Source organism: Scylla paramamosain, chromosome 40, assembly GCF_035594125.1.
Source record: "Scylla paramamosain isolate STU-SP2022 chromosome 40, ASM3559412v1, whole genome shotgun sequence".
Taxonomy (NCBI): Eukaryota; Metazoa; Arthropoda; class Malacostraca; order Decapoda; family Portunidae; genus Scylla; species Scylla paramamosain.
Genome location: NC_087190.1, coordinates 5531273 through 5603361, shown reverse-complemented (window position 1 = coordinate 5603361; position 72089 = coordinate 5531273). Strand labels below are relative to the sequence as shown.

Below are 72089 nucleotides of genomic sequence, written 5' to 3'. Positions count from 1 at the left end.
CTCTCTATACATAGAAAAAGAGCAACACAACCATAAACGTGTGTTATGAGTGATATTCATAGTATTATGTACGAAAATGCGTACATTCATGTAAAATATCCGATATTTAATAACGAAAAGACATTAAGAGAAAAGTGTGTTATGAGTGTTTTTGAGCTTAGTGTCCAAAACGCAAAAACGCTTCAATAGCATTATATATGGAGAAAGGACAACATTACTAAAAATGTGTATTTTGAGTGTTTTTTTTTTTTTCATTGTTAGGTACCAAACTGCCAAAATGCATGCAAAGCACCCTATATTGGGAAAAGAAATGATATTTCAAGAAACATGTCTTTGGAGTGTTTATAAGCATGTTATGCACCAAAACGGTAAAATGCATGGAAATCACCCTATATGGGAATACCAAACAACATTACACAAAACGTATATATTGAGTGTTTCTAGCTTCTTACGTACTAAAACGCTAAAACGCATAGGAAACACTTTTTATGAAGAAAGAATAACATTACGAAAAACAAGTATTATGAGTATTTTTGAGTTTGTTATGTATAAAAAACGACAAAATGCATGGAAAGTACCCTATATAGGGTAACGAAAGAACATTACTAAAAATGGGTATTATGAGTACTTTCGATCGTCTTACGTACCAAAACGCTAAGACGCATCCATCGATCATTTCACAGAAATAATCGATGGATGCAACGATGGACGACGCCTAAGCATATTAGAAGCCCTCCACATAAAAGAAAATAATCTGAAGTTAAACACTCAGTCAGAAGACCTTCAAGCCCTACCAAACATGAAGAAATCAAGAAAGAAAAACGAAGCGGCAACCTTGTGGCTCACGCGACAAAGCAGCCAATCAGCGGCTCCGCCCATAGTGCGTAGTTCGTTCTGATCCCGTGCAGGCAGCATATAAGGCACGCAGAGGGCAGACAACTTCATTCTCACCACCAACACCGCAGAGAGAACAAGAACAAATGTGTATTTTGAGTGTTGTTCACACTGTTAGGTACAAAAACGCCAAAATCCGTTCAAAGTACCCTGTATGGAATAACGAAGACATTATAAGAAACATTTATCATAAATGTTTTTGAGCTTCTTAGGTACCAAAACGCAAAAACCTAGCACTCTGTATGGAGAGATGGAACAACGTTACCATAAACGTGTATATTGATTTTTTTCTTTTCTTTTTTTTTTTTTTTTTAATTGCTAGGTACCAAAATGCCTAAATGCATGTAAGGGAACTTTTACTCGGAAACGATCATTTCCAAAAGCTTGTGTTTTGAATGTTTATGAGCATCTTAGGCACCAAAACACAATATGGGAAAAATCAGACATTACGAAAAACGTGTCTTTTGAGTGTTTTGAGTTTCTTACGTACCAAACCCTACAGTGCATGCAAAAACACTTTTTATGGAGCAAGAATAAAATTATCAAAGAGAAGTATTTTGAGAGATTTTATTCTTGTTACGCAAATAAATGGCAAAATGCATGGAAAATACCCTATGTGGGGTAACGGAAGAACATTATCCCATATCCAGAAACATGCCTTTTTAGTATTTTTTAAAGCGTGTATTTTGAAACGAAACGACATTTCCAGAAACATGTCTTTTGAGTCTCTATGGGCGTGTTAGGAACTAAAACGTTAAAAAAAGCATGAAAAGGACACTATATGGGGAAAAATAGTTATAAAAAACGTGTCTTTTGAGTTTTTTTTTTTTTTTGTTATTTACGTACCAAAACTCTAAAACGCATGCAAAACATCTTTTATAGAGAAACAAGAATAAGTTTTCCTAAAACGTGTATTTTGAGAGTTTTCAACTTGTTACGTTCATAACCACCAAAATGTATGGAAAGTATACGATATGGGGAAATAAGAATATCACGACAGGCGAATTTTCAGTGCTTTAGAGTTTCTCAGCTACAAAAACGGTAAAACGCATGAATGGCATTGTATATGGAGAAACAACAACATGTGTGCTTTGAATGCTTTTCATACTGTTACTACCAATACAGCAAAATGCATGCAAATCACCCGCTATGGTGAAACGAAACGATATTTCCATAACCATGTCCTTCGAGTGTTTATTGGCGTGTTAGCCACTAAAATTATGAGAAACATTGAATGTAACCTGTATGGGAAAACAAAACAACATTACCAAAAACGTCTCTTTCTATTATTTTTAAGCTAGTTACGTACCAAAACGCTTAAGCGCATGCAAAACACCCTTAATGGAGAAGCAGAATAACATTACAAAAAAGAAGTATTTTGAGTGTTTTTGAATTTGTTACGTGCAAAAACACCAACATGCATGTAAAATATCCTATATGGGAGAACGAAAGAAAATTACGAGAAACGTGTATTAAGAGTGTTTTTAATCTTGTGTATTAAGAGTGTTTTTAATCTTCTTAGGTACCAAATCGCGAAAAAGCTTTGCAAAACGCATAAAACGCATGCAAAACTCGCTTTAAGGAGAATCCAAATGACATTAACAAATATATGTATTTTGAGTGTTTTCTAGCTTGTAACGTAGAAAAACACATAAATGCATGCATGCCTACATGGGGAAACGAAAAGACATTACGAGATACGTGTATTATTAATGTTTTCGAGCTTCTTAGGTACCAAAATGCAAAAAACACGTTAATAGTATTCTATTTGGAGAAACAGATCATTACCAAAAACGTGCATTTTGAGTGTCTTTCACATTTTTAGATATCAAAACGTCAAAATGCTTGCAAAGCCTCTTATGTGTGGAAACGAAATGACATTACAAGAAACGCAAATTCATATTTTTATTTTTATTTTATTTTATTATATTTCATCTTCTTTTCCTCACTGAAACTCATGTGTCTGAGGCAACTGACAGTAGCCCCTTTTCTGTTCCCTCCTACTTTCTCTATCCTCATTTTCGATCCAAAGCTGGATGCTGCGTTTATGTGCGCAATGACTTAACCTGCTCTCGTGCCCACGCTCTTGAATCTTCCGAGTTTTCCACCATCTGGCTACGACTAGAGTCACTCTGATACTAAATTTATCTGTGCTGTATACCTCTCTCCTAACTCCTCTGACTATAAGAAATTCTTTGACTACTTAACTTCCAAAGTGGAGTACATTCTGACCCTCTTCCCTTTTGCAGAGATCTCCATTCTTGGAGACTTCAATGTTCACCACCAGCTTTGGCTTTCCTCTCCCTTCACTGACCATCCTGGTGAACTAGCCTACAACTTTGCTATCCTCCATGACCTAGAGCAATTGGTGCAACACCCTACTCGTATTCCTGACCGTCTTGGAGATACGCCCAACATTCTTGACCTTTTCCTGACCTCTAATCCTTCTCCTTATACTGTCACCCTTTCTTCTTCGTTGGGCTCCGATCACAATCTCATATCTTTATCTTGTCCTATCACTCCAATCCCTCCTCAGGATCCCCCTAAGCGAAGGTGCCTCTGGCGTTTTGCCTCTGCTAGTTGGGGGGACCTGAGGAGGTATTTTGCTGATTTTCCTTGGAATGACTACTGCTTCTGTGTCAGAAACCCGTCTTTGTGTGCTGAGCGCATAACAGAGGTGATAGTGTCTGGCATGGAGGCGTACATTCCTCACTCTTTTTCTCGTCCTAAACCTTCTAAACCTTGGTTTAACACAGCTTGTTCTCGTGCTATACATGATAGAGAGGTGGCCCACAAAATGTACTTAAACCTTCCATCACCAGAATCTCATGCAGTTTATATTTCTGCCCGGAACCATTTCAAGTCTGTTCTCCAACTAGCGAAAAACTCCTTCATTAACAGAAAATGTCAAAACCTTTGAAGATCTAACTCCCCTCGTGATTTCTGGCATCTAGCCAAAAATATCTCCAATAACTTTGCTTCTTCTTCTTTCCCTCCTCTACTTCAACCAGATGGCACCACTGCTATCACATCTATTTCTAAAGCTGAACTCTTTGCTCAGACCTTTGCTAAAAACTCTACCTTGGACGATTCTGGGCTTGTTCCTCCCTCTCCTCCACCCTCTGACTACTTCATGCCACGTATTAAAATTCTTCGTAATGATGTTTTCCATGCCCTCGCTGGCCTAAACCCTCGGAAGGCTTATGGACCTGATGGGGTCCCTCCTATTGTTCTCCGAAACTGTGCCTCCGTGCTTGCACCTTGCCTAGTCAAACTCTTTCAGCTCTGTCTGTCAACATCTACCTTTCCTTCTTGCTGGAAGTTTGGCTACATTCAACCTGTTCCTAAAAAGGGTGACCGCTCTAATCCCTCAAACTACCGTCCTATTGCTTTAATTTCCTGCTTATCTAAAGTTTTTGAATCTATCCTCAACAGGAAGATTCTTAAACATCTATCACTTCACAACCTTCTATCTGATCGCCAGTATGGGTTCCGTCAAGGCCGCTCTACTGGTGATCTTCTGGCTTTCCTTACTGAGTCTTGGTCATCCTCTTTTAGAGACTTTGGTGAAACTTTTGTTGTTGCCTTGGACATATCAAAAGCCTTTGATAGAGTCTGGCACAAAGCTTTGATTTCCAAACTACCCTCCTACGGTTTCTATCCTTCTCTCTGTAACTTCATCTCAGTTTCCTTTCTGACCGTTCTATTGCTGCTGTGGTAGACGGTCACTGTTCTTCTCCTAAATCTATTAACAGTGGTGTTCCTCAGGGTTCTGTCCTGTCACCCACTCTCTTCTTATTATTCATTAATGATCTTCTAAACCAAACTTCTTGTCCTATCCACTCCTACGCTGATGATACCACCCTGCACTTTTCCACGTCTTTTCATAGACGTCCAACCCTTCAGGAGGTAAACATATCACGCAGGGAAGCCACAGAACGCCTGACTTCTGATCTTTCTAAAATTTCTAATTGGGGCAGAGCAAACTTGGTATTGTTCAATGCCTCAAAAACTCAATTCCTCTATCTATCAACTCGACACAACCTTCCAGACAACTATCCCCTCTTCTTCAATGACACTCAACTGTCCCCCTCTTCTACACTGAACATCCTCGGTCTGTCCTTTACTTATAATCTGAACTGGAAACTTCACATCTCATCTCTAGCTAAAACAGCTTCTATGAAGTTAGGTGTTCTGAGACGTCTCCGCCAGTTTTTCTCACCCCCCCAGCTGCTAACTCTGTACAAGGGCCTTATCCGTCCATGTATGGAGTATGCTTCACATGTCTGGGGGGGTTCCACTCATACTGCTCTTCTAGACAGGGTGGAATCAAAAGCTTTTCGTCTCATCAACTCCTCTCCTCTAACTGACTGTCTTCAGCCTCTCTCTCACCGCCGCAATGTTGCATATCTAGCTGTCTTCTACCGCTATTTTCATGCTAACTGCTCTTCTGATCTTGCTAACTGCATGCCTCCCCTTCTTCCGCGGCCTCGCTGCACAAGACTTTCTTCTTTCTCTCACCCCTATTCTGTCCACCTCTCTAACGCAAGAGTTAACCAGTATTCTCAATCATTCATCCCTTTCTTTGGTAAACTCTGGAACTCCCTGCCTGCTTCTGTATTTCCACCTTCCTACGACTTGAATTCCTTCAAGAGGGAGGTTTCAAGACACTTATCCACCAATTTTTGACCACTGTTTTGACCTTTTTATGGGACTGGCATTTCAGTGGGCATTTTTCTTTATTAGATTTTTGTTGCCCTTGGCCAGTATCCTTCCTACATAAAAAAATATATATATATATATATATATATTTTTTTTTTTCTTTTTTTATATATGCTAGGCAGCAAAACGCTGAAAAAAAACATAGAAAGCATTCTATATGGGGATACAAACCATCACCAAAAACTTGTGTTTTGAGTGTTTTTCAGCTTACATACCAAAACCCTAAAACACATGCAAGAAACAATATAACATTACCAAGAAAAAAAAAAAAGAATTATAAACAATTTATGTAAAAAAAAAAAAGAATAACTACAAAAAAAAAAACAAGTATTTTGAGAGTTTTTGAGTTTGTTACATAGAAAAACGCCAAAATCCACGCAGAGTTCTTTATATGGAAAAGAAAATTATATTACGAGAAACGCGTATTACGAGTTTTTCACCTTCTTACAAAGCAAAATCATAAAACGTTGAAATAGCACTCTATATCGAGAAACAGATCAACAATACCCAAAACGTGTATTTTGAGTGCTTTTAACAATAATAGGTATGAAAAAGCTGAAATACTTGGAAATCCCCATATATGGGGTAACGAAATGATATTACGATAGATATCTTTTGAATGTTTTTGAGCGTAATAGGCACCAAAACACACACACAGAAAAAAAAAAAAAACATGGAAATCAACCTATATGGGAATACAAAACAACATTACGAAAAACATAACTTTTGAGTATTTTGAACTTATTACGTACAAAAGATAAAACGCCTGTAAAACACTTTTTATGGAGAAACAAAATAACATTACAAAAAAAAAAAACATGTGTAATGAGTGCAAAACTAGGGCACAGTTAACCTACCTTAATTAGGCTCACCAAGCACTCACCACAAGAACCCATTGATTAATTTAAACCTCCTGCTTAGGTTCACAGAAACCCGGGCCACAATTTAAAAATTTAATGGTTGAGTACATAATAAAGAAAACACAAATGAATACATAATAAAGAAAACACAAATAAAATATGAGTGCTTAACACTCTTAGAGGCCACACTGCTGGCACTCCAAAATACCTGATCCCATGAGAAAATGGGTAAATCCACATACAAATAAACAGGAGAAATAAACACTTCACGCACCAACACAAGAAATGTTATATGCCACTGACACTGTCCCACCCTAACCAGTACCCCCAGGACCCTCACACCCTATAGGCCCAACCGCACACCGACCCAACGCGCTGAAGGTACGCCACTACCACTACCCTGAAGTACTGCAGCTCTTCCTCCATGCACGGCGGTACTAACACCATAGCAGCCAGGGACAGCAAGTTCCTCACTGCAGCCTCCTTAGTTCACAGTATCTGCTACGGTGCCACCTCACTGACGTCCCACAGCACACTGCCAAGACCAAACTCCTGCCAACCAAGCGTACAAATCACCACCCTATCTCCCAATAATGTCCCCCAATGTACACTGTTTCACCATGAAAGAATACAACAAATCCCAATAACATACCTGCAAATCAAATGGCAAATCCACCACTACTCTGCACCCTGTCTCTCTCTCGCTCGCCTCTCCCGCCAAAATCCCCACAACAACAAACCTTCAGGGCCTTAAGACTCGTTTTGGCGGGACTCGCTGACTAGTCTGTGAGCCTCTCGCAGGCGCGCCCACTTCAACTTCTTACACATGTTTTTAAGTGTTTTTGAGCTTGTTAAGTAGAAAAACGCAAAGATGCAGGCAAAGTGCTTTATATGTGGAATCGAAAAGAGTTTACGAAAAACGTGTATTATTAGTGTTTTGAGCTTCTTCGGTACGAAAACGCTTAAATGCATGAATAGCACTCTATATGGAGAAATAGAACAACGTTACCAAAAAAAAAAAAAACACTAGAAGTTCTAGATTCTACACAAGTTTCAAAGTTTGTCTAATCTTTTAATTTGTCTAGTTTTTTTTTTTTTTTTTATCTAATCTTTGTAGCTGCACCGGCAGGTCTTCATTAGCACTCAGATGATCTGTTTTACTGATCACACCCATCATCGTAGGGTCAAGATAAGGCAACTCTCTCTCTCTCTCTCTCTCTCTCTCTCTCTCTCTCTCTCTCTCTCTCTCTCTCTCTCTCTCTCTCTCTCTCTCTCTCTCTCTCTCTCTCTCTCTCTCTCTCTCTCTCTCTCTCTCTCTCACTGACATTTATTGATGAGGTAGGCATGACCGTAAGAATTGCGAACAAGTTCTCGGTCTCAATTTCTTATACAATAACATTATATACTGATATCAAACACTTTCAACATATTACAGTATTCATTAACAGCACATGCAATCAACTTCACACTTTTACAATCAGTTCTTACTACAAAATTAAAGTATTTACCTCGGTCGCCTTCCTGCCCATCTTTGTATGAACGCAACTTGGGTGTGAGTGACCAGCGTTCCCAGATTTCTGTGCCGAAATTATCGTACACATCCGTCAAAAATTATCGTATTTTGAACTAGATTATCGTACACCAACATTCACCTGTCTACTTTTTGTCAGTTCTGCACAATATCACAAAATATACCACTGGAACACTAGACACCAATAAGTTTTTGTTAGGCATTTGATATAGGTTCTGAAAAGCACTGCCTGTTACGAGAGGCTATTGTATACTCACCATTTTATAGGTCGATGGCTGAATCACCGTGGATTTCTGGATAGTTTGGGTCACTTTCTACACCAGTTGAATATTGTGCTTGGGAAGTGATGCTCCTTATCATGCTCGTCGATGGCTGGGATGAGGTGCAGTTACGGTTTCATTTGCTTGTTACAGATTGTTTTGCTAAAAGAATGTCTCTTACTGATTCTGTTTTCAGTTTTTCTGTCTTTAGTTTTCATTCTATTTATGTCTGAGAAACATCTTTCGCAATCCGCATTTGCATGGGGCAATGAAAGGCATGCTAGTGCAAAGTCAGACACGCGCTTGTATTTTGAACATCCCTCGCTATCCAGAATCAGCCTTATCTCACCCCAAAACAAATCAGGAGCTTTATCTTTTAATTTTCCATTTCCTTGCCCCCACTCATGATGTTTTCTGGGAGATCTTCGAACTCAAGCTTCCTCCATTCTTCATCCAGTTGCTGCAATGTGGCATCATCTGCACCAATTATGTGTGGAACATGAACTACCAGAGGAACAAGACTAGGTTTGCTTACTTCTTTCTTACCCAGAACGTAGGCTGGCTCCAAGATAGTATTGAGAGAACTGGGTCCTCAAAATCAAGTCTCTTCTTGATCTGTTCTGCAGCTGTGACAAGGAAAGATCTGTATTTCTTCTGGAATTCAGTCATTTTGTCTCTATCCTTATACAGATCAGGAGTACTCGTTACTCTTTCAGGCACAGAAGCTCCTAAGTACACCTGTTTCAGCATATTCCATTCACGCTCATTTCTTGGTTCATTATTACCGAGCGGTTGCTTCATCACACTGTCTCTCTTCATGAACGTCAACAGTATATCCTTGTACAGACCACAAACTTGACTATGACGTGCATTTATCACAACTCTCACTTTGAAAATGAAGGTTAAAGTGGGTGAATCTGGGCAACACTGATTCAAGGAAGCAATAATATAGTCTAACAAAAGGACTATGCAATAGTTCATAAGCATTCTTTAGTGCGTGTGAATAGCTCTTACTCTGCTGATTGTGTAAGTCTGTGAAAAAGAGCTGCAGAGCACCCCATTGTTCCAGCATCCTCTTGATGACATCACTGTAGGAGAGCCATCTTGTACGTGATGGTGATAAAATTCTGCCTTTCTACTCCAGTGAACTCTTGAAATTCGCATAACTGTGCCATTCGTTTGGAAGAATGTTTCAGTGTATTGTGCACGTCATATGCTAACTGCTCAACGCACTGTGGCAACTGTTTACACGCCTCAGAGGCACACGTGTGTGCTGAGTGACATATATATTTCATCATGTATATACCTGGGCAAGCAGCCTTAAGTCTGCTATTATCACATTTTTTTTGCGCCCATCATGGTGCTACAGCCATCTGAACCAAATCGAATCATATTATCAACTGGCACTGTAAAATCACTGAATAATTTTATTATGGCTGAAAAAATTCTATTGCTAGTAGCAACTTTACTTGCAGTCTCTGTGTTATCACTGCTGAAGACTGGCACCAGGTCCCAAAACTTACTAGCAACACCATTTTCTTTTGCATATCGCACCATTATACACAAGTTCTGAGATACTGAAATGTCCGTAGATTCATCCATTTTCTTCAGTTTATCTGCCAGGTCCTGCTTATGACACTTAGCCATAACATTACCACGTATGTTTTGACACTTTGTTCTTTTCATTTTTACCTCTTTAGGAATGGCTGAGTCAAGAAAAACATTCTTTGATAACATCACATGAATGATCAGCCATTCTAAAACTTGTGTTATGTTCAACCATCATCGCTGTTAACTTGATTTCAGCAGCTTTAAGTGAATCTCCCTTGCTAGAGTGCCCTTGTGCACTGACAAACGCCTCTGCTATAGTTTTTGTTGAATTAGATGTTGCACACATATTGTGATGCTTCCCACTTTTCTCATGAAGCTTTATTGATGTTCACTGTGCTGTAATTTCAACACCAGATTTTTTTATACACTGCTTTACACGAGTCCTTCCTGGATGGTCTTAACGACGGAAATTCTTTTTCCCAGACTTCTCTGTACTTTTGTTCACGCCTTGCTTTTTTCTTGGTTTTTATTGTGCTTTCACTATTCACGGCACTGCGTTTATCTGCCATTCTCTTTGCTGTGAAATGTGCCAGGTTATAAGAATTTAGCCAGGTAGAACAACACCCGCAACTGAGCTGCCTCCTGTCTCAGACTCTTGATGAAGGTTAATCAAGCATCCCCCCAGTCACCTGGCGCCCGCCTCCCCCCCTCATACATTAAATACAGGAACAGATCGTGTAGTGTTCCCCCCCTCCCCCTCACTCCATCTCCAGCCACTCCCACTCAATACATGAACTGACTGTGTAGTGTCCCTCCCCTCACTCCCTCCCTCCTCCAGCCAAACACCCACCTCCCCCCCCCCCTCTCTCTCTCTCTCTCTCTCTCTCTCTCTCTCTCTCTCTCTCTCTCTCTCTCTCTCTCTCTCTCTCTCTCTCTCTCTCTCTCTCTCTCTCTCTTCAGGGGTAGAATATACTCTGCAGTGTCACTTCCAAAATGAATTATTTCAAGAAAGTATAAATTATTGCACATAACTGGACATTATCGTATAATCACACGCACTATATTTTTTTTTTATGTTACAGTATGCTAAATTATTGTACTTGTATGATAATTATCGTACGTCTGAAAACCCTTTGAGTGACGCCTACAAACGACCATCAGCTTGGGGTTTCATTCAGCACTGAGTACTGATACGCATATTACATGTGTCTACATGCAATAAGGAAACTATTGAACATTTCACTTATGATTATCGAGGAATACTGAGGAGGCACTTACCCTTTACGTACAGTAACATTCTTTTATCTAATTTCTTTTAATTTGTCTGATCTTTTAATTATCTATTTTTTCTTTTGTCTAATCTTTTTTTAACTGTCGTATCTTTTTATTTCTCTAATCTTTTAATTTCTCTAACTTCTTTTATTTTGTCTATTTATTTGTCTATTTTTTTTATTTGCTTAATCTTTTAATGTCTAATCTTCTTTTATTTGTCTAATCTTTTAATTGATTTAATTTAATTAATCTTTTATTATGTGTTTTCCTTTCTGTGGGGGTCTACAGGACTGAAAGTGTAAACGGTGGTGTGTGTGTGTGTGTGTGTGTGTGTGTGTGTGTGTGTGTGTGTGTGAGATTCACCTACGGTCGTCTGCTGGTCACCCAGCCAGCCGTTCCGCAATGGAAAGAGCTCAGAGCTCATAGTGACCGACCATTGGGTAGGACCGAGACCACTGACACACCACACACAGGGACAGCGAGGTCACAACCCCTCAGGTTCTCTCCCGTAACTACTTCCTTGATAGGTGAACTGGGGCTACACATTGAGAGGCTCGCCCATTTGCCTCGCCGAGCCCAGGATTCGCGTTCTTGATTGTGCCGACGCTCGGCTCACTACACTATGCGGTGTGTGTGTGTGTGTGTGTGTGTGTGTGTGTGTGTGTGTGTGTGGTGCCTTGCCTGTGTCGCACTGTGTGGGATTGCAAGCCTGGTGTGTAGAAAGATAGACCATGCGCTTTATGACTTCACTGTACATTTTCTCTATTTTCATGTGTTATGTATGTGACTGTGTCTAATGTATCATATTTGCACTGTTATGTTGTCCAGTTAATTATACCTAGTACATTTTTGTGGCCTTTAAAATCTCAATCTCAATCTCTCTCTCTCTCTCTCTCTCTCTCTCTCTCTCTCTCTCTCTCTCTCTCTCTCTCTCTCTCTCTCTCTCTCTCTCTCTCTCTCTCTCTCTCTCTCTCTCTCTCTCTCTCTCTCTCTCTCTCTCTCTCTCTCTCTCTCTCTCTCTCTCTCTCTCCTGCAAGCAACTCTCCAATCTTCTCCCATTCAATCTTGCCATCTGGGGTAACCCAAGAGGGAGGAGGAGGGATACAAAGGAATACAAAGGAAAGCCAAACAGCAAAAGACCTTTTGGTCCTTGCAAGGCTGTTTGGTAAATACTTCTAATTAGCTACAGGGAAGAGAGACAGGACAGCATAGCAGAAGGCTCTTCCCCACCCACCACTCCCTCCAGCTTGCGCTGGCATGGAAATAGTTGGGAAAAGTACCATGCAGTATGGAAAAACTGACATGGAATTTTCATAGGAAAGGATGAAAGGAAGTTCTACTATTCAAGCCACGGCGAACTCTATACGCCTATCTGAAAGTTAATACAATTTATATTAAAACTGGTGTCTGTATAGGAAAGGATGAAAGGAAGTTCTACTATTCAAGCCACGGCGAACTCTATACGCCTATCTGAAAGTTAATACAATTTATATTAAAACTGGTGTCTGTAAAATAAGAGTTTATTAGTGAATTTAGTAATTATTCGGACAAGAAGAGAGCTTGTTGGAGATTTGCTTTTAAATATTTGTCTATTTTATTTTTGAATGATTCAATAGTATTGCTGTTCACAATTTCGGCATGAAGTTTATTTCATATAATATATGAAATAAACTTCCTGCCGAAATTATAAGATTATACCCAAATGTTTTAAATCCCACGAGTCCAAACATTTTTTCTTTAATCGTATAGTAAATAATATTTACTATACGATTAAAGAAAAAATGTTTGGACTCGTGGGATTTAAAACATTTGGGTATAATCTTGAATCCATTATTTCTTGTTAGGTTAGAATGATCAATGGTAAAATATTTATGTGCATCAATGTTACTATATCCTTTGAAAATTCTGAACACTTCAATTAGGTCTCCTCTTATCCTGCGCTTTGTTAAACTAAATAGGTTTAGTTCTTCCAGTCGTTCCTCATACGACTTATTGCGCAATCTTGGAATCATCTTTGTGACTCTGCGCTGCATCTTTTCTAGTTTTTCAATGTCTTTTTTGTAGTATGGTGACCAGAACTGTACACAGTATTCTAGATGAGGGCGCACCAGTGAGTTATATAAGGCAAGTATAACCTTTCCTGATTCAAATTCAAAGGTTCTTCCAATGAACCCTACAAATTTATTTGCCATCTTTACGGTTTCTGTGCAGTGTTGACTCAGCTTTAGGTCGTTTGACACAACGACACAAAGATCTTTTTTTTTATCAGCACTTGAGAGTGGCATGTTATTCACTACATATCTCACCTGAACATTGTTGCTTCCGATATGTAGAATTTTACACTTTTCTATATTGAATCTCATCTGCCATTTTTCTGCCCAGCTTGTTAGTTTATTGAGGTCACACTGCAGTTCCTGCCATTGTGACACAGACGTTACTCTACTTGTTATTTTGCTGTCGTCTGCAAATTTATTTATTTTGCAGTTTATCCCTTCATCAATATCATTAATGTACATTATGAAGAGTACTAGTCCTAATACATAGCCTTGAGGAACACCGCTATTTACCTTATACCACTCTGACTCTTTTCCATTTATCACAACACGCTGTTTTCTGTCAGAGAACCAGTCTCTCAGCCATTTCAAGGTGTTTCCGGCAATGCCGTGAGCTTTACTTTACTGATGAGTCTCTTATGGGGAACAGTGTCGAAAGCTTTCTGGACATCAAGGTAGATAATATCAACAGCTTTTGTCTCGTCATACGAGCTAAATACTTCATAAAAGAAGTCTAATAAGTTTGTTAAGCAGGAGCGCTTGGTTCTGAAACCGTGTTGCGAATCCTTTATGATTTTATTTTCTTCTAAATATTTAACAGTTTTATCTCAGATTTTTGTTTCCATCAGCTTGCACACTACTGAGGTGAGACTGATCGGCCTGTAATTGGCTGGGAGAGATTTATTTCCTTTTTTAAAGATTGGCGTGACATTTGCTACTTCCCATTTGTGGGGAACTTTACCCGCTAGTAAAGTTTTATTGAATAAAATTGTAAGCGGTTTCACGAATTCATTTCTTGCTTCTTTAAGAAGCCTGGGTGATATCTTGTCTGGCCCCAGTGTTTTGTTTACGTTCTCTCGCAGCTAAAAATGGTGTAGCCAGGGAGCGAGTACTCAGCTAAGTAATCCCTACTTGATGAATTTATCCACGTTTCCGTGACGCCTATGATGTCGTAGTTTTCAAGATAAATAAGAGCTTGCAGCTCATTTAATTTATTTTGTAAACTACAGGCATTGAAGTAACAAGCTCTGATCTTGTCTGAACCTGTGGATGAAATAATTACGTTAGTGTTTACGACGCTGGTCCTGTTGTTGGCGCCCGCGCGTTTTTTGATCTGTGGAGACAAACTTTTTCATGGATTAACCTGCCCATCCTGGCTGCTCCCACACCGATCAGATGAAGGAGGAGGCGGAGGAGGAGAAGGAGGAGGAGAGGGAGGAGTGACTTTCAGGAGAATTTCCCTCACTGGTGGAGATAAAAAGGTTTTCCGTGTTGTAATTTCCTCCAAACCTCTCCCTTTCCTTCCTCCACACTCTCCTGCCATCACCTGTTACAATATTATTACCATTATTATTGTTATCATTATATTATTATTATTATTATTATTATTATTATTATTATTATTATTATTATTATTTTGAACATAAGTATTATCATTATTACAAGTACTTACCTATTTATTTTTATTTCTCTTTGTGTGTTTGATTTTTCCTGCATAGTTCTCTCTCTCTCTCTCTCTCTCTCTCTCTCTCTCTCTCTCTCTCTCTCTCTCTCTCTCTCTCTCTCTCTCTCTCTCTCTCATCCACCTTTCACTTAATCAACAAATCTCAAGGTAACACAGCCACCTGAGTCTATTTCATTATTACTATTATTTTGTTTATTTATTTATTGTAATATTTTGTATTATTTTATTATTATTTATTGTATTATTCTGTTTATTTATTTATTGTAATCTTAGGGACAATAATCCTTTCTTTCAGCTGATGCACACTCCTTGCCTCTGTCACCTTTTCTGTGATGTGTGTCTGTGTGTCCGTGTGCCTCACTGCCTCACTCTTAGTGCAACACAGTGAGTGTCCATATCATTTGTGTGCTCTTTGTTTATCACAGTTTTTCACTGATTAGTTCCTTCACTGCTCAACAACAACAACAACAACAACAACAACAACAACAACAACAACAACAACAACAACAACAACAACAACAACAACAACAACAACAACAACAACAACAACAACAACAACAACAACAACAACAACAACAACAACAACAACAACAACAACAACAACAACAACAACAACAACAACAACAACAACAACAACAACAACAACAACAACAACAACAACAACAACAACAACAACAACAACAACAACAACAACAACAACAACAACAACAACAACAACAACAACAACAACAACAACAACAACAACAACAACAACAACAACAACAACAACAACAACAACAACAACAACAACAACAACAACAACAACAACAACAACAACAACAACAACAACAACAACAACAACAACAACAACAACAACAACAACAACAACAACAACAACAACAACAACAACAACAACAACAACAACAACAACAACAACAACAACAACAACAACAACAACAACAACAACAACAACAACAACAACAACAACAACAACAACAACAACAACAACAACAACAACAACTACTACTACTACTACTACTACTACTACTACTACTACTACTACTACTACTACTACTACTACTACTACTACTACTACTACTACTACTACTACTACTACTACTACTACAACAACTACTACTACTAATGCTACTAATGCTACTACTACTTCTACTACTACTACTATTACTACTTCTACTACTACTACTACTACTACTACTATTACTACTTCTACTACTACTACTACTATTACTACTTCTACTACTACTACTACTACTACTACTATTACTACTTCTACTACTACTACTACTACTATTACTACTTCTACTACTACTACTACCTCCACCCCATGTTTATTGATGTGTCAATTAGGAGCTCCATTACTTGGAGGTCATTAGCCCCAGCTCCCGCTAATGACTGTGGCATCCAACCATATCTAATACTCTATAATATACACATTAGTTGTTAACTATAAATTCATTCTACCTCTACTCTATCTACTCTTATGCCACTCTCCACCACTGTAGCCTCGCAGTCGAGGCCTCCTAAGTCTGCAGGTATGGGAGTGGAATGCCTTGTCCCCCTGAGACACAGGGCTACTACTACTTCTACTACTACTACTACTACTATTACTACTACTTCTACTACTACTATTACTACTTCTACTACTACTATTACTACTTCTACTACTACTACTACTACTACTTCAACCAACATTGACTACCACCAACATGGCGGCTGTGTTTACAAAACAAACAAGGAGCTCCTCAAGTAATCCTGCATTGTAAGGATACCAGATCATCTACTGACGTCTGACTACCTACACAAGTCACTTAAGTACCCAGCCAACATTGTAGAGAGTTGAGAGAGTAGGGGTGTTTGGACTTTGACTGATATATAGTAAGATATGAATCACAGTTCTAAACCCCCCCTCGACCCGTTGGCTGAGTTCTGCGCATGCGCAGTGCTGATTTGACGTCACGAAGCATATCTCACACTCTGTTGCCATCTTTCGCCACCTCACTATGGATTCAGCTACTATTACAAAGTTGCTTGAGTCGCAGGAGAGGGCATATAAGAATGCCATGGATGTAGTGGTGAAAAGCTTCACAGAGAGAGTACATAAACTTGAAGGCAATGTCTCAGATCTAACTGCCAGCCTTGAGTTTAGTCAAAAAGAAATTGACTCACTCAAAACAAGTATCAAAACTTATGAAGCAGAACGTGTTGCCAACAAAGCTACAATAGATAAGCTCTCTCAAGATATTAATTCCACCCAAATCAAGATCAAAGACATGGAAGACCGCATCAACTGCCAGGAGGACTATAGCAGAAGGAACAATATTCGAATCAGCGGTGTGGAAGAGCAGAGCAGTGAGCAAACCTGGGAGCAGACAGCGGCAGTGGTGTCTTCCCTACTGAAGGATAAGATGCAGATGCCAGGTTTGGAGTTAGAAAGGGCCCACCGGGTAGGACAACGCAGAGACGGCAAGCCTCGTCCTATCGTGGCGCGTTTCTCCCGCTTTTGCGATCGAGAGGCGGTCATGAGGAGTGCGAGGAAGCTGCGAGGGACCAATGTTTACCTTAATGATGACTTATGCGCTGCTTCACAAACTATCAAGAACGCTCAAATTCCGCTGATGAAACAGGCAAGGGCACAGGGGAAAATTGCCTATTTTAGGCATACAAAACTCATCATAAGGGACAGGTTTGACACTAGGATAGCACAAAATCAGCCACATCAAGCTCAAGACTCCTCTGTCTCCAGCCAAGACCATCAACGTGGGGCTACAGCCGCAATCGAGGATCGCTCACTACACGATGATTCAGCAATGGGAGCCGTGGCTAGGTATGGTTCTGCTGTGGGTGGCACTGCTGGCGAGAGGGTTGGTGAGGTGGAACAGAGTGGTGGGGCGCAAGCTTTCCCACCTCTCCCCGCGCCAACCGACCATGCTGGTTCGCCTGCCGCACGAGCTTCCAGCTTGCGGCCCCAGGAGAACAGGAAAAATCCAAAAAGAAGTGTGAAGAAGTGAATCCCTAGGAAAGTAAAGTAAAGTCACTCACTTGAACAATGGCTGCCAATAGCTATCTACCATTTCATTCCATCAGTAATAACGAGTTGGAAAGACTAAATAGCAGTGACACAGTGTATAAGAACTATTTGTGTATTAATGGGCTAGACCAGATTTTATTTAATCCGCTCAACCTAGAACAAGAGATTAATTGTACTATCAACGATGCCTTGATTTTTAATATAGATAACATTACTCAGAAATTTTCAAAATACATTTACTTAGATGATCTGAAAACAAAACTGAAAGAAACTGATGTATTTTCTGTATTAAGTATGAATATAAGAAGCTTAGCAAGTAATCTTCAAATATTAACTGATCAGTGTTTGCCTGAGGAAAACAGTGTTGATATTATGGGATTCTCAGAGACCAGGCTTGACAGTAATATAGAAAACTTATATCAGTTAAAAGGATACAACATGTTTACAATGAACAGAGACAGGAAAGGAGGAGGTGTGTGTATATATGTTTCTAGTATACACAAGTCTTGTATTATAAAGGAGTGTTGTTTAATGGAACAGTTCTTAGAGTGTGTATGTGTGGAAGTGAGTAGAGGTAAGAACACCAATTTGTTTGCATCTGTTTATAGGCCACTAAAGGGGAATTTGCAGGATTTTTTCAATGCATTAAAGAAAATTTTTGATATTGCAGCGACAAAAAGATACAGTGAAACTTATTTTCTCGGAGACTGGAATTTAGATCTACTAAAAACAAATGAACCTGGAGTGCGAGAATTTATGAATTTGATGTATTCACATGGTTGTTTTCCATTGACAACAAAACCTACAAGAGTAACTGATAATTGCACTTCACTAATAGACCATATTTGGACCTCTCATTTTGGAAACAACATAAATAATTACATAATTTATACTGATGTATCAGATCATTTTGCAGTTTATTCACAGTTTAAGAATATATTAAAAAATGCTGATGTATTCGTAGAAAAAAGAATTTTTTCAGACAGGAATATAAGTTTATTTACTGAACAAGTAGCAAATGAAAACTGGTTCGAAATATCAAATACAAATGATGCAAACGATGCATTTGAGAAATTTTATGCGTTATATAGACATAAATTTTATTCTTGTTTTCCAGTAAAGAATGTTAAAGTCGTTGATAAACACAGCAGAAATCCTTACATTACTACTGCATTAAGAAATAGCATAAAGGAGAAACACAGACTCGAAAGACTTGCATCAAAATGGCCAATGACATATGGGCCAAGATATAAAAGCTATAGAAACCAGCTAGTAACCTTGCTGCGTGTTGCAAAAAACAAATACTATCAGGATAAACTTAAGAACCAACAAGGAAACAGTAAATCGATATGGAACACATTAAATAGTCTATTGGGAAGAAATAACAATAAAAGTACAATTGAAATTAAATTGAAAAATAATAATGACTACACTGCTAATGTTTTTAATGATCAATTTCTGAAAAAGACAGAATCCTCACAACAACAAACAGCTACACCACAAAATTCCCACCGTCAGTTTCTCAACAATCCTGCAAACATTTCACTTTACTTGTGCCCTGTTACTAGAGAAGAAATAAATATGTATTTAACCAATCTAAAAACAAACACTGCTCCAGGATATGATGAAATTCCACCTAGACTGCTAAAGATTACAGCACAGTACATTGATATACCTCTGACCCACATTATTAATCTCTGTTTTCAGCAAGGTTGTTTTCCCGACAAACTTAAAATAGCTAAAGTGATTCCAATATTTAAGTCGGGTGATGTTCACAATGAAAATAATTATAGACCAATATCTATATTACCATCTATTAGCAAGATATTTGAAAAAGCTATTGTTCAAAGATTAAGGAGGTTCCTGGAAGATTTTGATCTAATATCAAATAATCAGTTCGGTTTTCGTAATAACATGTCAACTGAAAAAGCCATAATGCAATTTACAAGTAAAATTTACAGTAATTTGGAAAGGAAACGTTATGTAGCAGGCATATTCTTAGACCTTTCGAAAGCCTTTGATACACTGAATCATGCAATTTTACTTGATAAGCTCTACAATAGTGGAGTAAGAGGAACACCATTAAAATTATTAGAAAGTTATCTAACTAATAGGAAACAATCAGTATACTGTAATAAAAAATCATCACAACTAAAAGTTATTCACACAGGAGTTCCTCAAGGGTCAATACTGGGCCCATTGCTCTTTTTGACATATATAAATGATATCTCTAATGCCTCTGAAAAATTTAATTATGTATTATTTGCTGATGATACAAATCTTCTTTTACATGATGATAACTTAAATAATTTGCATACTGCCTTGAATACTGAATTAGAGAAAATTAGTAAATGGGTATCTGCTAACAAATTAAAGGTAAATGTTAACAAAAACAAATTATATATTATTTCAAAATCGATCTGTGGAACATAGAATGAGGACAGTTTATATGGAAGGATGTGAATTGAAAAGGGTTTCATGTACAAAATTTTTAGGGGTTTTAATTGATGAGAATTTAAACTGGAAAAACCATATACAATCACTCTGTTTGAAATTGTCAAAAATTTGTGGGGTATTGTACAAAATTCGTCGTAACCTAACAATTGATGCCTTGAAAAATCTATATTACTCACTATGTTATCCTCATTTTATATATTGTTTATCATTATGGGGTTGTACATGGCCTTCAGTTGTAAAAGAAATTATTGTAATGCAGAAAAAGATTTTAAGAACCATTACATTCAAAAGAAAACATGATTCCACACAGTTTTTGTTCACTGAATTGAAATTACTGAAATTTGATTACCTATTGCAATACTTTTGTCTTTTATCTGTTTATAATGACTTAAGTGAAATTAGGAGTACCAGGAAATTGTTTAGATATATTCATCATAGCCAAGGAACTAGAGGAAATAATATCAACTTGATTTGTCCACAACATAGAACAACATTGTATAAATTTTCAATACATTGCTTTGGACCTACGTGTTGGAACGCTTTACCTGATGATTTGAAGACTATAACTAATTTCAATATATTCAAAAGTAAACTTAAAAAACATTTTCATAAATTGCAAAGTCTATCAATTAATGCACAATAATGTCAAATGCAGTTCTTTTTTTTTATGGAAAGGTGTGATTATTAATGTCATGATTGTCTGTAGGATGTAAGTTTTTGTCTTAAATTGTTTGTAATATAATTATTAATCTTAATTTATTACCTATTGCCGTCATGGAAACATGTATTACTGTAATTAATCTATGTCATGTCTGCTTAAGAGCTTAGCTCAGCAGACTAATGCCTCAACAATACCTGTACATAACTGTTCATTGTATATACTGGTGATATGGCAATAAACTAAACTAAACTAAACTAAACTTCTAGTACTACTACTACTACTACTACTTCTAGTACTACTACTACTATTACTACTTCTACTACTACTACTACTACTTCTATTACTACTACTTTCTCACCTTTCTCACCAGACGCAAGGTAGGCAATGCCTGTCAGTGTCCGGCCTCTACGAATCTTCTCCAAAGGTCTCTATCCATGAAATCCTCATCTCTGGTTATTTCTTGTAGATTTCTTCCTCTTCGTTCAGTAGCTTCTTCAACTCCCTGCATCCATCGCTTCCTAGGTCGTCCCACCGGCCTCCTGCCTAGAGGAACCCATTCCAGAAACTTCCTTGCGTATCTTGTATCTTCCATTCTTTGGACATGTCCATACCATCTCAATTTGTTCTTTTCAATTATCTTCAGTATAGATGTTATCCCTAATCTCTCTCTGGTTTCTTCATTTCTAATTCTATCAAGTCTGGTCACACCTCGGATCATTCTCAGAACTCTCATTTCTGCTGCTTGTATTTGTGAAGATGTTCTTGTTGTCAGTGTCCAAGTTTCTGACCCATATAGAAGTACTGGTCTTAGTATTGTTGTAAATATTATGGTTTTAGCTTTTGTTGGAATATTCTTATCTTTAAGTATGGGATACAATGCACTGACATTTGCATTGTACTTCTGTATTCTATTTAAAATTTCTATATTCTGTCTGTTTTCCTCGTCGAAAAGTACTCCCAGATAACAAAATTTGTCGGTCTGCTTCAGTTTAACGTTTTCTATGTAAATATTACATTCCTCCTTTATTCTGCCAACTTTCATTATTTCTGTTTTTTGTTTGTTCATTCTCATTCCTTCCCTATTTAAGACATCATTCCATCTTGTCATGGTCTCTTGAAGATCTTGTTGGCTTCCTGTCACGACAGCGACATCGTCTGCATAGGCCAGCGTGATCTCTTTATCCTCCCTTACACACACTTCCTTCAGGCATCTGTCCATGTATATAATGAATAGCAAAGGAGAGAGCACTCCCCCTTGTCTCACTCCTGTCTTAATGCTAAACCATTCACTCTCCAGCTCTCTGTTCTTGACTCTTCTCTCCGTGTTCTTATATATACTCTTAATTACTCGTATCAGTTTAGAGTTTATGCCGTAGTCTTGATGTTGTAAGACTCTCCACAAGCAATCTCTTCTAATTCTATCAAAGGCTTTTTCCAGATCTATAAAAGCCACATATTTATCAATGCTCCACTCCCAACTCTTCTCCATTATCATCTTTAAAGTGAACACTAGATCTGTCGTGCTCCTATTGGGCCTGAAACCATACTGCCATATTCCTAGTTTCTCCTCGACACAGGTTCTTAATCTTTTCTCAACTATTCTTTCATACAATTTTCCAACATGAGATAACAGGGATATACCTCTATAATTTGCACAATCTGTTTTACTGCCTTTCTTATATATTGGACATACTATTGCTTTGTGCCAGTCATGGGGCACTTTCTCCTCTTTCCACGCATTACTGAAAATGTACCTCATCCACTCTACACATTCTTCCCCAGCAGCTTTAAATAGCTCTATAGGGAGCTCGTCGTCCCCCGGGGCTTTGCCGCTTCTCATCTTCTTTAGTGCCTCCTTCACTTCCTCTGTACTGATCTCATTTGGGTTCTCTCCTTGTTCTTCCTGTATATCTAGATTCCGCTCTTCATCCACTTCCACATCCTCCACATTTAGAAGTTCTTGGAAGTATTCTCTCCATCTTTCTTCAATCTCCTGTGGTTTTGTTAGTAATTCTCCTGTTTTGTTCATTATTGCATATGTTGATTCGTTATTTCCTTTCCTATAGTTCTTAGCCATGCTATACAATAATTTTCTTGTTCCTTCTACGTCTCTCTCTAGATCTTGACCAATCTTGATCCACATGTCCTCCTTGGCTGCTCTTTTGGTTGCTTCTGCACTGTTTCGTTTATCTACGTAATCTTCTCTATCTTCAATGTTTCTTGTTTTCATCCATTTTCTGAAAGATCTTGTTTTTTCTTTGACTGCTTCCTTAACATCATAAGTCCACCATGCAGTACTTTTCTTCTTGGTTCCATATTTGATTTTAATACCAACTGTCTCCTCAGCTGCCCCATACACAGTGTTCTTGAATTTATTCCATTGTTCTTCTATGTTCATTTCTTCCAATTCCAGTTCGGTTGGTTTTCGTAATGTTACCAGTTGCCGTAGTGCTTGCTTCTTCTCTTCGTCCTTGAGGTTTTCCAGTTTGAATCTCTTTTGCTTTTTCTTGACTTTTTCCTTTGGTTTTACAATTTTTTATTTAGCCACCACCAACCTGTGGTCAGAGTCTAAGGACACAGATGGTATGGTCCTAACATCTTTAAATAAGTTTTTCTTGTTGGTGAGAAACAGGTCAATCATTGACCTCTCAGTATATCCTTGTTGTGCTTCATTCCACCGATACCATGTCCATTTATGGCTCTCCTGATGTTTATAATAAGTATTCATAATGGACATGTTATTCATCACACAATAATCTATTATTCTTTCTCCCTCCTGGTTCCTTTCGCCAATGCTAAACTCTCCGATGACGTGCTCTACTCCATCTCTATTCTGTCCGACATGTCCATTCATGTCTCCCATGACAATGACATTCTCGTGATGTCTTATTGTTTCTGTCATTTCCTGTAGAGTTTCATAAAACTGCTCTTTCTCCCTCAGACTTCTGCCCTGTTGTGGAGCATATGTTTGGATAATGCTAATTTTTGTCTGATCTATAGTTAACGTTATACCCATCACTCTCTCATTTCTGCAGTCCATACTGTCCATCCTTTCTGCCATCAGTGGTGACATCATTATAGCAACCCCATGTCTTCCATCCTCATTACTACTACTAATAATAATAATAATACTATTACTACTTCTACTACTACTACTACTACTACTACTACTGCTGCTGCTGTTGCTGCTACTACTACTACTACTACTACTATCTTCTATATCTTTGTTTAATATTTACAACTGCAACAACTACTGCCACTGCTACTACCACCATCTTCAAAATCTTTATACACACACACACACACACACACACACACACACACACACACAAACACACACACTGAGGAAACTAACTGTAACGATGATTCGTCCGAAAGTGGAATATGCAGCTGTAGTATGGTCACCAAGTCTCAAGGAATACATCAGGAAACTGGAGAGGATACAAAGAGCAGCAACAAAGATGATCCCAAACTTAAGAGAAAAGACATACAAAATGAGACTAGAAAAACTAAACCTTCCAATTCTGGGACAAAGAAGGGAGAGAAGAGACGTAATCACGATATATAGACTAATGGAAGGACTGGAAAAGCTTGACAGCAACGACATTGTGACGTGGGATACGAGAGACATTAGAGAACACGGAAAGAAGCTGAAAGAAAAAAAAAAAAGAAAAATTGTAGAAGAGATATAAAAGATAATAGTTTTCCACTGAGTAGTTGATACATGGAACTGTCTAAATGAGTGTGTGGTGGAAGCAAAAACTATTCTTAATTTCAAGGCCAAGATAGATAATAATAGATACAGAGGCTGGACAGTATAAGCATAGCTCCTCTCCTGCGTGACACAGCTAGGTAACAACTAGGTAATCACACACACACACACACACACACACACAATTGATGTAAATAAAGCATCTGGTCCAGACGAAGTATCAAACTGGATACTGAAAGAATGCAGAGAACAAATGGCTGATAAAAATCACAGTATGGTGATGACATCATTGTTGCAGGGAAGAGTACCAAAAGATTGGAAGAGAGCAAATATTATACCAATATTCAAAGGAGGAAATAAGGAAAACCCACTAAATTATAGACCAGTGTCATTGACTAGTGTTGTAGGGAAACTATGTGAAAGAACAATTAAGGAAAGACAGATAGAACACTTGAAAAGAGACGAAGTTTTGGTTAATTGTCAATTTGGATTTAAAAGGGGAAGATCACGCTCCATGAACTTATTGTCCTTTTATTCAAGGTTAGTCGATATTGTGCAAGAGAGACAGATATGGATGGGTGCATGGTGTCTACTTAGACTTGAAGAAGGCTTTCGACAAAGCATCACACCAAAGATTGCTATGAAAGATAAGAAATTATGGAAGAATTGGAGAAAGACTACTGGAGTGGATGGATGATTATCTGGATGATAGAGAGATGAGAACTGTAATACAAGACCAAAATTCATCTTGGCTGAAAGTAACTAGTGGTGTCCCACAGGGGTCAGTGTTGGGACTGATAATGTTTGTGATATATGTGAATGACATGAATGAAAAAATAGATAGTTATATGAACTTATTTGCAGATGATGCTAAGCTGATGAGAAGAATAGAAAATGTAAATGACTTTGATACTGCAAGATTATTTAAATAAGATAAAAAGATGGAGTAAATCTTGGCAAATTGAATTCAGTTTAAGTAAATGTAAAGTAATGTAATTTGGGAAGAGTGAAAAACGAATAAAATATCATTATGAGATGGATGGAGTGAAGTTAATGAAATCAAAAGAGGAAGTGGATTCAGGAGTAACAGTTACTAAAAACTTGACTTCGGACAGACACATTGATAAAATTACTGGAGATATGATGAATTTGTTAAAATGAGTAAGAATGTCATTCTCATATTTGGATGAAGGAATGATAAATAAAAGTTGTTGATTTTCATGATAAGATTAGAATATGCGGCAGTGGTGTGGTCTCCTCATACAAAGAGGAATATTATAAAATTAGAGAGTACAAAGAGCAATCAGTAAGATGGTTCAGGAGTTGAGTAAGTCAACTTATGAAGAAAGATTAACGATGATGGAAATTCCTACCCTTGAAAACAGGAGCGAGGAGATTTAATAAGCATCTAAAGAATGACAAAATGGTATGGAAAATGTGGACAAAGAATGTTTTATAAATTTAGACACAGAGTACAAGGGGACACAGTAAGAAGTTGAAGAAAGTTAACTGTAGAAGGGACATCAAGAAGTGTGAACAAATGGAATGAACTCAGTGAAGACGTTGTGAATGCTGAAACTGTCCATGCATTTAAGACCAAACTGGATAAGTATAGAGACAGGATACTATGAGATTACTTCCCTCCCGTAAACCACAGCTAGGTAAACACAACTAGGTAAATAAATACACACATAACAAACTGCTGCTAAGAGAAGAGGGAAATACCAGATACAGACAAGGCCACAGCAAAGACTAATAAAAGGAAGATGCTTGAGTGACAAAGAAATAAAGTTTCCCACAGAGAAATATATAAGTTTGGAACAAGCTCAGTGAGGAGGCAGTATTGGCAACGAGTGTGCACAACTTTGAGGAAAAGCTGGACAAGTGTAGATATGGAGGCAGACCACACGAACGTAGCTCAGGCCTTGTAAATTACAACTAGGTAAACACACACACACACACACACACACACACACACACACACACACACACACACACACACATATAAAAAGAAAATCCATAATCACACATAGGATAACAACAACAAAGAAACAATAATACAACAAAAATAATTAAAAAAAACATCCCCTTTTAATGATTTGCAGGGAACCACCACCACCACCACCACCACCAGCAGCACCAGCACATACAGCAGGGGTTCTCAAAGTGGTCAATATCGATCCTCAGGGGTTGATGGGACCATCCAAGGGGTCAATGAATAATTAGGGGGTTGAAAGGGGGTCAATGAATAACAGAGGGGGTCAAAAGGGGGTCAATGAATAACCAGGGGGTTGAAGGGGGTCAATGAATAATCAGTGGGTCAAAATGGGGTCAATGAATAATTAGGGGGTCAAAAGGAGGTCAATGAATAACCAAGGGATCGATGAATATTTACTGCTGGGGTCTAAGGGACCGTTGAAACCTCTGATTAGAAATTCTCAAAAATAATTTGCAAAAATCTGAAGAATACCAGACATAATTATTACTATTATTTTTAATCATAATAATTTCTTGAATTCAAACAATAGGTCAAATTGTCAGTGAATCTTCAGAAATTTCAGCAGTGCTGGCAACACTACCTTCAACCAATCCCTCCCCCTCATTGTGTCTCGCAGCTCTACTGTCTGTACTAGGGTCTGTACACAATGCATTCTCGTCTCTGTCCCGTACTGAGCCAGTGAACGTATCCCCCCACCCCACCCCACCCCGCCTATGTCTCTCTCTCTGTCTCGCACACATTAGTTCAGCGCACGCTCAGCTCCCGTAAGTGTGGTCCGCGAACTGATTATTGTGACGCATTGAAAACTGTGCGTAACAAGCACAATGGCTGTCGTTGCTGCTAAGAAGAAATGCCGTCAGTGTTCTCAGAAATATTTGAAATATGGATTCATTACTTCATTAACCAATGACACCATGCCATTGTGTCACTTGTGTGAAAAGACTTTCAGTAATGATGCCATGAAGCCTGCAAAGATGAAGCACCACCTTGAAACGGTTCACTGTGATAAGAAAAACAAAGACCTTGACTATTTCAAGACACTGAAAGAAAACACAAATGTCGATCAAATATCAAGACTTTTTTCAAAGCACCCGTCAGTGGTGATACTGAAGGAGGTTTAAGAGCTTCATATAACATCTCCCTCATGAAAGCAAAGAAAGGAAAGGCACACACTATTGGTGAGGGTATCATAATTCCTGCTATTAAAGAAGTTATAGAAAGTGTTATGAAGAAAAATTATCACTCTGTTCTTAAAGATTTGCCATTAAGTAACAGTACAGTGCAAAGAAGAATTGATGAAGTGAGTGACTGTGAATGGCTGGGAATAGATGGGAGAGGAGTGGCTGTGAATGGCTGGAAAAGGAGTGGCTGTGAATGGCTGGGAAAGGAGTAGCTGGGAATAGCTGGGAGAGGAGTGGCTTGGAAAGGGGTGGCTAGGAATGGCTGGGCGAGGAGTGGCTGACAATGGCAGGGAGAGGCTGGGATGGGAGTGGCTAGGAATGGTTGGGGGAAAAGTGACTGTGAATGGCAGGGAAAGGAGTGGCTGGGAATGGCTGGAAGAGGAGAGGCTAAAAATGGCTGTGAGAAGAGTGACTGGAAGTGGCTGGGAGAGGAGCCATTCCTCTCCAAGCCATTCCTATAACCACTCCTCTCCCACCCATTCCTAGCCACTCCTCTCCCAGTCATTCCCAGCCATTCCATTCCCAACCACTCCTCCCCCAGCCATTCCCAGACACAGCCCTCCCAGCCGTTACCAGCCATTCCTCTCCCAACCATTACCAGATACTCCTCTCGCAGCCAATTCCAGACACTCCCCTAACAGCCATTCCCAGCCACTCCTCTCCCAGTCTCTCCCAGCTACTTCTCCCTCAGCCATTCCCAGCAACTCCTTCCCTAGTCATTCCCAGCCACTCCTTTCCCAGCCACTTCTCTCCCAGCCACTAATCTGTCAGTCATTCCCAGCTACTCATCCCCCAGTCATTCCCAGCCATTCCTTTCCCAGCCACTTCTCTCCCAGCCACTCCTCCGCCAGCCATTCCCAGACACTGTCCTCCCAGCCGTTACCAGCCATTCCTCTCCCAACCATTACCAGATACTCCTCTCGCAGCCAATTCCAGACACTCCCCTAACAACCATTCCCAGCCACTCCTCTCCCAGCCATTCCTAACCAATGCCCTCACAGTCTCTCCCATCCCCATCTCCCCCAGCCATTTCCACCCACTGCCCTCCCTGCCTCTCAAAGCCACTCCTACCCCGGACACACAAAGGTGATCCTGCCCATCAATTTTCAACCACACCCCTCCCAGCCTCCCAGCCATACAAAGCCATTCACAGCCACTTCTCTCCCAGCCTCTTCTCCCCCACCCATTCCCAGGCTCTCCCAGCCATTCCCAGCCTCTCCTAGCCACTCCCAGCTTCTCTCACAGCTATTCCCAGCCATTCCCCTCTCAGCCATTCCCTGCCACTCCAGATTCAGCTATTCCCAGTCACTCCTCTCCCAGACATTCCCAGCCACACCTCTTTCAGCTATTCCCAGGTACTAATCTCCCAGCCATTTTCAGCCACTCCTTTCCCAGCCATTCGCCGCCACTCCTTTCCCAGTCATTCCAAGCCACTCTTCTCCCAGCTATTTCCAGCCATTCACAGCCACTCCTCTCCCGGTCTATCCCAGCTACTTCTCCCCCAGCCATTCTCAGCCAGTCCCCTCCCACCCTCTCCTCCCCCAGCCATCCCCAGCCGCTCCATTCCCAGCCACTCCTCCCACAGCCATTCCCAGCCTCTCCCAGTCGCTCCTCTCCCAGCCATTCCTTGTTACTCCTCTTCCAGCCAATGCCAGCCATTCCTCTCACAGCCATTCCCAGCCACTCCTCTCCCAGCCATTGCTAACCACTCCTTTCCCAGACACTTCTACTCCAGCCATTCCCAGCCACTCCCCTCCCTGCCCCTCCCAGCCATTCTTCCCCCAACCATTCCCAGCCTCTCTTAGCCACTCCTCTCCCAACCATTCCCAGCCACTCCTTTCCCAGCCATTCATAGCCAATCACAGCCACTACTTTCCCAGCCATTCCCAGTTACTTATCTCCCTGCCAGTCCTCTCCCATGCAGTCATTCCCAGCAACACATCTCCCAGCCTCTTCGAGCCAATCCCAGCCATTCCCAGCCACTCCTCTCCCAGCCATTCCTCTCCCAGCTATTGCCAGCCATCCCTCTACTAGCCATTCCTCTTTCAGCTATTCGCTGTTACACCTGTCTCGGCTATTCCCAGCATTCCTAGCTGCTCCTCCTCCAGCCATTCCCAGACTCTGCTCCCTCAGCCATTCCCAGCCACTCCTCTCCCAGTCGTTCCCAGCCATTCACAGCCACTCGTCTCAAATCCATTTCCAGCCACTTCTCTCAGAGCCATTCACAGCCATTCCTCTCCCAGTCATTTCCACCCACTCTCCCAGCCATTTCCAGCCATTTCTCTCCCAGCCATTCCCAGCCATTCTCAGCCACTCCCCTTCCAGCTAATCCTCTCCTAGCCATTCCCAGCAATTCCCAGTTACTCCCCTCCCAGCCATTCCCAGCCACTCCTCTCCCAGCCATTCCCAGCCGCTTCTCTCCCAGCCACTCCTCTCTCAGCTATTCCCAGCCACTCCTCTCCCAGCTACCCCTCTCCTAGCCACTCCTCTCCCAGCCATTACTAGCTAACCCTCTCCTAGCCACTCCTCTTCCAGTCATTCCCAGCCACTCCTCTCTCAGCTATTCCCAGCCACTCCTCTCCCAGCCATTCACAGACACTTCTATCCCAGCCATTCTTAGCCACTCGCAGCTACTCCTCTCCCTGCCATTCCCAGCCACCCTTCTCTTAGCCACTCCTCTCCCAGCCATTCCCGGCCACTCTTCTTTCAACCATTCCCAGTTACTCCTCTCCCAGCCATTCTCAGCCTCTCCTCTCATAGCCATTGATAAACACTCCTCGCCCAGTCTCTCCCAGCCACTCCTCCCCCAGCCATTCCAGCCTCTCCCAGCCAATCCCTGCCACTCCTCTCCCAGTTTCTCCCAGGCACTCCAGCTTCTCCCAGCCGAACCCAACCATTCCTCTCTCAATCTCTTCCAGCCATTCCAAGCTACACCCCTCCCAGCCACTCCTCTCGCGGCCATTTTCAGCCGCTCCTATCCCAGCCATTCCCAGCTACTCCTCTCCTAGACACTTCTCTCCCAGCTATTCCCAGCCACTCTTCTCACAGCCACTTCTCTCCTAGCTACTCCTCTCCCACCCATTCCCAGCCAATCCCAGCCACTTCTCTCCCAGCAGTTCCCAGTCACTCCTCTCCCAGCCATTCCCAGCCACTCTTCTCTCAACCATTTTCAGCCATTCATAACCACTCCTCTCCCAGCCTCTCCCAGCCACCTCTCCCCCAGCCATTCCTAGCCCATCTTCTCCCAGCCATTCCCAATTACTCCTCTCCCAGACGTTCCCAGCCTCTCCTCTCCTAGCCAATCCCAGACAGTCCTCTGCATTTCAATCCCAGCCTCTCCTCTCCCATCGAATCCCAGCCACTGCTATCCTATTCTATGGTAACCTTTCCTACTCCTAACCTATTTGAGTGAGTCCGTTTGGTAATCTTTGTAGTTTACAGGGTGGGACAACGGGTGGGGATGGCAGTTCCCCCCTGGGCAGCTCCTTCACCATACTGTGTGTTTTGTACCCACGCTTCCCTCACGCAATCTTAAAGTTCATCACGAGCACCCAACACATTTGTTGGTAAACTTGGTCTACTTCCGCATCTTCTGGTTACATTAATTCATATTAAACATTTATCATAATATAATATATATTATTTTTTATGGCGTCCAATAATATTTATTAATATTATATTAAGTATATTCTTAGCAGATAATTTTATTTACTTATTTTTATTTTTTTTAAGTTCTTAAGAGGGATTTGAACGCTTGCGTCCAACACTCAAGGTCCTCCAGACCGTCACTCTGTCCACTGGGCCATGGGAACCTCAACACACCTCAGGGTAAAGAAGATATATTTGAACACAGTATTTCCCTCCCTGTGTTCATGCCGTACCAAAAGTTCAATAAGAATAACTACTGTCGATTTTAATGTAAACATTTACATTCACAACGATAATAAGATAAAATTAAGTATTGTGGACTGTTGTGGGAGTAGCAATCATGGCGTGCAAACAGCAGTAGATGAGATTAAAGAGCTTGTGTGTGGAGCCGCCTGTGGGAACCCTCCCCTGTGTTGCGTGGTGACTGGCACACGTGCTTCACCACTACCACCACCACCACCACAACACACCACTACACCCTTAAAGCACTCGCTTGTTATTCACGCAGGATTTACCTACCAGCAGAAAGAAAGCTTCCGGCGGGAAGGGAGGGCGGCGGGGGAGGAGTTAAAGAGGAGGGGGTAGGGGGACCAGGGGAGGCCGAGGACGTGTGTGTGCTTTCATTTTTTTTTTTTTCACACGTCAAACAAATATCGTTGTAAGTCACCGCCCAGCAAACCACCCCTTACAAATTCCACCATCCTAGCGACAGTCTGTGTGTGTGTGTGTGTGTGTGTGTGTAGGACAGCGGGCATTGATAATATAAATCATTATAAATACAGCAGCAGTCTGTGACAACCTCACTCATCCCTGCCGTTCTCCTCTTTCTCCTTCCTTTTGTCGCTTTTCATTCTATCTCTCCCTCTTGTACATATCTGAAGAGAGAGAGAGAGAGAGAGAGAGAGAGAGAGAGAGAGAGAGAGAAATTTCGTTCAGTTTGTGTCCATTCTAAGTATTATTGTTATTCTTATTAATATCATAACTACTAATACAATAAATGTAAGAAGAATAATAATCATTATCATAAAGTGCATTGTTCTTTTTTATACCTGCAGTACAATCAAGATCCAGCGAGTCTGGTTGGATCTTGCCTACAATAATTCATCAAACACACACACGCCCTCGGCCGCCCCTGGCCCCCTTACTCCCTTCTCTTTAACTCTTTCCCCGCCACATCTTCCTCCCGGTCAGAAGCTTTCACCCTGCCGATAATTAAATCTCATGTGTAGAACAAGTGAGTGGTGGAAGGGCATTCAGCTGCCAAGAGACTGTCACCAACTTTTTTTTAGGTGACTGTACGAGCTGGCAAGACTCGCTCCTGCGGCGCATTCAGCAGTCATTAGTTCCACCTTGACATAGTGGTGGTGTACCTCGCCCGTATCAGCACCTGGCTCTGTGTGGAGCGCGGGGAAAGGTTGAAGACCGCTGGGATAAAACAAGACGCAAGGTAAACTTCATTAAGATATGATAACCAGGATCATAAGTTTTTTTCTTTTATTTTCTTTCACATTTCAAACTATAAAAGTCTCATTCACGAAAAACTGCTCTTCACAAAGGACTGTATTCTGAAACACTTCCGCTCCGCACCTCCACTACTTTCAAAAGACTCGAGGCAGATGAAGGCACACTGGTTTTTGAGTGTTTATACAGTGCTAGTGACAGATTAACAAGATTTCTACATTATTATTAAGAGAAACAGTCTTGAGAAACCGGCTAATCATCTCTGTGGCCTTTAAAAATAGTCATGATGAGAGAGTAGAGTGTTTCTGAATATGGGCGTATTTGGTAAGTTACACGGGTTTTTAAAGATGTAGTTATGGTTCTAGTGATAGATTAACAAGATTTCTACATTATCATTAAGAGAACCCGGCTAATTATTTATGTGGCTTTTAAAAATAGTTGTGCTGAGAGAGCTGAATGCGGGCCAGACACGCACAGCTTAACTACAGCGAGTCAGGAAGGAACACAAGCTTAAAACCACGAAACAGCTGGGGAAACAAGCACCACGCCCCAAATGTCTCAAAGTAAAGACAGACACATCACGATTCACGAAAGGAAACTGCATTTCACACAGCCACGGACAGGCAAAGTTAACAAAACTGAGATAGGAAGTAAAACAAGCTTAAAATCATGAAACAGCTGAGGACACAAGCACCACGCCCCAAATGCCTCATGGTAAAGGCAACATTCTCCATTGATAGGCAGAAAAACCGCTCTTCACGCAGACACGCACCTCTAAATTTAAACAAACTTAACTCAGGAAAGAAAACAAGCTTGAAAAAAAAAAATGACAGTGAGGAACATAAGCACCACACCTTAAATACTTCAAAATAAATTGAACATTATCAACTGAGAGACAGAAAAAAAAATAAAATAAATAAATAAATAAATAAATAAATAAAAATAATAAAAAAACCCCTGCTCTTTACAGACACGTACAGATAAACTCAACTAAGGCGAGTCAGAAAGTAAAACAAGCTTAAAGAATCATATAACAGAGCCGGGGACAGAAGCACCTCACCCAAAATGCTTCAAGACAAAGGCAACATTCTCCCTTGATATACAAACAGCCTCGTCCCAACGATTCATCTAAGGATCTGTTTGTGACGCTAAATTCTCCATAGCTTTGAGTACCCCCTTCAGGACCCGCATGAGACTGGAAAAACTATCCCTCTCCATCTCTGGAACATCTTGGAGAGACAGAAGAACCATATAAACAGCCTGGAGTAAGCGGTAGCAAGTCCACACCACCACAGGCACCGCGTTGAGCTGTCTTTTTTAAGTCTCCCTTCGTCTAGACCTCATTTTTTTTCTTTTCTCTAAACTGCGTGTGTTTGAAGGAGAGACTATCCTGTGTGTTCCTGAGGCTGGCGTTGATGTTAGTGGTCATTCTTCTCAATACTGAGACCACTTCCAGCTCAGATTTGGGTCGGTGAAGGACTTGGATGGTTATATTATGGATTTTTGCTATGAATTCCGTGGTTTTTGTTAATGGGAGGGTGGTGTGCGTGCGTGAAAGAGGTGGGTAACTTAGATTTCCTTTTATTTTGGGTTTATCTTCATCGTTTTCTGTCCTTTCACTTCCTTCATTTCCCTTCTTTTCTACTCCATTGTCACTATTCACCTATTTATCAGTTCTTCCTTTATTCCCCTTCCTATCTCCCACTTCCACATCACTCTTGCCTTTCACCTCTTCCGCTCTCTCACACAGTCTATCCATCTCTTCCACCAACACCTCCACCTGTTTCTCCTACTCCACATAATCCATCTCGCTTCTCTCCACTCTCTTCCACTCCTTCCACCCGCCCAGGAGGGAGGTGGAGGAGAGGAGGGCCTCGTGGAGGAGAGAAGTAGGGTGGTAGTGACTCCTGTATCCACTTATCCACCTTCTAAGAACCTGTAATGCATTTTCTGTCTCCTGCGATAGGCGAGTGGATGAGAGGAGAGGTGGATGAGGAAGAATAGGATGTTTTATACTTTCCATACCCTTATTGGAACTCTCAAACGCTATCTTCTTTTTGTGTTTATCGTCCTTTATTTCTGCCTCTTCTGTTTCATCAGCATCGTCTTTTCTTGTTCCTATTTGGGATTGACATATGATTATGACGATGATAATAATAATAGTAATAATAATAATAGTAGTAGTAAAAATAATAATAATAATAATAATAATAATAATAATAAATAATTATTATTATTATTACTATTAGTATTATTATTATTAATATTATTATTATTATTTCATCATCATTATTTGCCGTCTTACTATATGGATACATAAATTACTTTTTTTTTCATCTCTCCTGTTAATTTTTAATCTCACAACCTCCTCCCCCTCCTCCTCTTCTGCTTACTACTACTATTACTACTACTACTACTAGTGTAATACCAATGCCACCACAATACCGGAAAAGCCACAGCTTGAAACATACCTTCAGTCATTCCACTTTCTTCTCTTCTTTCTTCAATTTGCACCTCTCCTCCTCCTCCTGCGCCTCCTGCTTTTCCTCCTGTCACAGGAGCAGCAAGGGCATGGTCGAGGGTAGTGTAAAGAGCCGTGTGTTGGGCAGTAATCACCTGCTAAGGCACCTTATTGGCCCACGCAAAGAGGCACCGCAGGGAACACTCCAGCTGGAGGAGGAGCAGTGCCAGCCCCACCCAGTGCCTGCAGGAGGGGGTGAAGGTGGTGCTGATCAGAAAGGGATCAAGGAGTAACTGCAGAAGGAGGTGGTGTAGGTGGTGGTGGTGGTGTATAAAGGAAGAGATGAAGGGTAACTGCAGGAGGTAGTGACTGGAAAGGGATGGTGTGTTCTGGTGACATCAAGAAACACAGCTGCCCACACTGAACTACAGACATCTGGAATGACTTAAGTGAAGATGTGCTTATGATGTTGTGCTAATTTGCTGCCAGATGACAATACTCCGTAAGTGCAAAATAGTGAAATGAAAGCATCAAAACATACTCCAGAACTAGGTGAAGACAACCAGGCAAACACAAAACAGGCAAACACAAAACAGGCAAACACAGCAAGGCAAACACAACCAGGCAGACACAGCAAGGCAAACACAGCAAGGCAAACACAGCAAGGCAAACACAGCAAGGGTCATTCTACCATTACGGTCGTTTCGCTCGGAAGGTAACTTACGGGTGTACTCTTACCTATATCTCTAGAAGTAGTTAACGTGATGTGATTTTTACCAAGATAGTACTAATGGCTAAAGAGGATAATGAGACTATCCAGAACATTCTGTATTCATTGGTGTTCTTGCTATTAATTGTTAAAGAGGACGTTGCAGTCGTGCAAAACTTTGTGAGATAAGAAAAAATCAAAATATTTTAAATGGAGGTTGTAGATGAAGGTTTAAGCTTTGAAAATAAGTATAGATTTTGTCAAATACCACTTCAGTTTTTCCCACAAAAAATAATAAATGCCGTTATGGTCGTTTGAATAATTTCGTTACCGTCATTTCACTGCGATTCCCTTAAGAAATCAAACAAAAATAATGACAATAATTAAGTACCAGAACATAAATGGCTTTTTGGATCACCCTAATATACATACATACATATACATATAATATATATTGTAACACCCACTCAGGGGCGTTAGACAAGGGTATTTCTTCTTGGTATATTATTACGCCAGGTTATTGACACTCGTTGATTCTTGTGTGTGTTTACTTGTCCCATATGGTGAACGTAAGAGTGAATGTGAGGGTGAACGTGAGGGTGAACGGTCCAACTGGAGAAGGACCCTTAATTAATCTATGCAATAAAAAATTAACATAAGTAACATCACAAAGTCCACATGAAGGCATTAGAGCAACACATTGAAATCACTATACACACGTGTCAAAAAAAGAAAATAAATTAACAAATACATGATAAATAAACTACTAGCTAACAAGCTATGGTGACTATCCTTACGGTGTAAAGACCCTTCTGGGTCACATAAATCTCACATGAATGTTTGATTACCTAACTATGACAATTTACGTTGAAATATCACAAAAAACACAACATATATGTAACAGTTCTGGGTGTAACGTAAAGTAAATACAACAGGAGAGAATAACAAGCAACAAAGTACTACACTTTCCTGATATATTCCTAAACCTATCACAAATATAATAGAGGAACACTCACCAATCTCTGGCGCTCACAGGAAATAAATCCACAGGTTTAAATCTAACAACGTGTGTGCGGCTGCTATACCACAGATAGACTGCCGGCTTGACCTCCCTCCCTGAGCTACCTTCCCTCGGTTTACCGCTCGAGGGATTCATACACAAATGAAACACTCATTAACACTCATTATTCCTAGGTAGTTATCATATGAAACGAGCAAATACTATGAAACAAACAAATATGAAACGAGCAATATACAGAAATAATTTGTATAGTGACCACCATCAAACACCATGTGTTACATATTATATATATATATATATATATATATATATATATATATATATATATATATATATATATATATATATATATATATATATATATATATATATATATATATATATATATATATATATATATATATATATATATATATATATATATATATATATATATATATATATATATATATATATAAATTCATATATATATTATCGTTTCGTTTCTCTATATAGGGAGATTTGCATGCATTTTGGCTTTAAGTATACAACAATGTGAAAAAAAAAACTGAAAAGCAGGGTTTTGTTAATCTTATTGTTTCTCCATATAGAGGGTTATTCACGTTTTTTAGGGTTTTAGTACCTAAGCTCATAATACTCATAATATACGTTTATGGTAATATAGTTTCAATTCAATATATAATGTACGTTCCGTACATTTTAGCGTTTTTTTGTACTTAACAAGCTCAAAAGCATTCAAAATACATGTTTTGGTAATGTTTTGCATTTTTGTTTTTGGTAATGGTTTGCATTTTTTTTTTTTTTTTTCCGATGAGTGTTTTGTAAGTTTTTATATAAAAGAAACTCAAACATACTGAAAAGACACGTATTTGATAATGTTGTTTTTGTTTTCCCATATTGGCTGCTTTCCATGATTTTTAGTGTTTTGGTGCATAACACGCTCAAAAAGACTCAAATAACACATTTTTGGCAATGTCGTTTCGTTCCAAATATAAAGTGCTTTGCATGAATTTTGGAGTTTTGGCATCCAACAATATGAAAACACACAAAATACGCATTTTTTTTTTTTTATCCCGTTTCCCCATACAGAGTGTTTTCATGCGCTTTGCGTATTTGTACCTAAGCACCTCAAAAACAGTAATAATACACGTTTCTCGTAATGTGCTTTTTCTTTTTTCTTCATATAGTGTATTTAGCATGCATTTTGGCGTTTTTTGTACATAGCAAACTCAAAGACACTCAAAATACATGTTTCAAACAAAATTATTCTGTTTCTCTGAAAAGGGTGTTTTGCATACGTTTTAGCGTTTTGGCAGAAAATAAGCTGGAAAACATTGAAGTAACACTATAGTAAATTTGTTTTCTTTTCCCATAAATGATGGCGATTTGGTACCTAACACGCTCATAAACACCCACAAGACTCTGGTAGTCGTTTCATTTTCTTACATGGGTTCTTTGACATACATTTTCTCGTTTTGGTACCTAACATTAAAAAAAAAAAAAATGCGTTTCTTTTTTTTGGAGTAATGCTGTTTTTCCCCCCATATAGACTGCTATTCATTTTAGCATTTTGGTACCTAAGAACCTCAAAAACACTCATAATAGGCGTGTTTGGTACCTAACAATGTGGAAACACTCAAAATGCACGTTTTTGGTGCATTTTGGTCCAATACTAAATACTGCTTCTCTGTTTTAATGCTTTTTATGCGTTTAAGTGTTTTGGTACCTAAGAAGCTCAAAAACACTCATAATACTCAAATATAGAATACTTCGCATGTATGTTGGCTTTTTTTTATTCGTAACAAGCTCAAAAATACTCAAAATAAACGTTTTTGGTAATGTTATTCTGTTTCTTCATAAAGGGTGTTTGAACGTGTTTTAGTACGTAAGAAACTAAAAACACTCAAAAGACACATTTTTGGTAAAGGTGCTTTCTATTCCCATCTATGGTTCTTTCCATGCTTTTTAGCGTTTTGGTGCCTAACACGGACATAAACATTTATAAGATACTTTTTTCTGGTAATGTCGTTTCGTTTCCCTTTAAAGTGGACTTTGCATGCATTTTGGCGTTTTTGTACCTAAAAATGTGAAAAACGCTAAAAATACAGTAAGTAAATAAGAAGCTCAAAAACAATCATACACGTGTTTCGTAAAGGTAACACATGTTTATGAGTGTATTTCACAACGTTAGGTACCGAAACGCTAAAATGCATGGAAATCACCCTATGTGGGGAAAAGAAAAAAGATTTCCAGAAACGATTCTTTTCATTGTTTTTGAGCTCGTTAGGCACCAAAACGCTAAAATACAATTTAGAATTGATTAAACTAGGAGCATAGATGAATATTGATTACTTTAATGTTAAGAGCAACTCTTCTACTAAATACTGATTGAGACTCAGCTTGAATGGACTAGGGGAAGTAGGGAAATTTACGAGGGGAACATGAGTGTCTGCTTGAATAGATATAATTCTAGAAGCTTCAGGCCTGGTAGCTCCGTGTCCGGAACATGTCCTGTCTCTCTTCTCATCTCTCGTTCATTATTCTTTCCTCATTCATTCTTACTACTTCTTCATTTTATGTCTTGTTATTTCGCTGCACACAACACTGTTAATGAAGAAGAGACACTTGTTTAGGCCATGGTGATACAGGTTGGTCCGGTTGGACAAAACCTGTGTTAACTTGTACTGTAAAGGATATTAATGGATCAGGCTTGACTACTTTTACATTTTTTTTTTCTTTTTATGTACTTATCTTTATTTATCAATATGATCTAGAACTATTTATTTTTTTATATTTAAAGTATTTCAAAAAAACAAAAAAATAATCACGTTTTTTAATGCCAACCCTGGAAATGATTGTAAAAATTAAAGTAACCATAGAAAGGAGATAAGAGAAAGATAAAAATGCCCTCCACCAAAATTTATTCGGTCACGAAGAAAGGTTAATATGCTACAAAAATGTTGTGGTTATTATCAAAACTACAATAATTAGTAGGAAAAAGGCACAAAGGTTTAACGCCAGATAAGAAAATACATTGCTCTGATACGATGTTAAATTCAACAATATCATCAAGACCATAACAACAACAAAAACACCAAATTTATCCTTTCCTTATTAAAAACAAAAAAGGGAAAATATGTTCCTTATCAAAAATAAATCTTGATTATCTTCAAGTGTTAATAAAAAAGAACATAATCCTTTCCTTACAAAAAAATCTAAACATTTTCAAGTGTTAACAATGTTGGCACGTTTCCACGATGGCAATGAAAAGTAAGGATAGTCACCGTTCTTATGGCTCCCTTAAGGTTTCCTGCGCCCCATTTAGCTCAAGCAGGTCATCCAGGAAGCCTTTGTCCTGCAGAAAGCTGGCCAGCGTGACGAGGGTAGCGCGGATGTCACCTCTTGCTCTCCCTACTCCAATCTCCACCGCCAACACCGATTCTTCCACTTCATCATCCAGCTCTTCCTTTTCTTCGCTCTGGAGGAAATAGGCCAAAGGTTTCTTCACGTGTTTCATCTCCTCGTTTACCTTGCGGAAGAAGGAGACGGCGGTAGATGACGGTGACGATGACGGCTTGATGACGAAGTACAAACCAGCGTTAAACTTCCCCGCAGCATCACGCCCTAGCAGAGTCTTGAACGTATAGGCCAAATTACGTCTTTCTGTCACATCCACACCGGAGAGATAAGGACGAGAGACGTGTACAAGACTCCTCGTCCACTTACTCCTTCCACTTCTCCTCTCCTCCACCTCCCAGATGACGTACGAGGAAGAATTAGACGGGAAATGATAGGTATAGAATCTCTGGACATCTGAGCGGGCGGTGCCGGTTTCAACAGGGCCGGAGTGAGGCGCCAACCCGTCCTCCATGACCGTTACTGGACAAGGCACATGGTAACCGGGGTCTAAGAGGACGACTCCCACTCGCCCTTCCACATGGATCCGCACGCATAACAACACGTGTTCTTTGAGGGAGGCGGATGGGCTCGGCTCTTCCGTGGATATGATGTCTACTACCTCCTTCTCCGTCACCTCCTCTTCGCATGACACCTGTGGATGGAAGGGAAAGGTGTGAGCATGGATGGATGGATGGAAAGAAGGGTTAAGAGAAATGTGGAAAGGAAGGAAGGCAGAGTAAGGAAAGATGGAAGGAAATAAAAGGAAGGAATGAAGCAATAGGAGAAAACATGTAAAGAGAGAGAGAGAGAGAGAGAGAGAGAGAGAGAGAGAGAGAGAGAGAGAGAGAGAGAGAGAGAGAGGGAGAGAATTTACCAGAGAAAAGTGCAAAAATATTCGTAAAGTCTAAAACAAACGAAAAGGAAAATAATTATAAATAGAACAAAAACACCAAAAACACTCCCTCTACACACAAATCAATAAATAAATAAACAAAATAAATAGTAAATAAATACAATATCCGACCTGATAGATAGAGTCCTTGAAGCCGGGGTAATGTCCCTCAAGATCAGCGAGGCGGGAGGCGAGGTCGGCCGCCAGACCAACGCAAGTGTACCGTCCGGACACGAGTGGGGGGTCATAGTAACGATAGAAGTCCTGCAGGCTGGAGAACTCTGAGGCCTTATACTCTTCTGCAAACCTGAAGGAGGCAAAGGAGGAGGAGGGTGAGTAAGTTAGGGAGTTCGTATCCTTTGTAGTTTTGAGGCTATGTTAGTTATAAGAGAGAGATAGAGTATAAATCTAAAAACCATGCACTTCTCTCCTAATCTAACTTTGAGAAAAATAAGAAAGATAATGAAAGGAAAGTGGAGAGAAAGGAAGGTTAAGTATGGAATGATGAGGGAGACAGAGTATGAGGGTGAGGAAGAAAGGATGTAGAAGTAATGTAAATGCGATGAAGGAGGAGTTAAGTTGCATGAGGACGGGAAAAGATAAAAGCAATTGATGTGGTGAGACAAGAAATTGAATAATAGATAGTTGTAATTGCGAATAAATTGATAAATAAAAGGATACAAGAGAGAGAGAGAGAGAGAGAGAGAGAGAGAGAGAGAGAGAGAGAGAGAGAGAGAGAGAGAGAGAGAGAGAGAGAGAATCAAAATAACCATAAACAAAACTTCCACTTTATCATTGTACACCAGGCAAAGGTCCCCCATAACAGGAGTGTAGCCAAGACAAGACATCACACCTTGTTACAGTAATACAAGGATAAAATATATACAGAGGAGGGGAGGTTTGGTGTCCCCTCTCTCCGTCCCTTTTAGCTGTGGCGCCGCGCAGGGAGCACGGTGGCGGGATCTGGCAGCCCCGGGTAGAGGGAGCGCCCGTGCTGTCCCCCTTCCCACCACAACAAGGGGACAGAGACACAAGAGAGCAGTGTCAAAAGTGTATCTGGATAGTGTATGGTTGTTTAATTTTGTTACGAATAGGATAAAAAAAAACAAGAAATTAAATAATAATGGAGAAAAATGAACGCAAGAAATTATGTTCTTATAGTAAAAAAAAAAGTTGAAAAATAAAATATATAGATATTAAAATAAATAAAATAATAGTGTCACCAGAAAGCAGATAATCAATACAAAAAAATCTTGCCACCATTTCATAATCACAAATCAACAGCTCAGAATTGTCGATAAATAAACAAATAAATAAACTATCAAAAAAAAAAATCAAACGAAAACGAGTCTTAAATCATCATTGCAGCTCTCAAACATCACACACACACTGCACCAACCCAACACTCACATGACAAAGTTGGACACGGAGTCGTAGGGCTGCAGTGCCAGGGCGCGGTGGAGACGAGTGGACACACGGGTTAGGAACCTTCTGTAATCCTGCATGGTGGAGAAAACTAAAGAGGGACGCCCGCACCCCCACTCAGGCAAGGGTAGGGGGCGTTCCAGGGGCCACTCATCCTCTCCCCAGGCGCTGTCATCATCACTTTCATCATCATCTCCACCGCCAGTAAGGAGTTTCAGGCTGGCTTCACTGGTGGCGGTGGTGGTGGTGAGGGGTCGAGGGACCTGGCTGTGGTACCCCGAGGACGAGCACCACATGACGGAAGCCCCCTCCACACTCCCCCTATAGTAGTGGTGGACATAAGGGTGGTTTAGCAGCAGGAGGGAGTGGAGTAAGAGGTTTTGTGTTAAGTACATCACGTGTTTGAAAAGCCGCGATCTTGTTAACGAGAGATGCTTTGATGTCACTTTATGTTTATTTATTTATTTATTCATTATTTATCTATTTTATTATTTTTTTTTTTTTTTACTTCTCACTATTTTTGAAATTTGGAAGTTTGAAATTAAGTACAGTTCAGAGTCTAGTCGTTATTTTCTTATTGATTTTATTTATTTATCAATTTAAGTGCAAGTACTTTCATATATGTACATCTGACTGGTTTCCTACGTAGTTACTTGCTGTAATTCGTTCCGGAAAGTAAATATTTGAACTTACTAATAATTCGAGTGAAATTTTAGCTTATCTATCATCATTCTTGTTATTCATCCATTCATTTTTTGTTAAGTAAATACAATCGTATGAACTCACTCTAGATCGCTGCTGGAGTCCACAGCAGGGCAGGCATGAGGGACGGCAGGACAGTAAGTAGACACCGGCGGCCACCTCTCCGCAATTCCATCCTGCGTGTTGTCCTTGTCGAGTCAACTGGGCCAGGTGTTCCCAAGCCTCAGCAGGGTGTCGGGCTGGGAGGCGTCTTCCTCCACCTCCATTTTGGGCGGCAGTAGGTGGATCATAGCCGAGGAGGGGGGCGCTGCCATCGTGCTCGCGCCGCCACCTCCACGTTGCCCTTCATCACCCCCGCTGCTTTTGCTTTTCCAAGGCGAATATTCACTCTCTGAAATAGGAAATGTTGATACTAGCCAGTGTTAGGTTTTAATTTTGACTGTCTCTTTATCTTTCTCCTAATTCTTCTTTACTCTGTCATCTCCGCCACTCATTTTTTTTCGAGGTGAAGATTCACTCAAAGGAATCAGAAATAAGGGTACTACTAATTTCCAGACACTATATCACGTCATTTTTTTTTTTTTTTTTTTTGAGCAGTGATGTTCTACACCATAAAAGGACCATTAGTGATTTTTTTTTTTTTTTTATGTAGGAAGGATACTGGCCAAGGGCAACAAAAATCCAATAAAAAAAATGCCCACTGAAATGCCAGTCCCACAAACGGGTCAAAGCAGTGGTCAAAAATCGATGAATAAGTGTCTTGAAACCTCCCTCTTGAAGGAATTCAAGTCATAGGAAGGTAGAAATACAAAAGCAGGCAGGGAGTTCCAGAGTTTACCAGAGAAAGGGATGAATGATTGAGAATACTGGTTAACTCTTGCGTTAGAGAGGTGGACAGAATAGGGGTGAGAGAAAGAAGAAAGTCTTGTACAGCGAGGCCGCGGAAGGAGGGGAGGCATGCAGTTAGCAAGATCAGAAGAGCAGTTAGCATGAAAATAGCGGTAGAAGACAGCTAGATATGCAACATTGCGGCGGTGAGAGAGAGGCTGAAGACAGTCAGTTAGAGGAGAGGAGTTGATGAGACGAAAAGCTTTTGATTCCACCCTGTTTAGAAGAGCAGTATGAGTGAAACTCCCCCAGACATGTGAAGCATACTCCATACATGGACGGATGAGGGCCTTGTACAGAGTTAGCAGCTGGGGGGATGAGAAAAACCGGCGGAGACGTCTCAGAACACCTAACTTCATAGAAGCTGTTTTAGCTAGAGATGAGATGTGAAGTTTCCAGTTCAGATTATAAGTAAAGGACAGACCGAGGATGTTCAGTGTAGAAGAGGGGGACAGTTGAGTGTCATTGAAGAAGAGGGGATAGTTGTCTGGAAGGTTGTGTCGAGTTGATAGATGGAGGAATTGAGTTTTTGAGGCATTGAACAATACCAAGTTTGCTCTGCCCCAATCAGAAATTTTAGAAAGATCAGAAGTCAAGCGTTCTGTGGCTTCCGTGCGTGATATGTTTACCTCCTGAAGGGTTGGACGTCTATGAAAAGACGTGGAAAAGTGCAGGGTGGTATCATCAGCGTAGGAGTGGATAGGACAAGAAGTTTGGTTTAGAAGATCATTAATGAATAATAAGAAGAGAGTGAGTGACAGGACAGAACCCTGAGGAACACCACTGTTAATAGATTTAGGAGAAGAACAGTGACCATCTACCACAGCAGCAATAGAACGGTCAGAAAGGAAACTTGAGATGAAGTTACAGAGAGAAGGACAGAAACCGTAGGAGGGTAGTTTGGAAATCAAAGCTTTGTGCCAGACTCTATCAAAGGCTTTTGATATGTCCAAGGCAACAGCAAAAGTTTCACCAAAATCTCTAAAAGAGGATGACCAAGACTCAGTAAGGAAAGCCAGAAGATCACCAGTAGAGCGGCCTTGACGGAACCCATACTGGCGATCAGATAGAAGGTTGTGAAGTGATAGATATTTAAGAATCTCCCTGTTGAGGATAGACTCAAAAACTTTAGATAGGCAGGAAATTAAAGCAATAGGACGGTAGTTTGAGGGATTAGAACGGTCACCCTTTTTAGGAACAGGTTGAATGTAGGCAAACTTCCAGCAAGAAGGAAAGGTAGATGTTGACAGACAGAGCTGAAAGAGTTTGACTAGGCAAGGTGCAAGCACGGAGGCACAGTTTCGGAGAACAATAGGAGGGACCCCATCAGGTCCATAAGCCTTCCGAGGGTTTAGGCCAGCGAACTCATGGAAAACATCATTGCGAAGAATTTTAATATGTGGCATGAAGTAGTTAGAGGGTGGAGGAGAGGGAGGAACAAGCCCAGAATCGTCCAAGGTAGAGTTTTTAGCAAAGGTTTGAGCAAAGAGTTCAGCTTTAGAAATAGATGTGATACCAGTGGTGCCATCTGGTTGAAATAGAGGAGGGAAAGAAGAAGAAGCAAAGTTATTGGAGATATTTTTGGCTAGATGCCAGAAATCATGAGGGGAGTTAGATCTTGAAAGGTTTTGACATTTTCTGTTAATGAAGGAGTTTTTGGCTAGTCGGAGAACAGACTTGGCATGGTTCCGGGCAGAAATATAAAGTGCATGAGATTCTGGTGATGGAAGGCTTAAGTGCCTTTTGTGGGCCACCTCTCTATCATGTATAGCACGAGAACAAGCTGTGTTAAACCAAGGTTTAGAAGGTTTAGGACGAGAAAAAGAGTGAGGAATGTACGCCTCCATGCCAGACACTATCACCTCTGTTATGCGCTCAGCACACAAAGACGGGTCTCTGACACGGAAGCAGTAGTCATTCCAAGGAAAATCAGCAAAATACCTCCTCAGGTCCCCCCAACTAGCAGAGGCAAAACGCCAGAGGCACCTTCGCTTAGGGGGATCCTGAGGAGGGATTGGAGTGATAGGACAAGATAAAGATATGAGATTGTGATCGGAGATGCCCAACGGAGAAGAAAGGGTGACAGCATAAGCAGAAGGATTAGAGGTCAGGAAAAGGTCAAGAATGTTGGGCGTATCTCCTAAACGGTCAGGAATACGAGTAGGGTGTTGCACCAATTGCTCTAGGTCATGGAGGATAGCAAAGTTGTAGGCTAGTTCACCAGGATGGTCAGTGAAGGGAGAGGAAAGCCAAAGCTGGTGGTGAACATTGAAGTCTCCAAGAATGGAGATCTCTGCAAAAGGGAAGAGGGTCAGAATGTGCTCCACTTTGGAAGTTAAGTAGTCAAAGAATTTCTTATAATCAGAGGAGTTAGGTAAGAGGTATACAGCACAGATAAATTTAGTATGAGAGTGACTCTGTAGTCGTAGCCAGATGGTGGAAAACTCGGAAGATTCAAGAGCGTGGGCACGAAAGCAGGTTAAGTCATTGCGCACATAAACGCAGCATCCAGCTTTGGATCGAAAATGAGGATAGAGAAAGTAGGAGGGAACAGAAAAGGGGCTACTGTCAGTTGCCTCAGACACCTGAGTTTCAGTGAGGAAAAGAAGATGAGGTTTAGAAGAGGAGAGGTGGTGTTCTACAGATTGAAAATTAGATCTTAGACCGCGAATGTTGCAGAAGTTAATGAAGAAAAAGTTGAGGGGGGTGACAAGACACTTAGGGTCGTCGACAGAAAGGCAGTCCGACCTGGGGACATTTATGGTCCCCGCCCCAGATGGGGACTACGAGGCTGGTGTAGGAGTCGCCATGATGATTTTAAAATTTTTGAGTGAAGGGTGTGTGTGTTATTAGGTGCTTGTAGTTTTGTGTGGAGGAAGAGAGTTGTCTTTAGAGGGCAGGCTGTGACTGCCCCCTTGTGTTGTGAGACACAAAGGGAAACGTTCAGTGAGGTCACAGCTGGGTTTAATGATAAGTTCACAGCACCCCCTGAACAGTGCTTTAGACCTCACTGGGAGTAATTATCGTTTTGGCAGGTGTCTACTGCCTCCTCCTGTGAAATAGAGAAATTAATGAAGTGAATGAATCTAAACCTAATTTAGCCTAGCCTTCGGGTGAAAACGCTAATGTCAATGTAATGTCGCTACTAATCAATGTTTACCAAAGGTTTAATCATATCCGTGTCTCTTTTCCTAACTTCTATGCTCTCCATTAACCATCAGCTTATTTTACTTTTCCAAGGCGAACATTTACTCCCCGAAAGAGGAAACGTATCTATTAGTTAATATTTATCAAAGCTTTCAGCATATCCGAGTCTCTCTCTCCTACCAACTATTGTCTTCATTCCTGAGGTCAGGAGATCCCAGGCTCGCAACCTTTCAATGACGCATCGATTTAACACGAATGTCCCGTCACGAGGCCACGAGATTATCTATTGATCTTGTATTATATTGGTGGCTTTGCGTGGCTGTGCTGGCAGGGCAAACTGGACCAGACTGGTCTGATCTGCCGTGACTGCACTGACTGGTAACGACTGGTCAGACTGCAGTAAAACACTTCTATTCTAAAACTATTCATCAATAATCTTTAATAAATTAAAGATTATCGATAAATAGAAATATAACTACAGTATATTTATTTATCCTTATTGGTTTATCAGTAGTAAGTATTTAAGGTGAGATATTCAATCAACAAGTTTGTGAATAGGAAAAATTATCCTATTCTCAAGTTTTCATTCCTTCTCTCTCTCTCTCTCTCTCTCTCTCTCTCTCTCTCTCTCTCTCTCTCTCTCTCTCTCTCTCTCTCTCTCTCTCTCGTGCTTCCGTTCTGAGTCACCCCCTTTCCGAAAATACCACACTTGCAACAGAACCTACGATCATTTACCAAGGGTGTGACATCAGAGAAGGTGACGTCACCAAGCAGAACGTAAACAACTCTAGGTCTAATTCGTCGCCACCACTAAACGTGAACTGAACGAGCAATGAAGTAGATGAACAATGAAAGTAACATGACTCGAGGAATAAACAATGTTAGGTCAAACTAACCTAATAAAAAAAGAAACAAGCGTAGATAACTTATATGCAGGTACAGCTAATTCGCAAATGAAACATGAAACACGGTGAAGTACTTATTAAAATTTCACGTGTTTTGTTCAGATTCAAAGGTTAACTAACAAAACATGCACTTCATGTAACGAAAAATACCATTCGATTAAAGTTTATGACTAATACCCTAAAATATACATGAAACTAACTATATTCATCCCAATATCCTTATCAAAACGACAGAAAAAAAAAATAATACAAAAAATACAAAAAAAAAGGTTAATGACTAATACACTAAAACATACGAGTACATGAAAATAACAAAACACAATCGAATAACACATCCTTACATCAAGAAAAAATAAATAAATAAAATACAAAAAAAAAGTTTAATACACTAAATGGCCAAAAGATACATGCAAGTAACGATGTATGATACATATCGTTATTTTTTATGTATATTATACACATCAACACTTGAGGAGAAAAAAAAATACACGCATACACTAAATCACAAATAGAATTATAAACACACCACCGGACAACCAACATCCATACACCAAAACAAGAGAACAATACAGCATCAAACACACAAACAGCCTCATCAAATACAATAAGAATCAGTTTAAGATTGTGCTTACCCATAATTACCTTTACCCCACTTTCTATTCTGAACTGACCTGCGTCACTCCCTGCCTGTGTTTTTACATGGTTCAGAATATAATTGCCAGTTAGTCTCCAAAGGCTTCCTTGAGAGGTGTTGCCACAAGTTGGTCACCTCATAATACGTAATCTTATGATCTCAAACTCTCCTGTTATAATCTCTCTCTCTCTCTCTCTCTCTCTCTCTCTCTCTCTCTCTCTCTCTCTCTCTCTCTCTCTCTCCATTTATTCGATCATCTTCTCCCCCTCTCCGTCTGTTTATCTGTTAATCTGTCTTTTGTGTGTTGATATTTGTCAACTTTCTCTACTTGTCTTCTTGTATATTTTTTTTCCTCTTTGCCTATTCGTATATTCCTTTATCCTTGTTCATTTGTTTATCTATTGTCTCTGCTAATTGGATTGCCTATTTGTCTAGTTTTTTTTATGTATGTATCTATCTAATAGATACAATATTATCTCTCTGCTGTTTATCTACGTATTCGGTTATTTGTTTGTATATTATAGCCTGTCTGTTATTTTATCTATCAATCTATGTATGTATGTATGTATGTATGTATGTATGTACGTATGTATCTATGTATCTATCAATCTATCTATATCTATCTATCTATCTATCTATCTATCTATATATATATATGTATATATATATATATATATATATATATATATATATATATATATATATATATATATATATATATATATATATATATATATATATATATATATACTCGTATATATATAGCAGCAGCAGCAGTAGTAGTAGTAGTAGTAGTAGTAGTAGTAGTAGTAGTAGTAGTAGAAGAAGAAAAAAAAAAAAAGGCTATACTGAATTCTTAGATAACCTATATGCGTCATTTAATTTCCGTCTTCTTGCTATTGGTATTACGTAGCTACACGCTTTTTCATCATTATTATCCTCCTCCTTATCAGCATCGTCATCGTTTTCTAATTAATTTGCGCAACGCGTTCAAACGAATGACGTAGTAATCAAGATAGTGTGTTTTCATGTACTACTGCTACTGCTGCTGTTACTGTTAGTACAACGACGACGACAGTAACAACCATAACAACAACAACAACAACAACAACAACAACAACAACAACAACAATAATAATAGTAACAACCATAACAACAGCAACAACGATATCAACAACAACAACAACAACAACAACAACAACAATAACAACAACAACAACAACAACAACAACAACGACGACAGGGGGAGGAGGAGGCAGTAGGCACCTACCGAAACGATAATTACTCCCAGTGAGGTCTAAAGCACTGCATCAGGGGGTGCTGTGAACTTATCATTAAACCCAGCTGTGACCTCACTGAATGTTTCCCTTTGTGTCTCACAACACAATTAGGCAGTCACAGCCTGCCCTCTGAAGACAATTCTCTTCCTCAGCACAAAACTACAAACACCTAATAACACACACACCCTTCACTCAGAAATTCAATACGCACAGTACATGCCTCTCTCTCTCTCTCTCTCTCTCTCTCTCTCTCTCTGACTCATCACTCATTCCACATGCGTGCCAATCATGTAATTATCCCACATTTCCTTTTTATTTCCTCATATGTAATCTCTCTCTCTCTCTCTCTCTCTCTCTCTCTCTCTCTCTCTCTCTCTCTCTCTCTCTCTCTCTCTCTCTCTCAACTCAACAAATAAAACCCAAAGAAAGCGAACAAACAGACAAACACATGCCATTATTTACACCTTTCATTCGTTGTGTATTCACACAAACTTTCAGACAAACAAGAATTGTAACAGTAAAACAAGATTTAAAGAAAAAAAATCATCATTCGAGCGAAAAGCAAAGGAATTCCTTTACGATATGTAAAAAAATATATTTTCCATTTTTAACACCTGCGCGCAAACACACACACACACACACACACACACACACACACACACACACACACACACAGATTCAGATTCAGATTCAGATTCAGATAGTTTATTGACCACAGGGAAAAAAAAATAAATAAATTATACAATTTAAAATACATACAGTTCTGGTCCAAAATACAGTAACTTCTCTTAATAGCACTATGCGAATGATATACATTAAAACTTTTATAACACATTTAAAACACAAATGCAATAGTAAAAATAAGTAAAACACATAAAATAATCCTTAAAGATGGGGCAGGAATCCAGCACACATCACACTACGGGGGTAACATCTTAAGACTTGGAGATGCATACATAACTTTATCACTTAAACAACGCTAATAATTTATGCACTATAAAACACACATTATCATAATCAGTTCTGTCTACCAACAATTGATGAACAGTTGTGACATTATATGTTAATCTAAGGGTCAAAGACAAGGGACAAGTCTCGATGACATGTGTCTCGGTCTGCACGAGGCCGCAGGGACACAGCCTCTCCTCCATGGGAAGGCGACCACGTCCCCGACGGTTCCAGCGACCTGTTTCTACCGCCAGGGAATGAGCACTGAGACGAAGTCTTGTCCATGACACACGCTCTATCTCGTTCACTCTAGTACTTCTTGTGTATATATCATGTACTATTAGATTCGGGTTAATTTGTTTATAAAAGGTCAACCTATTTGACAACGAATTCCTAATATTAAGTTTCATTCTGTGCTTGGCATCTTCCACATCGTTAAAATCATTTATAGTCATATCTGTGATATACCTAGACACTTGATCGTTGTAATTTAACACTAACCTCAGTACGTGCATCAACGGGTCATCAACTATATCGTTTCTTTCTGTCCACACTTTATGAAAATATTTCCTTTGTTTTTCCTTAACAAGCGCTTTAAGTGAGGGTAAACCTAATTCCACCATGCAAATGTCATTATTAGTAGTTATTCTCACACCTAATAATTCCTTTATGCACCATTTGTATAGTTTCTCTATAGGTTTTAAGTCACAGCTGAGCCACGATTCGCATCCATATAGCACCGAAGTAGTAACACAAGCATCAAAAACTTTTCTCTTAATATAAAATGGTACATCATTATTCCTATTGATAAAAGATATAAATTTTAAAACATGACACATCTTTTTGTTTGCATGAAGCTTTACAGCTGTTGAGGCTAATCCGTCATCAGTGAAGGGACTACCTAAATATATATAGCTAGTACAGTAACTTACTCGCATATCCTGACACAATATCATTTCTTTATCTTCAGTATTACCATTTACCACCATAAATTTTGTTTTGTCATTATTAACCACCATACCGTGTGAGCTACAAAAATCATGTAGAATCTCTATTTTCCTTATCATTCCTTCTCTAGTTGTTGACAATAATACAGTGTCGTCCATCATCACTAATATGTGCAACCATGACAGAAAGCCGTCTAAAGGACATCTTTGTTTGATCATTTGAATCATTACATTGACATATATACTAAAAAGCACACAGGATGTAGGGGAACCCTGCCGCACACCCACACTAGTGGCAATTAATGCAGTTCCTATAATACTGTTAGTATACTTGTACATACCAGCTAACGCTAACAGCATTATCACCCCACATCCCATTTGCTTCAGACATGTAAATAAATCAATCCTAGGGACACAATCATAGCCTCGTCTAAAATCGACAAACGTTATAAATAATTTTAATTTCTTTCTTCTGGCAACATCCATCAACAATCTAAGTGTTAGTAAATGTTCAGTACATCCTCGGCCCGCCTGGCTGCCTGCCTGTTCTCGGTGTGGTGCAAACCACTGGGTGAGTCGTGCACACAACACCATATCATACAGTTTAGCCACGCTGTTGATTACATTAATAGGTCTATAATTACTTGGTAGTAGCTTTGAACCACGTTTGAATATCACAAACATCTTAGCATTAATCCAACTGTCAGGGTATGAACCACTCATGAATACTGAGTTGAATAATGTGGCAATGAACAATATCCAGGATGCAGGCAACCATTTAAACAAAACAGGAGGTATGCCATCAGGGCCACTAGCTTTATTAGACCTTAATCGCTTTATTTGGGTGTCTACCTCGTTAGTCGTAATAGGTTCATCTAATACAGGAATAGTAATTTGTGAGTGTAGATCGTTCAGGTCAGGGTATACAGTGTTTGGAGGATTAAATATATCTTCAAAATACGTTTTAAATGTGTCGTCACTTGGCTTAGTGTTTTCATTAAAAGCAGTGTCCGTCAGTTCACCTCGCCAATTAATAGCAGTCCATAGTTTGGCATCATCATTTTCCTGTATCATTGTGTGCCACCTGTCACTGCCGTGTCCAACCTGCACCACTCTCTCCTCACGGTGGTCATGCCCACTACTATCACGCGCACACCTGTACAGTACTTCTGACAGATTCGATGCAGTTACATTGACATCATCGCGTATCTGCATTTCTAAGTCAACTTCGGTAATATTTGACATAAATAAAGTTTGATTGATATTGTTAGACATTAAAGGTGGCTTTACAAGTGACTGCCTAGCAGTCAGTAGGTGATTACATTCGGCTCCGTGTTTACCCAGGTCACCTGCCCGGGCTGCCACGCTATCCAGACAAGGGGAGGGAGGTTGTAATGACATGACTACTGGTGCGTGATCAGATGGCAAATTTTCACCATCTATTACCTCAAAATGCTTTACATACTTAACCAAGTTCTCCGATATGATGCAAGTATCTAACTCTGATATCCACTCCCCTCCTCTCTTAAACGTCTTCTTACTCGTGAAGTGTGCATCACTTGTTTTCATATTATTAACAACCAACAACTGCTCGTCTACACATATACCCAACACAGCTGCAGCATTATCATTTGGTGTGGTCACAGGGTCAGGTAGGTTTGGGTATGAGTACTGGTGATAGCCCAAGGCTGCAGGAAGGTCATTTACCGATACTCCCAGACGACAATTAAGATCACCGATTATAAAGCATCCATTATTACATTCATTGCACTTCACTTTTTCTTGAATATTACTTAATTGTGTATAACTGAAATAAACTGAGTCAGAAGGAGGTACATAACAAGCTCCGAACAGCACACCAGGTACACACTTTAACTTAAACCATACCTGGTCACCTGTACTCACATCCATGTCATATACAAGACTGTTTAAATGATTACGTATCAATACACATGTTCCACCTCTTTTATAATGCTCTTTATCAAAACTCACATATGCTGTGTAACCTGGAAAGAAAACAGGCAAATTCGTCTTAATCTCGTTCAAACATATAATGTCATATCTACATAATAGTGACTCCACATTACTCTTTTCTATTTTTGTCCTTATCGAGTTAATATTCCATGACATAACTTTTATATTTTCCTGTGGTCGAGTTAAAAAGGATGTGGCCGCCACCTGTCGATCTCCACACCATCCCTGTACAACACTCTCTCCCTGTAGTCGAGCCGGATGTTACAACCTTCGTTTGTCGGCTTCCTCTTCTCTTCCTCTTCTACGTCCTTTAATCTTTTCCATTCTCTTCGCACTTCCGGGTGAGAGTCTTTCTTCACATAGATTTTCTTGTATGGCTCGTGCATGTTCTTCAAGGTGGCTGCTTTCTCCAGGACACTATCCCGTAGATACTTGGAGTCTACCTTAACAAGCAGGGGGCGTGGCCGGTGGACGTGGAATTCAGCCCACACGGGATTCAGCCCATGGAATTCAGCCCACGCGGGATTCAGCCCACGGAATTCAGCCCACGCGGGGTTCAGTCCACACGGGATTCAGCCCAAGGAATTCAGCCCACACGGGATTCAGCCCACACGGGATTCAGCCCACACGGGATTCTGCCCACACGGAATTCAGCCCACGGAATTCAGCCCACACGGAATTCAGCCCACATGGGATTCAGCCCACGCGGGATTCAGCCCACGCGGGATTCAGCCCACACGGGATTCAGCCCACGCGGGATGCAGCCCACAGGATTCAGCCCACACGGGATTCAGCCCACACGGGATTCAGCCCTCGGAATTGCGAATGTGAACACACCCTCTCTCTCATCACGTATATATGCACTCGAACGAAAACACACACATAATCTTCTCTAGCTTAGGGGAGAGTGTGCGTGTGAATGTGAACACACACACACACACACACACACACACACACACACACACACACACACACACACATATATATATATATATATATATATATATATATATATATATATATATATATATATATATATATATATATATATATATATATATATATATATATATATATATATATATATATATATATATATATATATATATATATATATATATATATATAAGGCTTGCTATGGTGCTCAACCTCCTCGTGGTGCAAGCTGGGTTCGGCGAATAGAGCACTAACTACTGTAAAAATAATGAATAGTCAAAGAATAATATTGCTTTAAGTTATTTACTTTTCTTTTCTAAAAATCCGTTCAGTAGAAATGGTCATATTTCTAAGGGTTCCATGTCAATTAAACCCCTATTCAACTCAACAGTGTGGGCCCGTGAGTTAAGTCCCGTGTGGGCTGAATCCCGTGTGGGCTGAATCCCGTGGCCTGAATCCCGTGTGGGCTGAATCCCGTGTGGGCTGAATTCAGTGGGCTGAATCCCGTGTGGGCTGAATCCCGTGTGGACTGAACCCCGCGTGGGCTGAATTCCGTGGGCTGAATCCCGCGTGGGCTGAATTCCATGGGTTGAATCCCGTGTGGGCTGAATTCCGCGTGGGCTGAATCCCGTGTGGGCTGAATTCCGTGGGCTGAATCCCGTGTGGGCTTAATTCCGTGTGGGCTGAATTCCGTGGGCAGAATCCCGCGTGGGCTGAATCCCGTGTGGGCTGAATTCCGTGGGCTGAATCCCGTGTGGGCTGAATTCCGTGTGGGCTGAATTCCGTGGGCTGAATCCTGTGCGGGCTGAATACCAATGGAACCGGCGTGGCCTGTTACCTGCCTGTTGTTGTCCTAGCCGTCTGTGTGACCGTACCATCACCTCCGGGCCAGCTGACACAGCATTCATCACCTTCTGTATCTTGTCATCTTCTGTCGTAGCTCCATCAAGTGACACCTGTTCGTCCGGTACTCCAAACATTACCAAATTTGTTTCCCGCTTCTGTCGGTCCACTTGCTCCATAAATAACTGGCGTTGCATTATTATAGCCGACTGCTTCTCAACTATATCATTCAATTCCTTAATTTTAGTCTTGGTCTCGTTTTCAGCTTCCGTCATCTTGCTGCGTAAATCAGTGAGTTCTTCCAAGATCCTGTTCAGTTTCTGGTCCTGTCTCTCCATGAGTGTTGCATCATCATTGCCTGCTGATAAGATGGCATCGATGAGTTCAGCCTTTGTTATATTATTAAACTGGTGTTTTTGTAACTTCTTGAGGTCGTAAATAGATTTACCAGCCATGGTAGTCGATGTACGAGTTATTCAGATAATCTTGAAAAAACAGGTCAGTTGGCACCCAAAGGTGTGTTGCCATGGAGACGGGAACACACACACACACACACACACACACACACACACACACACACACACACACACACACACACGCGCGCGCACGCACACAGTCACACACACACACACACACACACACACACACATATTTATCTAATTCTTCTTTTCTCCTCTTTTCCTATTTTTTTTTTCCTTTCTTCGTTTCTTCCCCCTTCGTGTTCTTACTTTTCCTTCTTCATCTTCCTATTCTTTCTTCTATCTCCTTCGTCTTTCTTGTTTCTTTCTCCATATATGGCAATGATACACAATTAAAAGTGCATTTCCTGTCTAATAATGAGTGTACAGTAAATTAGATGTGCGTGTGTGTGTGTGTGTGTGTGTGTGTGTGTGTGTGTGTGTGTGTCTGCGAGAGAGAGAGAGAGAGAGAGAGAGAGAGAGAGAGAGAGAGAGAGAGAGAGAGAGAGAGAGAGAGAGAGAGAGAGAGAGAGTGAGTGAGAGAGAAGAAAACAAAACAAAACAAAACAAAGGAAAAACAAAATAAATAAGAAGAAAGAAAGCAAAGAAAACAAATCATAAGAAAAACAAAACATAAAAAACAAACAAGAAATAAAAAAACAAAGAAAAAGAGAAAAACAAACAAGAATTAAAAAGCCAAGAAGAAAAAACAAAACCCTAAAAACAAACAAGACAAGAAAAAATAGCCTTCGCCAGCAACAGCAGCACCCCCAGACACTCCTTGAAGGTGGGCCGCTTCTCAGGGATAAAGCTCCAACACCTCTCCATCAGCTTGTGTCTGTCGGGAGTGAGTAGAGGAAAAGGTGAGTGAAAGCTGTGTAAGGGATGGTGAGTTGATGATTTAGGATGTGTGAAGGATGGTGTGAGGTGAAGGAAGGAGTGAGAGATGATAAGGTGAAGGAAGGAGTGAGGGGGATGAAATGTTGAGTGAAGGATTGTAAGAATATGAAGGAAGTGAAAGGGATGATGAGTAAAGGATTATAAGGAGAGGAAGAAGTAAGAGAAAGAGAAGATAAGATTCTGACTGCTGAATTATTAAAGATAAAGGAACCAGTAAAAGTTACATCGAGTTACATAGAAAAACAGGCCACAACAGACCTTGCTGTCCTGAAGAGGTGACCTGACCTAGGACTACTGAGGTGATAATAGAAGAAAAGGACAGGAAAGCAGAAGGCTCTCTCCCCCCCTTCCACTCCCTTCGTATTGGAAAAATAGATCGGAAAGAAATATCTTACGGAGTTAGAGAAGAAAAAAAACGAAGAAAATTTTATAGGAAAGAAAGAAAATAAATTATATGAGGTTCCCCCATTTCCTGAGGGCAAAGAAGTTAATCACTAACAAACAAACGCTGTTAGCCGCGGATTGCAGGCAAGATATTTATCAAGACGGCATTCAGAAGTCTCTACGGTGTTGCAGTCTATCACGTCTCGAGGAAGCCCATTCCAAAGACTTACTACTCGGTAGAAAAAAGGATTTTTTGATTCGTGAGAGTTGAAGGATTTCCCAACAATTTTGCATTATCTGCATTAAAACTCATCTTCCAGGTTTGCCCCCCTCGGTCAATCTGTCTAGATTTTTCTACATTTCTATTACTTGTTCATTAGAACCTAAGGAATTCGCAATTTTGGTGTCATCAGCAAACTTCGATATTATATTGGTAACACCCTCATCTATGTCGCTAATATAAACAAGGAAGAGAACGGGTCCTAAGACTGATTCCTGTGGTACCCCGCTGATTACGTTAGTCCACTTGGATGCTTTTCCATTACTACTCTTTTTTTTACGGTTGTTTATCCAGTTTTCAACCCATCGCAACTCGTCGCCTTGGATACCGTGTGATTTTAGTTTAATCAGTAACCGTTTGTGGGGGGACTTTGTCGAAGGCCTTTTGAAAATCAAGATATATTATATCTACCGCTTTACACTCATCATACTGGTTCAGAATATCACAGAAGTCTAAGAGGTTCGTCAAACAAGAACGTTTGTTGCGGAAGCCGTGCTGAGTATTTTAAGTAAGTTGTTTTTTTCTAAGTGATTAACGAGTTTATCTCTTATTAGTGTTTCAGGCATTTTGCATACGACAAAGAGAGAGAGAGAGAGAGACAGAGACAGAGAGAGAGAGAGAGAGAGAGAGAGAGAGAGAGAGAGAGAGAGAGAGAGAGAGAGAGAGAGAGAGAGAGAGAGAGAGAGATCATGAGTGACAGTGACACTTGTACAGTAAATATAAAATCTTAACTTAGCTGGATGGGTTTTTGGATAGGAGGCACCCAAAATATCTCCTTTAGCCTGTACAATCCCCAACATGAAAAATGATGTATTATATATTAATAGAGAGAGAGAGAGAGAGAGAGAGAGAGAGAGAGAGAGAGAGAGAGAGAGAGAGAGAGAGAGAGAGAGAGTATGCACTCCAAGTTGGTGCGGGCAAGGTACGGCTGCTGCACCAGATTGAGGATCTCCCACAGCAGCACGCCGAACGCCCACAGGTCGCAGTGATTCGTGAACACCCCGATGATCAAGCTTTTCAGGGACACCCATTGCTGCTTTGGCCAATGTGAGTCCTCTTTTCGAGTATTTTATGATCTGAAGTATTTTTAGCAGCAGTTCCTCATCTTGCAGATAGAATGGTCTTTCTGACCGTTCTATTGCTGCTGTGGTAGATGGTCACTGTTCTTCTCCTAAATCTATTAACAGTGGTGTTCCTCAGGGTTCTGTCCTGTCACCCACTCTATTCTTATTATTCATTAATAATCTTCTAAACCAAACTTCTTGTCCTATCCACTCCTACGCTGATGATACCACCCTGCACTTTTCCACGTCTTTTCATAGACGTCCAACCCTTCAGGAGATAAACATATCACGCAGGGAAGCCACAGAACGCTTGACTTCTGATCTTTCTAAAATTTCTGATTGGGGCAGAGCAAACTTGGTATTGTTCAATGCCTCAAAAACTCAATTCCTCTATCTATCAACTCGACACAACCTTCCAGACAACTATCCCCTCTTCTTCAATGACACTCAACTGTCCCCCTCTTCTACACTGAACATCCTCGGTCTGTCCTTTACTTATAATCTGAACTGGAAACTTCACATCTCATCTCTAGCTAAAACAGCTCCTATGAAGTTAGGCATTCTGAGACGTTTCCGCCAGTTTTTCTCGCCCCCCCCCCCCCAGCTGCTAACTCTGTACAAGGGCCTTATCTGTCCATGTATGGAGTATGCTTCACATGTCTGGGGGGGTTCCACTCCTACTGCTCTTCTAGACAGGGTGGAATCAAAAGCTTTTCGTCTCATCAACTCCTCTCCTCTAACTGACTGTCTTCAGCCTCTCTCTCACCGCTGCAATGTTGCATATCTAGCTGTCTTCTACCGCTATTTTCATGCTAACTGCTCTTCTGACCTTGCTAACTGCATGCCTCCCCTCCTCCCGCAGCCTCGCTGCACAAGACTTTCTTCTTTCTCTCACCCCTATTCTGTCCACCTCTCTAACGCAAGAGTTAACCAGTATTCTAAATCATTCATCCCTTTCTCTGGTAAGCTCTGGAACTCCCTGCCTGCTTCTGTATTTCCACCTTCCTATGACTTGAATTCCTTCAAGAAGGAGGTTTCAAGACACTTATTCATCAATTTTTGACCACTGCTTTGACCCTTTTATGGGACTGGCATTTCAGTGGGCATTTTTTTTTTATTGGATTTTTGTTGCCTTTGGCCAGTGTCCTTCCTACATAAAAAAAAAAAAAATTATATAACACCAACATTTTATTCTGACTGTAATACAACAATCTGGTACTGTGACAGGCGGCTTGCCCATCTTGATCCTTTTCTGGTCTGACAGCTCTGGCTACCTAGTCTTTGTTTCGTTCTCTCTATTCTTGTCTCCTACACCTCATAATATACACATGAAGTTAGAGCGACCTTTTGCCCGTTTACTTCCCTATAACTTCAATAAGGTTAATTTTTGGGTAACTGTATTTATTGTCCCATACTTTGATCATACGGTTCATTTTCCTATACTTTCTGTAAGGTATGGCGTGGAGGCGTACATTCATCATTCTTTTTCTTGACTTAAACTTTCCAAACGCAGCCTGTTCTCGTGATATATGTGATAGAGAGGTGACCCACAAAAGGTACTTGAGCCTTCCATCACCAGAATCTAATGCACTTTATATTTCTGCCCGGAACCATGCCAAGTCTGTTCTCCAACTAGCCAAAAACTCCTTCATTAATAAAAAGTGTTAAAACCTTTCAAGATCTAAATTCCCCCGTGACTTTTGGCACCTAACCAAAAACATCTCCAATAACTTTGCTTCTTCAACTTTCTCTCTTTTATTTTAACTAGATGGCACCACTGCTATCACATCTATCTCCAGTGCTGAATTCTTCACTCAGACCTTTACTAAAAACTCTACCTTAGACGATTCAGGGCTTGCTCCTCCCTCTCCTCTACCCTCTGACTATTTCATGCTACCTATTAAAATTCTTCGCTATCCAGAGACACTTGCTTTTGCCTCTGTTTTAGAATATCACGGAAATGTGACATAGCATTGGCGTTAGATTCATTGCTCTCACAGCTAATGCCTTATTTGGGTAGTTTTTCTCAATAAAATTTTGCATTTTTTCCATATGCTGCACACCTCCCTAATCTCACTTGAAGTGAGAGATTTGTCCTCCTGTTCCTCCTCCTCTCCAAACGATATCTGCAACCTTGTGTTCTTGCTCCTTATGCAACAGCATGAATTCATCGGTTGTCAGATCGTGATTATGTTCCTCCACCAGCTGGTGAATGTCCTCGTTAAGAAGAATTAAGAGTCCTCCTCATCGTAACCCCCTACCAGGCTTTATCACTGAATTTGAGGCAGCTCAAAATATGAAAGTGATCTTTCCAAAATTCTCTGTTCCTTCTGTCACCTGGTCATTTCTCCTCCTTTCTTAGCCTCAAGGAGACTTCACACCCACTTCCACTCCTTATGGATAACATCTGTGTTCGTCCCCTTTTCTCTACCTCTCAAGGGAATTTCACAACCACTTCCAGTACTTAGCTCAGATAAATACAGTCCGCATGTAACGAGCTCAGGCAGTTCAAGATCAGTTCGAGTTTAGTCCCAGTCAGAGACACAGTCAGTCAGTCACCCTGTCACGAGCAATCAGTCTTGGTCTCTCACTCAATTCCTCTTCATCACAGTCAGCCGTGAGAGACGCTGCTCAGTTATACATCATACCACTTCAGAGAGAGAGAGAGAGAGAGAGAGAAAGAGAGAGTACAGTCAACTGTCTCGAATCAAGTGTGTACAAATTATTCATATATTAAATCAAGAACTCTCGTCATTGTGTCTTTTATTCGCACACATATCTAAATATCAAATGACTTCCCATGACCTCCAAGCTACCAGAATCACTGCCTCACTCAGGCTCTCCACGCTGCCAACACTCCAAGCATGTTCATCGACTGGTGGTGGCACACACAACATAACACAGATAGCCTTGAACAAGTCTTTATCTGACGTGGAACCTGGCATCTTACTTTCAAGGTCATCAAACAATGCCTTCGCTTTCTGGCAGATAATGGTCTCAGTCACTATATCACCAGCTAACTGTTTCTCATTTATCAAAACGAAAAGTAACTATTCAGCCACTTCCTGGGCCTGTTGTTTCGTTACTGTTGTGACCCTTTTTGCAGAATCTAATGCCTAAATTTCTTCCTTCTTCAGGATGGTGCAAATCGTGGCTGAAGACTTGTTGTTAAACTTCGAAAGCTCAGCCACGTGTACATCTCGTTCATGCTTCTCAATTATTTTCTTATTTACTACATCTTCTTAGCACCTACTTTGTAACTTTCTTCACAGTGGCCATGTATACAGTAATGAATAGTTACATGTAAGCACAAAGGCCCAAAAAATTACTTATCGAACGTGAGGATGTTGCCCCTAAGAGTGAAGCCAGCCGACTGACAGGCAAGACCGAGTGAGGGGATCAGCGAAACCATTTTTTGTTTTCCTACGCAGCTACCCGTACCTCAAAATGAAAATTAGTACTCATAACCCAAAAACACTAATAACCCAAAGCACTTGTAAACTGAGGTACCACTGTACTTGAACTATTAAATCCCGAAGTATGTACCTTAACTTGCAGAACACCCCATATATATATATATATATATATATATACGAGTATATATATATATATATATATATATATATATATATATATATATATATATATATATATATATATATATATATATATATATATACAGCAGGATTGCCGGCAATGAACATAATTTGTTCCAACGTAGCATTCTTTATGGTAGATATGCATTATGGTGACTGAAGAGACTATAGGAAAAAAAATAATTGGTTCCAGGAAACCAGAAAACAATATAAAAAAAATACATTACTTTCGAAAAAAACACATCAAAATAAACACATTTCAGATAATATAACAAATATATACAATAGCCTCCCGAGTTTCACGCCTAGTCCTAAATTCTCACCATCCCGAGTTTTGTGCTGCTTTGACAAGTATAGGTCACATTTACTCACTTTTAGCATCACATTTATACATACAGTAAACCCCCATAAGTCGGAGCCGCATCTCTCTCTCTCTCTCTCTCTCTCTCTCTCTCTCTCTCTCTCTCTCTCTCTCTCTCTCTCTCTCTCTCTCTCTCTCTCTCTCTCTCTCTCTCTTCTCCTTTTGATCTTTTCCAGACAAGTATCCCTCTCTCTTTCTCTTTCTCTCTCTCTCTCTCTCTCTCTCTCTCTCTCTCTCTCTCTCTCTCTCTCTCTCTCTCTCTCTCTCTGAAAGTAAGAATAATCCTAAGGATCGCTAAATAGAATGAGACTGATTGAGAACGAACATAGAATTAAATATACGAGAGTGAGAAAAAGTGAAAAAGGATGAAGAGAAAATTACATAAAATGAATGAGAGGGAGAGAGAGAGCGAAGTATCACTCCTTGGTCACTTGGTCGCTTGGAGGGAATGGTGGGTGGGGAGGAGCCCTCTGCTATGCTGTCCTGTCTCTCTTTCCTGTAGCTAGTTAGAAGTAGTTACCAAACAGCCTTGCAAGGGGCCAAAGGTCTGTTGCTGTTTGGCTTTCCTTTGTATTCCCTTTGTATCTCTGACAGATAACAGGGAAGGGGAGGTGACAGGAAGGGAGGTTTGAAACAAGACAAAAGAAAGGAAAGTAAAGGAAGAAAGGGATGAAGGGACAGCCACGAGATAGATGAGTAGTGGCTTACACAGCTAGTGAGTTAGTTTTGTGAGTTTTAGTTTATTCTGATTAAATTTTTATTAAAAGTTCAGTACTCACAGAAATGGCAAGTTCGTCTTGCCAGTTTTGGTTCGTTATTCAGTTTCAATATTTATTAAAATTTCAGTGCGCTATTGCAATTGTACACTATAACAACCGTACATAGTCACATACCCTACTGTATATGGTGCTGCATGCAGAAATGTGAGGCGATGCAGAAAAAAGAATGAAGAAAGATGGATGGGAAGAAGATGAAGGAGAGAGAAAGAGATGAGAAGAGAGACAGGCTGGGGATGAGAATTTGACACGTCTCTGACGCATATACCCCACATAATTTTCCTTATTTTCCATTGTTCATTCAATTTGAGTCTCTACCAACATTTAGTGGAAGAGGTTCTCTTGACAATAAAGTAATCAGTATTCATCCAGCCCCCGTAGTTTGGTCACTAGAATTTTCAGAAGGAGAGTGTTGTGTTCATATAAGCCAGCGCGGGGTGCAGGGAGCGAGGAGGTGGGTGTATGTATGTATGTCACCATTCCACCCCCACTTTGTTGTAACTTGCCCCCGCAGTAGCAGGGTGAATACAATAGTGCATAGGAGAAGGGGATAATGTTCTATGGAAATGGGAGGTATTTGTCTTACTATTTGTGAGGGCAGTATTCCATAGAGCATTATTATCCTTGCATGTGTTTGTCGCTTATTGTAACAGTTCTCTCTCTCTAGAACGTGGCTGACGATTCTTGCCCAGCTACTGGAATCTGCAGTTGTTGAATTATATTCCTTTGCCTATGGGTAAGTAAAAACAGGCTGGTGACATCATTAGTGCGACCTGACATTATGACCAACCGTGTAAAGAGTGCAGGAGTCAAAAAGGGCCCCATACACCCATAATTAAGTCTTGTACCAATTCACATAGGTGGTGACTTGGGGAAATTAACCCAATCTGTGGCAGTTGGGGGAAGGGCAGAAAATTGTGGTCATAACAGAAATTGGCGACCTCGCAAGAATTGCTAGTAGTTTCATAGCCACGTGGGGGCAGACAGTTGTTTGTTATTTGTTTCGTTGTCTTTTGTGTGCCCATATTCAGTTTACGTCATGGAGGGCAAGTCTGGAAGCAGGGATGACTCACAACCTGAGTCCCCTGCCTCTGCTGGAAGTGGCAGTGTAGATTTAACCCAGTTCAGTGTGAGGACTCATAGTCCCACACACAACGTCCACAAATGTGTTAGCCCTGCCTGTAGCGTTAGGGTTTCTTTTCCCAGACACAAGGCATGTCTGAGAAATTGATATTCAAATTGGAGATGAGAAGCATGGAGCTGGAAACAGAACTCTTAGCTTCCAAGACTCCCCAGAAGCTGGCAGCTTTGATTGGGTCTCAGGGACAGGACAACGAGAGTGATGAGACCCAGCCTGTATTTGGTGGAGAGGGTGGAAAGGCTGGAGTGGCCACCCCCTTGTGAGGTCTGAATTAGACTGGTTTCATTCTTTCTTAGGACACGGTTGAGATTGATGGGATTGAATACCAAGTCACAGTTTTGAGAGACACAGCTGCACAGCAATCGCTATGCCAGACTGTGACTAGGGGGCGAGTTGTCTCTGATCAGCCTGTGTAATACTGGGGAATTGCAGTCACAGAAAGCTTTGCCACGGTGGAGATTATGGTCTGACCTTTCTGAATTGAGCATTTAGGTGTTGTCCTTTCCGGATATTCCCGAACTTACACTTACACTAAGGCACACCTCATGTCAGGTCCTTCCTACCTCAAAACTAAATAGTGTTGCAGTATATATACACTGTGATGCTCTAAAAAAGGCAAGTTACTATATGTTTTTTTAATGATACTTGCTTCGTTTTTTTCTAAACACCACAATACTTGGCAATGTTTCCTCCAGGTGTTGTCATGTTTCCATGGGTGACTGAGTGAGGTCACATGGTCAGAGTGGCCATGTTAGTCCATGGTCATTTCCTCACGTGCCGCCTGCCAGGATGGAAGCTACCTCTTCTGCTCGCTCTCATCAAGAGCTTGTTGCCCGAACAGCAAAAACCACCAACGTGCCTTGACTTTTACCTCAATGGTGGTGTGGAAAAAAGACATAACTAAAGGATAAAAATATAGCAACATAGTTTAAGGGAAATATTATATCTAAAAGGATACTTATCACATTTAAACGAAATTCACAAGAGAGAGAGAGAGAGAGAGAGAGAGAGAGAGAGAGAGAGAGAGAGAGAGAGAGAGAGAGAGAGAGAGAGAGAGTGGTGTGTGGGGAGCGAGGTTATCAATGACAAATAGTTTCTAATCTGATAATTGGCCCAGTATAAGATTTGGTACAGCCGCAGGTCGGGGAATTCCCAGAAAGGAAAACGCCTAAACGCTCAATTCAAAATGGTCAGGCCATAGGCTGTTATGCCCGCTAGTGACCACGGAGGTGCAGGTGGTACTAGCACAGGTCCTGCAAATGTCTGGGTTGATTTCCTTCTGGGGAATTACTTGGCAGGTGGGAGAGTTTGGGTGCAGTCCCCATGCATGGATGCCGACCTGGATGTGGAGACTGCTGAGTGTGCTGACTCTGTTGTGTTATTTGCTCTGAGGTGAGGTGAGCAGCCTGGCGTCGGGTGACCACGGGATCTGTGACTCCTGGGGTCGACTGCAATAAGACTGGGACATCACTAAAGAAGTGCAGAGTTTATGTTAATGTCGCAGTGAGGGCAGAGTGCCCAAAGGCCTGTCCTGCTACTGGTGAGGGTCTGGGCGAGTCAGAGTCAGACTCATACTTGAGTACGAGTGGTGGGGCCATCTGCAGCATCGCAGAGGCACTGCAGGAGGCACATGATTGTGTTGAGAGTGTTGCCGTGGGTGAGGCTGGAGTGTTGAGTTTGGGTTGTTTGTTTGATGGCTTGCCTTACCCTGCAGAGCCTCTTGAAAGTGATACTCAGGCAGAGTTGTCACTTGGAGTTGAGGCTGTGGGTGCTGGTGCTCAGTCTGTGCCCTAGTCTGTTGTATCTGATGTATCATGGGTCACTGCCAGACCGGAGAGACTCCTGACTCTGCTGGGGAGGTGGGAGTTTCCTCCCCTGTGGAGTGTACCAAAGGCGGGGAGCAGGCTGTTCCCTTGCTGGAACCAGACACTGTGGGTGTTTGCTCACATAGTGAGCCGCCCATGCTGGCAGCCACTGCTATAGCTGTTAGTGAACCTAAGGAGGGTTCTGTCCCTCATGTATGTGCTGCCCCACTACTTGCCAACGCAGGAGTAGATGGCAAGGAAGCTGAGGCTTTGGTAGTGTTTCTAGTGAGTAAACCTATTGTGAATAACCGGCAGAGAGAGGAGGACAGAGGTTTGAGCTCCATTTTGATGTGCCATCCGCAGTTAATGAGTGCTTGGAGTCAGAATTATTCGCGAGTGTTTGGCACGGTTTTGATGATCAGAAATGGCCCCGTTTGCTAGGTGTAACCAAGTGCTGGCAAGCCATGATGATGGGGCCTCTCTCCATCATGTTATGGCTGGTATTGTTTCATCTAGAGTAGGGGTGACTAGAGATGTTGCTCTCCCAGTTCCTCCTTCCTGGGAGTTTTGATGATGGCGTTGACAGTGCGACGTTGAGAGGCAGCACAAAGTGAAGCTGCCGGTAATAGTTTGTTGCTTGCCGCTCAGGAAGCACCCTCAGTGTTGCTGGAGGCTTCGTTTGGCCGAGTTGTTGTTGCTAATTGTCAGTTTCTGGGCCCAAATAGCGTAATATTTGATAATGGACGTCTGGTTCTTTGAAACGACAAGGTATCAAAGGTGATAAGAGAGGCTTGCACCCTGGGGCAGTTGCTGGGACCAGTGAGACTGGCTTAGCGCATTGTCCAGGCTCATGTTGGAGCCGGGCTTTATTGTTTTGTGATGGTCATGTGTGGGAGTTTGACTCTGTGTGCAGGGATATAGGGCTGCGTCCTGGAGAGGAACAGACATTAACTCATTGTGGCGATACCTGTCATTGAGGGGCTGGTGATAGGATTGATGAGTGAAGGTCGTGTTGCACCTGACAGTGAGTCACAGCCTTGGTCGTGGCGCACCTGGGAAGTACTATTTTGGTTTGTTAAGAGCAGCCAGATCGCCCTTCTTAGTTTTGCCAGAGAAGTGGCATTTTTTGTTTTATCACGTCAATGCTGCATTGGTGTTTTGATATTTTGTGATGAGTATACAACCGATATTTGTATTTATGTGCTGCATTTGAATTTTTTCTTTATTAAGGGGTGTGTTGTGTGCAGCAATGTAAGGTAATGTAGAAAGAAGAATGAAGAAAGAAGGATGGGAACCAGACGAAAAAGGAAAGTGAGACAGATGAGAAGAGAGACAGGCTGGGGACAAGAATTTGACATGTCTCTGATGCATAGCCTATAGACTACACTTGTTATAACTTTCACCCGCCCAGAGTCATTCATATTCCCCACATAATTTTCCTTACTTCCCTTAGTTCATTCAACTTGAATTTATTAGAAGAGCATTTATTAGAAGAGTTGTTCTTGACGATAAAGTAATCAATAATCATCCAGTCCCCATAGTTTAGTCACTAGAATTTTCAGAAGGAAAGTGTTTTGTTCATATAAGCCAGCACAGGGTGCAATGAGCAAGCGGGCAGGTGTATGTATGTATGTCACAACCCCATCCCCCCCTCTTTTTTACCGCCCCTTCGTAGTAGCAGGGTGGGAGAGCATGTGTCTCACGCTGTAAGTCAATTACAGCCCACCCTTGAGATGAGATGAGCATACGGTCAGAAGCCAAATACACCGAGGAGAAAGGGTATTTGTTTTAAGGAGATAATTGTGTAATCATGCAGAAAGCCCCTGCATATACTCGTATTTGTAGTTTAGGCATCTCCTTCCAGCTGCCTGCTAGTATACACATCTGTAACCTACATCAGATATTCAAGACATGATTCCTCGGCTGAATGTGTTCATAAGCTGGGTTTCGTTGCAGTGAGCAGTCTCCCAACCCTCCTTTTCACTTTTGTGGGTAGTTTGTCTACATGTATATTGTTCTATTAAATGCTAATATTATTCATTGCTCTCGTAGAGGACTTAGAAGCAGAAAATTAATAATGCAATGCTGATCCTTACCAGGGTCATGTTGTTTCTGTCAAAGAGAACAGAAGGTGAATACAATAGTGCATAGCAGAAGAAGGCAGTCTTCTACTGAAGTGAGAAGAATTTGTCTCATTGTTTGTGAGGACAATATTATGTAAAACATTATTATCCTTGCATGTGTCTGTTGCTTATTCTAACTGTCCTCTCCCTAGAACGTGGCTGGCGATTTTGTTAGAAATTGGAGTTGTTGTATTATATTCCTTTGCCTGTGGGTGAGGTAAAAACAGGCTGACGACCTCATTACTGTGACCTGGCGTTATGACCAATCCTGTAAAGGGTGCAGGAGTCAGAAAAGACCCTGTACATCCATAATTAAGTCCTGCACTAAGTCACATAGGTGATGACTTGGGGAAATTAGCCCAGTCTGTGGCAGTTAGGAAAAGGGCAGGAAATTGTGGTTGTACACACACACACACACACACACACACACACACACACACACACACACACACACACACACACACACACACACAGAGATGTGAAAGAATTTTTTCTTACTTTCTTTTTATAAATAAAAAGATGTATATGCAATATATGCATGTGCAGTGGTGGGCAATGACCATGGAAGCTTCACTAATTGGTAACTTTATATTAGTTAAATCATGCAAACACGCCACCAACCAAGAAATCAGTGCTGCTAATTGGTGGAAAGAGGTTCAGCAGAACCATGCAAATGCACACACACACACACACACACACACACACACACACACACACACACACACACACACACACACACACACACACACACACACACCGCAGTTACATATTGAATTAACAGAAATGTGAAAGAATTTTTTCTTACTTTCTTTTTATAAATAAAAAGATGTATATGCAATATATGCATGTGCAGTGGTGGGCAATGCTATTGGAAGCTTCACTAATTGGTAACTTTATATTAGTTAAATCATGCAAACACGCCACCAACCAAGAAATCAGTGCTGCTAATTGGTGGAAAGAGGTTCAGCAGAACCATGCAAATGCAGTGAATGTTAACAGAGCATAGCAGCACTGAAAATGTCAAAGCCCTTCAGGAAGTAAACAATTCTCGCAGGGAAGCCACAGAACGCATGACTTCTGATCCCTCTAAAGTTTCTGATTGGGCAGAGCAAACGTAGCATTGCTCAATATTTCAAAAACTCAATTTCTTCATATATCAGCTCGACACAACCTTCCAGATAACTATTCCCCTTCTTCTCCCTATCCTTCTCTTCTTCTCACAGGGAAGCCACAGAACTCCTGACCACTGAACTCTTTAAAATTTCTGATTGGGGCAAAGCAAACTTATTATTCAATTGCTCAAAACCTCAATTCCTCCATCTGTCAACTTGATACAACCTTCCAAATATTTATTCACTCTTCTTCAATGACATTCAACTGTCCCCCCTTCTACACTTAACATCTCCGGTCTGTCTTTTAATCATAATCTAAACTGAAAACTTCACATCTCATGTCTAGCTAAAACAGCTTCTGTGAAGTTAGGCGTCTTGAATCGTCTCTGCCAGTTTTTCTCACCCCACCCTGCTGCTAACACTGTACAAGGGCCTTGTCCTCCAATGTATGGAGTATGCTTCACATGTATGAGGGGGTTCCACTCATTCTATTCTTTTAGACAGGGTGGAATTAAAAGCTTTTCGTCTCATCAACTCTCTTCCTCTAACTGACTGTCATCAGCCTCTTTCTCATCGCCACAATGTTGCATCTCTTGCTATCTTCTATCGCTATTTTCATGCCAACTGGTCGTCTGATCTGATCTGATGCTAACTACATACCTCCTCTCCTTCCCCAGTGTCACTGCACAAGACTTTCTCCTTTCTCTCACCCCTATTCTGTCCACCTCTCTAATGCAAGAGTTAACCAGTATTCTCAGTCGTTCATCCCTTTCTCTGGTGAATTCTGGAACTCCCAGTCTGTTTCTGTATTTCTTCTTCCCTACGGATTGAACTCTTTCAAGAGGGAGGTTTCAAGACTTTGATCCTGTATTTTTGACTAACGCTTTCGCAAATTTTGTTGCCCATGGCCGGTACCCCTCCTACATGAAAAAAAAAAAAAAAAAAAACACTCTAGATATGCTTTCTGAATACAGTGAACCCTCATTATACTGGGCCCCATTACTGCGGATTTCCACATTTAACGGACATGTATGACCTATGGACCATCCATCGGATTTACCGAATAAATGTCGGTAAATGAGGCGGAACTTTCGGCCAGCGGCCAGAATATTAAATGTGTATTATTACTGATAATTCACTAAATGCTTACAACATACATTCCACATTATTTTACATAAGGTACATGTTTGTCATCACCACAAATATTTTATTACACTATGGCGTGTTGGCATGTTTGGAGCTCCCTTCTAGTGGAGCTCATCCCGGTAAGAAATCCTGGTAAGTGGCTGTGGCGGCGAGGGTGTGAGTGAGGGTGTAGGTGGTGGTGGTGGTGAGCGCACTCCACACCGACCATGGTTGCTTTGTCCACCATAATTATAGTACTTCTGTCATAATTTGGTGTTTGTCTGCCATCTGCCATACATTGTCTACCATACACTATGCTATAATGCATAGAAGAAATGTCATAATTTTCACATTGCTGTGTAATAATTTGGGCTGACCGGCAGCGCAACCCTGGCACCCACACACTGCATCCGCCTCAATCTCACATGGGCAAATTTTATTAGAGATTGTGGTGCTCCTGACCAACTCACCGCCGCTTTTATCGGATTTTCGCCTTTAACGTCAGTGGCTTCGCCCATATTAGTCTGGTATAATGTACGGTATTTGAAATTTTATTTTGGCCATCCTATAACAAAGTACCCAGTAAAACCTTCACAGATGTTAATTACAATGCATAAACTGTGACTATATTTTTACCACTACTGTCAGTACATATATCACTCATTACATATGACCAAATACTTCCCATTTCTTTTACTATTTATTCTTTACCAGTAATTCAGTGTTTATTCATCACAATCTTAGTTTCCTTTTTGTCATTTTCTGTCTGCAAATACCCATGAGGATATGTATGAAGAGAGAACTAAAGTCAAACAACAAATATTAAGAGGCAGTTCCTTTACTTCTAACACTGAAACTCAAATCCCAACTCACCCTTC

General features: G+C 40.6%; 2 protein-coding genes and 2 long non-coding RNA genes across 4 annotated transcripts; 1 reads left to right on the top strand and 3 right to left on the bottom strand.

Annotated features, from left to right (window-relative positions):
* Positions 1-6557: 6557 nt before the first annotated feature.
* LOC135092585 (uncharacterized) lies at positions 6558-7231 on the bottom strand. Its single transcript, XR_010262932.1, has 2 exons — positions 7129-7231; positions 6558-7028 (listed from the first exon to the last, which is right to left on the bottom strand). It is a non-coding gene; the product is annotated as an uncharacterized LOC135092585 (long non-coding RNA).
* A 20893-nt stretch (positions 7232-28124) lies between these two features.
* LOC135092562 (uncharacterized) lies at positions 28125-29900 on the top strand. The gene is made up of 5 exons (XM_063991177.1): positions 28125-28265; positions 28353-28632; positions 28793-28952; positions 29060-29221; positions 29357-29900. Exons 1-5 carry the CDS (start codon positions 28125-28127, stop codon positions 29898-29900), a joined length of 1287 nt encoding a protein of 428 aa, XP_063847247.1.
* Positions 29901-34263: 4363 nt separating this feature from the next.
* LOC135092759 (uncharacterized) lies at positions 34264-37254 on the bottom strand. The gene is made up of 3 exons (XR_010263051.1): positions 37162-37254; positions 35447-35679; positions 34264-35093 (listed from the first exon to the last, which is right to left on the bottom strand). It is a non-coding gene; the product is annotated as an uncharacterized LOC135092759 (long non-coding RNA).
* Positions 37255-40078: 2824 nt separating this feature from the next.
* LOC135092584 (uncharacterized) lies at positions 40079-49191 on the bottom strand. The gene is made up of 5 exons (XM_063991197.1): positions 49157-49191; positions 43669-43975; positions 42868-43203; positions 41590-41764; positions 40079-41217 (listed from the first exon to the last, which is right to left on the bottom strand). The coding sequence occupies exons 3-5, from the start codon at positions 43176-43178 to the stop codon at positions 40456-40458; spliced, it is 1248 nt and encodes a 415-aa protein (XP_063847267.1). The 5' UTR covers positions 43179-43203; positions 43669-43975; positions 49157-49191; the 3' UTR covers positions 40079-40455.
* Between the last annotated feature and the right edge of the window lie 22898 nt (positions 49192-72089).

Excerpts from the sequence above, each read along its gene's own strand:
- LOC135092562 (XM_063991177.1), top strand. The coding sequence starts at position 28,125 with ATGGCTGGGCGAGGAGTGGCTGACAATGGCAGGGAGAGGCTGGGATGG. Across the intron at positions 28,953-29,059 it reads CCTACCCCGGACACACAAAG|GCTCTCCCAGCCATTCCCAG; the intron begins GTGATCCTGCCC and ends ACCCATTCCCAG. Across the intron at positions 29,222-29,356 it reads CCTCTTTCAGCTATTCCCAG|CTACTTCTCCCCCAGCCATT; the intron begins GTACTAATCTCC and ends GGTCTATCCCAG.
- LOC135092584 (XM_063991197.1), bottom strand. The coding sequence starts at position 43,178 with ATGTGGTGCTCGTCCTCGGGGTACCACAGCCAGGTCCCTCGACCCCTC. Across the intron at positions 41,765-42,867 it reads TCCGTGTCCAACTTTGTCAT|GTTTGCAGAAGAGTATAAGG; the intron begins GTGAGTGTTGGG and ends TGCCTCCTTCAG. Across the intron at positions 41,218-41,589 it reads TCAAGGACTCTATCTATCAG|GTGTCATGCGAAGAGGAGGT; the intron begins GTCGGATATTGT and ends TTCCATCCACAG.